Here is a 72,089-nt window from a genome sequence, read left to right as displayed (position 1 = left end):
ATTGGAATATCGATCACGCCACTCCTCCTCCTCATTACCCTAGATCTAACTCCCTAGATGAATGAATGATTTGTGTGGTGAAATCCCTAATTCTCAAATTTAGACAGACCAAGCAAGATCTACACATTGCAATGTTACATCAGAGAGTGACACTTAAAGTGAAACTATTGCATCATCGGCAGAGCTCATGTTTGGCAGACCAGTACACACCAATTTACCTACTCTTACCCGTTCTATTCTCTCAGGAACTAGAGAGCATTTTTGAAACTACAAGAGAAGATGACTTATGCACACAATAAAAATGCAGCTACAGAATTGTCGAGTTTACAATTGGGACAACAAGTTCGCATCCAGGATCCCACAGAATGTATGTGGCAACCAGTTGAGGTGACAGGGATTTATTCAGAACCAAGGTCCTATGAAGTCATTACACACAAATGCACAACAGTGAGGCATAACCAAGGACAAATCAGATCCATTTCAGCTCCTCACCTCCTATCGCATCGAGGACTAAATCCCAAATAAGAACATAAGAGCATAAGAAATAGGATCAGGAGTTGACCACTCGGCCCCTCGAGCCTGCTCCTCCATTCAATAAGATCATGGCTGATCTTGCATTTCGATTTCCACATTCCCATCTAACCCCGATAACCTTTGATTCCCTTGCCTAACAAGAATCTATCTCCCTCTGCCTTAAAAATATTCTATGACCCCGTCTCCTCCACCTTCTGAGGCAGAGAGTTCCAAAGTCACACAACCCCCTGAGAGAAAAAAAATTCTCCACATCTCTCTCCTAAAAGGATGACCCCTAATTTTAAAACAATGCCCTCTAGTTCTGGACTCACCCACAAGAGGAAACATCCTCTCGACATCGACCTTGTCAAGGCCAATCAGGATCTTGTATACTTCAATCAAATCACCCCTCACTCTTCTAAACCCCAGTGGAAACAAGCCCAGTCTGTCCAACCTTTCTTCATAAGACAACCCACTCATTCCAGGTATCAATCTAATAAACCTCCTTTTAACCGCCTCCAATGCATTTACATCCTACCTTAAATAAGGAGACCAAAACTGCACACAGTATTCAGAGTGCGGTCTCAACAATGTCCTGTATAACTGAAGCATAACATCCTTACTTTAATGTTCAATCCCTCTCGTAATAAAGGATAGCATTCCATTAGCCTTCTTAATTACTTGCTGTACCTGTATACTAACTTCATGTACTAGAACACCTAGATCCCTCTGCACCTCAGAATTATGCAGCCGTTCTCCATTTAAGTAATCCTCTGCTTTTTTGTTCTTCCTGCCAAAGTGAACAACTTCACATTTTCCCACATTAAACTCCATTTGCCAGACCTTGCCCACTCACTCAACCTATCTATATCCATCTGCAACTTCCTCATGTCCTCTTAACAACATACTTTCCTACCTATCTTTGTGTCATCTGCAAAGTTAGCTACCATGCCTTCACTCCCCTCATCTAAGCCATTGATGTAAATCGTAAAAAGCTGAGGCCCCAGTACACACCCCTGTGGGACACCGCTCATCACATCCTGCCAATCAAAAAAAGACTCATTTATGCATAATCTCTGTTTTCTGCTAGCCAGCTAATCTTCTATCCAGGCTAATATGTTACCCACTATACCATTTTTATTTTCCATAATAATCTTTGATGAGGCACCTTATCAAATGCCTTCTGGAAATCCAGTACAGCACGTCTACAGGCTCCCCTTTTATCCACTGAGCATGTTACTCCTTCAAACAACTCCAATAAATTGGTTAAACATGATTTCCCTTTCAGAAACCATGCTGACTCTTCCTTGTTGCCTTGAGCTCTTTTAAGTTCCTTGCTATAACTTCGTTAATAATCGATTCTAATAACTTCCCTATGACAGACGTCAAGCTAACTGGCCTATAGTTTCCTGTTTTCTGCCTCCCTTCCTGAATAGAGGGGTTATATTTGCTACTTTCCAATCTGATGGAACTTTTCCAGAACCTAGCGAATTTTGGAAAATTAACACAAGCCCATCAACTACCTCATTAGCCGCCTCTTTTAAGACCCTAAGATGTAGTCCATTGGGACCCGGAGACTTGCCAACTTGCAGCTCCATCAATTTGCTCAGTACAGTTTCCTTAATGATTTCAATTTCACCAAGTTCCTTTCTCCCGTTCACCTCCTGATTTGCAGCTTTACTGGAATGTTTTTTGTATCCTCTACAGTGAACACAGAAGCAAAGTATTTGTTCATTTCTTCCGCCATTTCCTTATTATCTACTATTAACTCCCCACTGTCACTCTCTAGAGGACCAACTTACTTACTTTAGTACTCTTTTACTTTTAAATATCTGTAGAAACTCTTGCTATCCATTTTTACATTTCTAACTAGCTTCCTCTCATACTCTAATTTCTTTCTCCTGATTAACCTTTTATTCTCTGCCATGCTTTATATTCTGACTAATTATCTGTCCTGCCATCTTTGCAGAGTCGTATGTTTTTTCCTTAAGTTTCATGCTTTCCTTAACATCCCTGCTTAACCATGGATGGTGGGTCCTCCCCTTAGAATTTTTCTTTATAGTAGGAATGTATTTATTCTGAATACTCTGAAATATCCCCTTAAATGTCTGTCACTGCTTCTCTATTGATCTATCCCCAGCCTAGTTTCCCAGTTCACTTAAGCTTGCTCAGCTTTCATCCCCATGTAGTTGCCCTTATTTAAGTTTAAGATACTAGTCTTAGACCCACTCATCTCCCTTTCAAACTGGATGTAAAATTCAATCATATTGTGGTCGCTGCGACCTAGGGGTGCCTTTACTCTGAGGTCATTGATTAATCCTGTCATGTTACACAATACCTAGTCTAATATAAACTGCTCTCTGGTTGGTTCCAGAACGTGCTGCTCTAAGAAACTATCTCGAAAGCATTTTATGAACTCCTCATCCAGGCTACTACTGACAATCTGATTTTTCCAGTTTATGTGCCGATTAAAATGCAACCAACATCCAAGGAACAACATCCAAGAAGGACAATCCCACAGGTCACTGTGAGCAATTAAAGAAACCTCCAGATAAGGTAACTATTACATATCTGGCTATACTGGTAGATTACCTCTACACTTTAGATACTCAGATTCATCTGTTGTAAACACTTATGTAATGGCAACTAAGCATGAACATGTATTGTGAATAGCTATCATTCTTCGGAAGGGGGGAAGTATATTTACAAAGAAAGGGGGCTGTTGCAATATGCCTTTAAATGATGTCAGCATGACATCACTAGAAAGGAAATGTGCCATGTGATCCAGTCTTAGCTTCACTTTTGCTTTGAGCAAAGTGTGAGCAGATGCATTCAGGCTTTATACTTTGTATTTCTGTTCTCATGTCCTAGTCTTAATAGCTGAACACACATCTTTACCCAATCCCTTATGAGTGATTGGTGCCTTGTGTCTTGTACAGTAAATAAGCCCAAGGTATTATATCATTATAATAACAAGATAAAAGAGAAATCCTGTTTGACTAATTTATTAGAATTTTTTGAGTAAATAACAAGCCAGGTGGGTGAAGAGGAACCTGTAGACGTGGTGTACTTGAATTTCAAAAAGGCATTTGAAAAGGTGCCAGATCAAAGGTTTCTACATAAGATAAGGGCTCATGGTGTAGGGGGTAACATATTAGCATGAATAAATTCAGGGTGCAGCAAAGGCAAATGAGTACAGCTTTGGAACTGAGTGCATACCTGGGAGTTTGATGAATGGGAGAGTTTAAAGTGTTAATCTTGTTCTTGAAAAATCTAGTATGAAAAATCTAGTGTGCAGGTAGAGCAAGTAATTAGGAAAGCTAATAGAATGTTATCATTTCTTGTGAGGGAAATTAATTACAAAAATAGGGAGGTTATGCTTCAGTCTTACAGGGCATTGATGCGGCCACATCTGGAGTACTATGTACAGAACTGGTCACCTTATATAAGGAAGGATATAAATGCATTGGGAGCAGTTCAGAGAAGGTTTACCAGACTAATACCTGGAATGGGTGGATTGTCTTATGAGGAAAGGTTGGACAGACTAGACTTGAATCCACTGGAGTTTAGAGGAGTAAGAGGCAACCTAATGGAAACATATAAGATCCTGAGGGGTCTTGACAGGGTGGATGTGGAGAGGATGTATCCTCCTATGGGAGAACCTAGAACTAGGGGTCATTGTTTAAAAATAAGGGGTCGTCGATTTAAGACAGAGACGAGGAGAATTTTTCTCTCTCAGAGGGTCGTGAGTCTTTGGAACTCTCTTCCTCAAAAGGTAGAAGCAGAGACTTTGAATATTTTTAAGGCAGAGCTAGATAGATTCTTGATACGTAAGGCGGTGAAAGGTTATCGGGGGTAGGTGGGAATGTGGAATTGAGGTTACAATCAGATCAGCCATGATCTTATTAAATGGCGGAGCAGGCTCGAGGGGCCAAGTGTCCTACTCCTGCTCCTAATTTGTATGTTCGTAAGGATTGGTTGGCTAACAGGAAGCGGAGAGTAGGGATAAATATGCCATTTTCGAGTTGGCAAGCTATGGAGTGGCACAAGGATCAGTGCTGAGCCCTCAACTATTTATCATCTATTTCAATAACTTGGATGAAGAGACCAAATGCCCATAGTTGCGAAATCCCCCAATTGAGGGGGGATCTCATAGAAACCTATAAAATTCTAACAGGACTAGACAGGGTAGATGCAGGAAGGATGTCCCCGATGGTGGGGGAGTCCAGAACCAGGGGTCACAGTCTGAGGATACAGGGTAGACCATTTAGGACTGAGATGAGGAGAAATTTCTTCACCCAGAGAGTGGTGAGCCTGTGGAATTCGCTACCACAGAAAGTAGTTGAGGCCAAAACATTGTATGCTTTCAAGAAGGAGTTAAATATAGCTCTTGGGGCGAAAGGGATCAAAGGATATGGGGAAAAAGCGGGAGCAGGCTATTGAATTGGATGATCAGCCATGATCATAATGAATGGTGGAGCAGGCTCGAAGGGCCGAATGGCCTACTCCTGCTCCTAGTTTCTATGTTTCTATGTATGGGAGCTAAATTTGCCAATGACACCAAGATAGGTAGGAAAGTAAGTTGTCAAAAGGAGGTGGAGAGTCTGGAAAGGGATATAGACAGGTTAAGTGAGTGGGAAAAAATTGGCAGATGGGGTATAATGTGGGAAGATGTGAACTTGTTCACTTTGGCAGGAAGAATAGAAAAGCAGCATACTTTTTAAATGGAGAGAGATTGCAGAACTCTGAGGTACAGAGGAATCTGGGTGTCCTGGTACATGAATCAGGAAAAGGTTAGTGTGCAGGTACACCAAGTGGTTAGGAAGGTAAATGCAATGTTGGTGTTTATTGCAAGGGGAATGGAATATAAAAGTGGGGAAATTTTTCAACGGATGAACAGAGCCTTGGTGAGACCATGGGCAGAATTTTTCACCCTGCTGGTGGTCGTGTGCCAGACCCGAACGGGTGTAAAATAGCGCGCGATGATGTCAGGTGAACATCCCGATGTCCATTGCGCACTCGCATGATATTTCGCTCGGTGGGTGTGCGCGGGTACCGGACCGGCGCCTGTCATTAATTAACAGGTAACTGAAGGCCCTTAGCAGTCCAATCGACTGTGATTTTTCGTTGCCTTTGCGATTTTCTGCTCATTGTACAGGCAAAACGGGCAGGAGACCAGCCGATATTTTCAAAAACCTCACCCAAGGGCGGGATAAAAAGGGTCACAGCCTTGCCAGTGGGAGTAGTGAGGAGTTTAGGAGATAGTTTGCTGCTGGTTGCTTATTGGTACTTGGCAGCTTCATCTCTGTTTGGGGCTTCATTCTTAGCATTTCCAGGCCTCATTTCAGGACTCATTGGTCTCTCCAACGTCCCTGGAGGATTCAGACCATGTGGCCCCTCCCAGGTATCAGACAGTCTTCTGTTACCCTGGGAATGGGGATTGTGGTCTCCGCGGGAGGCTCCTCCTCTGAGGGGGAAGAGAGGGGCAGAAGGGAGAGGAGGCCAGGTGTCCCAATGCAGCTTCCAGGGGAGGGACCTGTGGGAGGAGAGGCGCAGGCACAAGGGGCACAGGGACAGCAGGTAGCCCAAGGCAAAAAGGGCTGGAGAAGACACCACTATCCTGCTGCCAGGGTTTACAGGCGGCGATGCAGCTACCTCAATATGTCCGAGGTGCAATGCTGAACGAGGCTCTGCCTCTCAAGGGAGACCGTGACCTGCATCTGCCAGATGATTGGCCCTGAGGTCACCTCCGACTGTGTGGGTGGACACCCCATGCCAGTGACTCTGAAGGTCACAGTGGACCTCATATCCTATGCCTCCGGCTCTTTCCAGGGCTCAGTGGAGGATCTTTGTGGAGTCTCCCAATCAGCTGTCCACAGTTGCGTCAAGCTGGTGACAGAAGCTCTGTTCAGGTGGGTAATGACATTTATTCATTTCCTTGTAGACGAGGTCAGTCAGGCTGAGCGAGCCAGAGGCTTTGCAGCGATTGCTGGGTTCCCCCGCGTCCAGGGTGTCATCGACTGCCCACATGTGGCCATCAAGGCGCCAGTGGGTCAGCCAGGTGACTTTGCCAACAGGAAGGGATTCCACTCCATGAACGTGCAGATAGTGTGTGACCACAGGATGCAGATTCTACAAGTCTGTGTAAGGTACCCAGGCAGCTCCCATGACGCTTACATCCTGAGACACTCCCAGGTGCCGGGGCTCTTCAGTGCTCCAGCCTGACTGGATGATGGCTGCTGGGTCACAAGGACTACCCATTGAAGAGGTGGCTCATGACGCCTCTCCGCCATCCAAGAACAGAGGCAGAGCATCATTATAATAGGAGTCATGTCTCCACAAGTGGTGACAGAGAGGACCATGGGTCTTCTCAGGATTCGTTCCAATGCCTGGACCGTTCAGGGGGAGCACTACAATAGCCCCCCAGAGGGGGTGTCACTGATAGTGGTTGTATGCTGCACTCTCCACAATCTGACACTGGCGAGGAGGGGACCCACTGGAGGAAGAGGATCTTGACACAGCTGCACAGGCCACAGAGGATGAATCCAGTGGTGAGTGAGAAGAGGAGCACGGTGAGGAGAACGCTGAGGGAGAGGAGGCTGCTATCAGTAACCTCCAGGGAGGCAGGGACACCAGGGACACCTTGATCCAACGTTCCTTCAGCTAGATTACCAAAGATCAGCTCCAACCACATGTCAGGGCTGCCTCCATCCCGGGTGTCGGAAAGGACCCTTTCATTTGAACAGAAAGAACACTCAGTGCCTGTGCAATATGTTCAGAGACACCTATGCCCAGCATTACACATTGGCGTTCCCCGCACCAATAAAATAAAATGGTGAAACTCACTCAGACAATGATATCAAAAACAACATTGATCTCATTCTGTCAGTTCCAAAATCTTAACAGGAATGTTTCTGGTATTCAACATCAGACCTATGTACATAAAGTAAACAAAAATGAACACAAAATCACCTGTGACCTGTCCTTCTTGTGCTCACGGTGCCTTTAATTTAGGTTTGTGAATGCTACGTCTTGGTTCTCCCCCACTCACTGGCACTGGCATTGCACACAGCTGCTGACTCTGCAGTCCTGTTGGCTTTGATGACTTTGGCAGTCGTCCTCTGGCCAGTGGAGCCTGTGCTGGCCCCGCTTGGGAGGGAGCAATCAGTGCCACGCCTGGCATCTGCCCAGTCTTCGCAGCCTCATCAGATGCCATGGTCACTGGCAGAGGGTGGAGGAGCTGCTGCCATCATCCTGATCGCCCTGAGAGGAGCCCGCAGAGACAACAAGCACATCATACGTCAACGTGAGGTTGCTGTGGACCTCTCTGCTTACCATTGATGGACGGGCACCTAGCTGGGATACTGGGTGCCCAATCCATCTCCCACACAGACACTGACCACCTGAGCTCAGTGCCTGTGTGAGGGCTGCAGGTCTGAGCGCAACCTCAGGAACCCCTGATTCTGTCCCTGGAGCTGCCTCTCCATAAGAGACGCCACTCTCTCAATGGAGGAGGCAGTGTGCTCGGCCATGAGGGTCAATGCAGTGTTCATGCTCTGCATGGACTCATCCACAACAGAGCCCATATCACGCAGACCCTCATGGATCTCCGCCAGATCCTCCCGCACATCTCACTGGGCATCCAGCATCTGCCGCCTAATAGACAACTCCAGAGGCTCATCATCAGCCTTCGACTGAGCATCGGCCTGGTCCCCAGCAACCCTCCGACTGCCGGTGCCCTGGGCACTCTCTGCCTCCGCCTGCACCTCAATGACTGTGAAGTGCCCTCACCAATGTGCATCAAGATATGAGCCGCCACTCTAATGCCCACCGAGGTGCTGGTACCCGTGCTGGTGCCTGAGTCAGAGAGTGGGTGTGATGCAGGTGAAAATGACTCCTGGTGGTCCTTCGGTGTCAGGGGTGGACCTTCGGGGCCCGGAGAGCAAACGCCTGCTGGCGAATCTAAAAGGGAGAAGAAGGACATGCTTTTACTTTTTAAGTCACCACACTGTCACTGTGCATGCCAGGCACCCTGGTGAGACAATGGAAATCTGCATCATGGTGCCCTCATCTTCCAGTGATCAATGGGGAATCCAGGTTCGAGGCTCCCATCAATGAGGAGACTACATTAGAATGGTTGCACAATCCGAATTCTCACCTCTGGGCACTGCGCTCTTACCTCTGTCTGGCACCCCTGCCTCTCCACGCCCGGTTACACGGGGAGCATGCCAGCTCTCCAGCTCCAGGGCATCTTGCTTGAACCGGGAGAGCAGCAACAGGTTGGGCGGGGTCTCTGCCTGTACCTGCCCTCACAGCTCAGTTATGGCTCATCTTCTCTTGAAAGGACAGAGGAGCATGGATTAGTCCACTCTCTACCTGCAGCGCCATTGCAGCCTGGCCAACCCCAGCTGAGGAACATCTCACAGGACACATCTGAGTCATGGCCCTCAAGCCACAAGGTGCTCAGTCCAAGCAGCCAGGGCTCACCCCCTTGGCCAGCTCCGGCGTCATTGACAGTTGGTACTCAGACTCTAGCACCCTTGAGGTCCACAGGGGGACAGCCAGACCTTAACACTTCTGCACACTGACCCATGCCAATACGGGACTCACCAGCAGGTGAGCGCAGCAGGTCATTGAAGCACTTCCGGCACTGCACCATGTGCGCTGCACCACGTCATGGCTGCTCACCCGGGCTGCCACCTCCTCCCGTCTCTGGGGACAAGGGTGTCCCCCCTGGCAGCCACCTCCTCCAGGAGGACTGGGAGGCCCTCATCAGGAAAGCAGGGGGGCGAGTCCCCACCCGACCTGCTCCCCGACCTGCCGTTTGCTGCCGCACTTGAGCCCATCTTTACAATGACAGACAGACGTCCTTCACTGACAGCCTTTCTGGGACTGCCTGGGCCATTTATAAACCGGCTACCAGGTCGCCATTGGACCCGGCGGCCGACAGGCTCCCCCCCACCCCCGCTCGGCCCCTCCCGGCACCTTAACTGGCCCGTCAGCATGAAATCGCTGTCGGGGTCCGATTGCGGACAGCAGTCAGTTTCACCACCACTCCCGGGGCTGCTAACGAGCCCCCCAATGAGGGGTAAATTCTGCCCCACATCTGGAGCACTGTACACAGTTTTGGTCTCCTTATTTGAAAAAATATATAATTGTGTTAGAAGCAGTTCAGAGACGGTTCATTTGACTCATTCCAGGGATGAAGGACTTATGTTATGAAGAAGGGTTGGATAGGTTGGGTCTTGGGCTACAGGAAGATATAGACAGGATAATCAAATGGGCAGATAACTGGCAGATGGAATTTAACCCTGAAAAGTGTGAGGTGATACACTTTGGAAGGAGTAATTTGACAAGGAAGTATTCAATGAACGGTATGGCACTAGGAAGTTCTGAGGAACAAAGGGACCTTGGCGCATGTGTCCATAGATCTCTGAAGGCAGAGGGGCATGTTAATGCGGTGGTGAAAAAGGCATATGGGACACTTGCCTTTATCAATCGAGGCATATATTACAAAAGTAGGGAGGTCATGTTGGAGTTGTATAGAGCCTTAGTGAGGCCACAGCTGGAGTACTGTGTGCAGCTCTGGTCACCACATTCTCGGAAGGATGTGATTGCACTGGAGGGCTTGCAGAGGAGATTCACCAGGATGTTGCCTGAGATGAAACATTTAAGTTATGAAGAGAGGTTGGATAGACTTGGGTGTTTTCGTTGGAGCAGAGAAGACTGAGGGGCGACCTGATCGAGGTGTACAAGATTATGAGGGGCATGGACAGAGTGGACAGGGAGCAACTGTTCCCCTTAGTTGAAGGGTCAGTCACAAGGGGACACAAGTTCAAGGTGAGGGGCAGGAGGTTTAGGGTGGATGTGAGGAAAAACTTTTTTTCTCAGAGGGTGGTGACGGTTTGGAATGCGCTGCCTGTGAGGGTGGTGGAGGCGGGTTGCCTCACATCCTTTAAAAAGTACCTGGATGAGTACTTGGCACGTCATAACATTCAAGGCTATGGGCCAAATGCTGGTAAATGAGATGAATAGGTAGGTCAGGTGTTTCTCACGTGTCGGTGCAGACTCGATGGGCCAAAAGGCCTCTTCTGCACAGTGTGATCCTGTGATTGTATATCCATTGGAGTTTAGAAGAATGAGAGGTGATCTTATTGAAACATATAAGATCCTGAGGGGCTTGATAGGATGGATACCCGGATGATGTTTCCTCTTGTGGGCGAGACTAGTGCCAGGGGGCACAGTTTAAGAATAAGAGGTCTACCATTTAAGTCAGAAATGAGGAGAAATTTTTCCTCTCAAAGAGTCATTAGTCTGTGGAATTCTCTTGCCCAGAATGCAGTGGAGGCTGGGGCATTGAATATATTCAAGGCTGAGTTAGACAGATTTTTGATAGACAAGGGAGTCAAGGGTTATGGGCAACAGATGGCAAAGTGGAGCTGAGACCACAATCAGATCAGCCATGATCTTATTAAATGGCAGAGCAGACTCAAAGGGCCGAATGGCCTACTCCTGTTCCTTAGTCTTATGTTCCTATGAGGTGTTCAGGATGGGGGTTGGGGTGCACAGGTTATGTATATAATAACAGCTCCCAGGAGTGAGTTACAGACTGGAATCTATGCAAGGGGTCTGGGTGGTTTACAACTGATACTGGAAGTGGAAGGCAGCAACATTCATGAATTAAAGGAAATAAATCTTGATCATTGAAGCCCAAGGTAAGGTTACCATATCAATGCATCCATTATGTTTGAATATTTTTGGTGTGGGGGTGATTGTAAAATGATGCGTTGTTGTGTGGACAGGCTCATCTGGATCCAGGATGAAGGAGTTTTCCTGTGTCCAATCACTGGGTTAGAGGGGGGCAGGCAGCCCACAGGACTGACCTTTCCCCCCTGTCATTGTAATCCTAGTATAAAGTGTTCAGTGGGCAGGGAAATCAGCTGTTTTTGAGCAGGTTAAGCTCTTCAAAACAACTTACTGATTTCAGATCTTTGACAGTCGGAGCCAGTTATTGCAAACTGACAGCCATTTCTCACCCAAACACAACTCAGTGACTTTCTATCATTCTTCAAAGTGTAAACTGAGCTCTCCAGCCACAATGTCCTGTGGGCTCAGGGCCAAAGCAGCTTCCTAGGCTGTGTATTCTGAGACACTCTCAGAGATCAGACTGTGGCATAGACAGATAGGGAGTGAATGGAGAAGCTGTACACGGGCATATCATTATCTGAATAGCAGCAAAGCCAGACACTGCATATGGACAACAGAATGAGAAAACAACAGAAACATCGGGGAGCAGCTGGAGAGAGAAGAGAAAACTTTATGTTTCAGGGCTCAACCTTCAAAAATGAAAAATAAGAGGGGCACAATCATACTCATAAGTCAACTAAAAGCAAATAAAACATATATGATGACCTTCAATCTACTATCCACTTATCTGCTTATCATTTATATGTGCATCCATCTCTTTCTCTATCTCTCACTATCCATCTGGTCTTCTATCCAGTAATTAGCCATTGTCCATGGAGGGCTTTAAGCTGTTAGTTACATAACTTGAGGGGCACCTCGTCTTAATCATGTTCTCCCTCCCTGCCCCTGCTCTATCCCTCTCCCTTCCCCGATCCTCCTCTCTCCACATACTCAGGTCTCTGGCTGACAGCACTGGGTTCCTGACCTCCATGAGTGATCCAGCTAATGTTGAACCAGATTTCTGCTGTGCCATCCCACTGACTCAGACTGGTGGGTTGGAAGTTATCTTGTCCCCGAGCAATATCAGGAGACCGGCCCTGTCTCCGATTGTGTTCCAGGAGCCTGTATGAAGGACAGCACGTTGCCCATTGCATCATGCAGTGACACCTCAGAGGGTTTGAGTCAATTCTCAGAGGACTCGTTGGACAGGAGAAGACCAGAGTCAAGCCAGCTTGCTTTCTACCTTCCTGGTACTCACACGATGCAACAGTACAGACTTGTTGTCCAATCAAAGTAATCAATCTCCATCAATTAGTCGACAATTAATGCCAATCATGACTCAGTTGGTGGTGGTGTACCCACTTCTTAGCAATAAACCGATCTTAAACCACGCTCCAGAAATGTGAGCCCATGCTCCAGGCTGACATAGCAGTGCCGCACTGTCAGAGGGTCAGTACTGAGGGAGTGCTGCACTGTCAGAGGGTCAGTACTGAGGGAGTTCTGCACTGTCGGAGGGTCAGTACTGAGGAAGTGCTGCACTGTCAGAGGGTCAGTACTGAGGGAGTGCTGCGTTGTCAGAGGGTCAGTACTGAGGGAGTTCTGCACTGTCGGAGGGTCAGTACTGAGGAAGTGCTGCACTGTCAGAGGGTCAGTACTGAGGGAGTGCTGCACTGTCAGAGGGTCAGTACTGAGGGAGTGCTGCACAGACAGCGGGTCAGTACTGACGGAGTGCTGCACTGTCAGAGGGTCAGTACTGACGGAGTGTTGCACTGTCAGAGGGTCAGTACTGAGGGAGTGCTGCACTGTCAGAGGGTCAGTACTGAGGGAGTGCTGCACAGACAGCGGGTCAGTACTGAGGGAGTGCTGCACTGTCAGAGGGTCAGTACTGAGGGAGTGCTACACTGTTGGAGGGTCAGTACGGAGGGAGTTTTTAAAAATTCATTCACGGGATGTGGGCTTTGCTGGCTGGGCCAGAATATATTGCCAACCCTCAATCGCCCTTGAGAAGGTGGTGGTGAGCTGTCTTCTTGAACCGCTGCAGTCCATGTGGTGTAGGTACACCCACAGTGCTGTTAGGGAGGGAGTTCCAGGATTTTGACCCAGTGACAGTGAAGGAACAGCGATGTATTTGTAAGGTGGTGAGTGACTTAGAGGGGAACTACCAGGTGCTGGTGTTCCCATCTATCTGCTGCCCTTGTCCTTCTAGATGGTAGTGGTCGTGACTTTGGAAGGTGTTCTCGAAGGAGCCTTGGTGAATTCCTGCAGTGCATCTTATAGATGGTACACACTGGTGCCATTGTGCATCGGTAGTGGAGGGAGTGAATGTTTTTGGATGTGATGCCAATCAAGCGGGTTGCTTTGTCCTGGATTGTGTCAAGCTTCTTGAGTGTTGTGGGAGCTGCTCTCATCCAGGCAAGTGGGGAGTATTCCATCACTCTGTCGACTTGTGCCTTGTAGATGGTGGACAGGCTTTGGGGAGGCAGGAGGTGAGTTACTCATCGCAGGATTCCTAGCCTCTGACCTGCTCTTGTAGCCACAGTATTTATATGGCTAGTCCATTTCAGTTTCTGGTCAATGGTAACCCCCAGGATGTTGATAGTGGGGGATTCAGTGATGGTAATGCCATTGAACATCAAGGGGTGATGGTTGGATTCTCTCTTGTTGGAGATGGTCATTGCCTGACACTTTGTGTGGTGCGAATGTTACTTGCCACTTGTCGGCCCAAGCTTGGATATTATCCAGGTCTTGCTGCATTTGGACATGGACTGCTTCAGTATCTGAGGAATCACGAATGGTGCTGAACATTGTGCAATCATCAGCGAACGTCCCCACTTCTGACCTTATAATGGAAGGAAGGTCATTGATGAAGCGCTGAAGATGTTTGGGCCGAGGACACGACCCTGAGGAACTCCTGCAGTGATGTCCTGGAGCTGAGATGACTGACCTCCAACAACCACAACCATCTTCCTTTGTGCTGGGTATGACTCCAACCAGCGGAGAGTTTCCCCCCTGATTCCCATTGACTCCAGTTTTGCGAGGGCTCCTTGATGCCACACTCGGTCAAATGCGGCCTTGATGTCAAGGGCAGTCACTCTTACCTCATTTCATGAGTTCAGCTCTTTTGTCCATGTTTGAACCAAGGCTTTATTGAGGTCAGGAGCTGAGTGGCCCTGGCGGAACCCAAACTTGGTGTCACTGAGCAGGTTATTGCTAAGCAAGTGCCACTTGATAGCACTGTTGATAACCCCTTCCATTACTTTACTGATGATGGAGAGTAGACTGATGGGGCGGTAATTGGCTGGTTTAGATTTGTCCTGCATTTTGTGTACAGGACATACCTGGGCAATTTTCCACATAGCCGGGTGGATGCCAGTTTGTAGCTATACTGGAGCAGCTTGGCTAGGGGCACGGCAAGTTCTGGAGCACAAGTCTTCAGTACTATTGTTGGAATATTGTCAGGGCCTTTGCAGTATCCAGTTCTTTCAGCTGTTTCCTGATATCACTTGGAGTGAATCTCCTCTGCACCCCATCCAGTGCAATCAGATCCTTCCTATAATGTGGCGACTAGAACTACACACAGTACTCCAACTGTGGCCTCACCAAGGTTCTATACAACTCCAAAATGACCTCCCTACTTTTGTAATCTATGCCTCGATTGATAAAGGCAAGTGTCCCAAATGCCTTTTTCACCACCCCACTAACATGCCCCTCCGCCTTCAGAGATCTATGGAAACAGACGCCAAGGTCCCTTTGTTCCTCAGAACTTCCTAGTGTCACGCCGTTCATTGAATACTTCCTTGTCAAATTACTCCTTCCAAAGTGTATCACCTCACACTTTTCAGGGTTAAATTCCATCTGCCACTTACCTGCCCATTTGACCATCCCGTCTATATCTTCCTGTAGCCCAAAACATTCAACCTCACTGTTAACCACCCGGCCAATCTCTGTGTCATCCGCAAACTTACTAATCCTACCTCCCACATAGTCATCTATGTTGTTTATATAAATGACAAATAATAGGGGACCCAGCACAGATCCCTGTGATACGCCACTGGACACTGGCTTCCAGTCACTAAAGCATCCTTCTGTCATCACCCTCTGTCTCCTACAACTAAGCCAATTTTGAATCCACCTTATCAAATTACCCTGTACCCCGTGTGCATTTGCCTTCTTTATAAGTCTCCCATGTGGGACCTTGTCAAAGGCTTTGCCAAAATCCATATAAACTACATCAACCACACTATCCTCATCTACACACCTGGTCACCTCCTCAAAAAGTTCAATCAACTTTGTTAGGCATGACCTCCCTCTGACAAAGCCATGCTGACTATCCCTGATCAAACCTTGCCTCTCCAAGTGGAGATAGATTCTCTCCTACAGAATTTTCTCCAATAGTTTCCCTACCACTGACTTGAGACTCACTGGCCTGTAGTTCCCTGGCTTATCCCTACAAACCTTTTTAAATAGCGGAACCACATTAGCTGTCCTCCAGTCCTCTGGCACCTCCCCTGTGGCCAGAGAGGAATTAAAAATTTGGGTCAGAGCCCCTGCGATCTCCTCCCTTGCCTCCCTCAGCCGTCTGGGACACAAATCATCTGGACCTGGAGATTTGTCCACTTTTAAGCCTGCCAACACCTCCAATACCTTGTCACTCCCTATATCAATTTGCTCAAGAACCTCGCAGTCCCTCTCCCCGAGTTCCATACTTTCATCCTCATTCCCTTGGGTGAAGACAGATGTGAAGTATTCGTTCAACACTCTACCAATGTCCTATAGCTCCACCCATAGATTGCCCCCTTGGTCCCTAATGGGCCTTACTCTTTCCCTGGTTATCCTCTTCCCATTGATATACTTATAAAATATCTTGGGATTTTCCCTACTTTTACCAGCCAGAGCTTTCTCTTATCCCCTCTTTGCTCTCCTAATTGCTTTCTTAAGCTCCACCCTGCACTTTCTGTACTCCACTAATGCCTCCGCTGATTTGCTTCTCTTGTACCTGCTAAAAGCCTCTCTTTTCCTTCTCATCGTATCCTGAATATCTCTGGTCATCCATGGTTCTCTGGGCTTGTTACTCCTTCCTATCACCCTAGAGGGAACATGTTTAGCCTGTACCCTCCCCATTTCCTTTTTGAATGCCCCTCACTGCTCCTCTGTAGATTTCCCCACAAGTAGCTGTTCCCAGTCTACCTTGGCCAGATCCTGCCTTATTTTACTAAAACCTACTCTCCCCCAATCCTAAACATTTTTTTGCAACTTGTCTATTTCTTTGTCCATAACAAACTTAAACTGTACCATGTTGTGGTCGCTATCACTAAAATGCTCCCCCACCACCACCTCAGCCACCTGTCTGGCTTCATTCCCCAGAATTAGGTCCAGCACTGCGCCATCCCTTGTTGGACCCTCTACATATTGACATAAAATGTTTAACATGGAGGAGCACTGATTCATCAGCTGAGGGAGGGTGGTAAGTGGTAATCAGCAGGAGGTTTCCTTGCCTATGTTTGACCTGATGCCATGAAACTGCAATTTCATGGTCCAGAGTTGATGTTGAGGATTCCCAGGGAAACACGCTCCTGACTGTATACCACTGTGTCAACAGCTCTGTTTGGTCTGTCCTGCTGCTGGGACAGGACATACCCAGGGATGGTGATGTTTGTGTCTGTCAGGTATATCTGTAAGGTATGATTCTGTGAGGATGACTATGTCAGGCTGTTGCTTGACTAGTCTGTGAGACAGCTCTCCCAATTTTGGCACTAGCCCCCAGATGTTAGTCAGGTCACAGGGCCGAGATTGCCAATTTTGTTTCTGATGCCTAGGTCGATGCCGGGTGGTCCATCCAGCTTCATTCCTTTTTTGTAACTTTGTAGCTGTTTGATACAACTGAGGGTCTGTAAGAGTCAACCACATTGCTGTGTGCCTGCAGTTATGTAACAGTCAGACCAGGTAAGGACAACAGATTTCCTTCCCTAAAGGGAATTAGTGAACTCGAAGGGTTTTTAACAACAATTGACAATGGTTTCATGGTCAGACTTTTAATTCCAGATTTTTATTGAATTCAAATTCCACCATCTGCCATGGCAGGATTCAAACCCAGGTCCCCAGTGCATTACTCTGGGTCTCTGGATTACTGGTCCAGTGACAATACCACTGCACCATCACCTCAGATGGTCAGTACTGCAGGAGTGCTGCTCTGTCAGAGGTTCACTATCGGAGGGTCAGTACTGAGGGAGGGCAGCACTGTCAGAGAGTCAGTACTGAGGGAGTGCTGCACTGTCAGAGGGTCAGTACTGAGGGAGTGCTGCACTGTCAGAGGGTCAGTACTGAGGGAGTGCTGCACTGTCAGAGGATCAGTACTGAGGGAGTGCAGCACTGTCAGAGGGTCAGTACTGAGGGAGTGCAGCACTGTCAGAGGGTCAGTACTGAGGGAGTGCAGCACTGTCAGAGGGTCAGTACTGAGGAAGTGCAGCACTGTTACGCATATTAAAACAGTGACTGTAGTTCAAAAGCATGTCATTGGCTCTGAAGTGCTTTGGGTGTCCCGGGGATGTGAAAGGTGCTATAGAAATGTAAGTCTGTTTTTTTCCTTCTCTACCCCATCAGAGCCCCAGGAGTTACCCCATCAGAGCCCCAGGAGTTACCCCATCACAGCCTCAGGAATTACCCCATCAGAGCCCCAGGAATCACCCCATAAGAGCCCCAAGAGTTACCCCATCAGAACCACTGGAATCACCCCATCAGAGCCCCAGGAGTTACCCCATTGGAGCCCCATGACTATCCCCATCAGAGCCCCAGGAGTTACCCCATCAGAGCCCCAGGAGTTACCCCATCACAGCCTCAGGAGTTTCCCCATCAGAGCCCCTGGAATCACCCCATCAGGGCCCCAGGAGTTACCCCATCAGAGCCCCTGAAATCACCCCATCAGGGCCCCAGGAGTGACCCCATCAGAGCCCCATGACTATTCCCATCAGAGCCCCAGGAGTTACCCCATCAGAGCCCCAGGAGTTACCCATCAGAGCCCCAGGAATTACCCCATCAGAGCCCCAGGAATCACCCCAACAGACCCCCAGGAGTTACCCCATCAGAGCCCCAGGACTATCCCCATCAGAGCCCCAGGACTATCCCCGTCAGAGCACCAGGAGTTACCCCATCAAAGGCCCAGGAATTACCCCATCAGAGCCCCAGAAATCCCATCGGAGCCCCAGGAATCACCCCATCAGATCCCCAGGAAGCAGCGTGTTGGGTGTGGATGGGGTACCATTTCCATTTACATGGCTTGGACAGTAACCACAGCACCACCACTGGCGGGAGGGTGCAATTATAATGTGACAAGTTTACATAGGCTGTCTCCAAATTAAATATAAATACCTTCAGTTATTGTGGAAAAGGGTTGGGGGAAAATGTGTAAAGAAGATTGTTAATATATTACAAACAGATACAAACAAGGACAAGAGACAAAAAAATAGAGAGGGGGATAAATAAGATGATGGAGGAGTAGGGAAAAACAAGGAGAGGAAAATGAGGTGGGACAAGGGAAGGACGAGAGAGAGAGTGACAGAAATGAAGAGCACAAAACTGAGAGAGATGAAGAAACCCAGAGATAGAGAAAGTTTGAGAGCTAGAGGGAGAGAGAATGTAGGAGATAGGGAGTTAGTGACAGAGACAGAGGGGTAGAGAGTGGTGGAGAGAGGCTGAGGGGTAGAGTGTGGTGGAGAGAGGCTGAGGGGTAGAGAGTGGTGGAGAGAGACAGAGGGGTAGAGAGTGGTGGAGAGAGGCTGAGGGGTAGAGAGTGGTGGAGAGAGACAGAGGGGTAGAGAGTGGTGGAGAGAGGCTGAGGGGTAGAGAGTGGTGGAGAGAGACAGAGGGGTAGAGAGTGGTGGAGAGAGACAGAGGGGTAGAGAGTGGTGGAGATAGGGAGTTAGTGACAGACAGAGGGGTAGAGAGTGGTGGAGAGAGACTGAGGGGTAGAGAGTGGTGGAGAGAGACTGAGGGGTAGAGAGTGGTGGAGAGAGGCTGAGGGGTAGGGAGTGGTGGAGAGAGGCTGAGGGGTAGAAAGTGGTGGAGAGAGGCTGAGAGGTAGAGAGTGGTGGAGAGAGACAGAGGGGTAGAGAGTGGTGGAGAGAGGCTGAGGGGTAGAGAGTGGTGGAGAGAGACAGAGGGGTAGAGAGTGGTGGAGGGAGACAGAGGGGTAGGGAGTGGTGGAGGGAGACAGGGGGTAGAGAGTGGTGGAGAGAGACTGAGGGGTAGAGAGTGATGGAGAGAGGCTGAGGGGTAGAGAGTGGTGGAGGGAGACTGAGGGGTAGAGAGTGGTGGAGAGAGGCTGAGGGGTAGAGAGTGGTGGAGAGAGACTGAGGGGTAGAGAGTGGTGGAGAGAGGCTGAGGGGTAGAGAGTGGTGGAGAGAGACAGAGGGGTAGAGAGTGGTGGAGAGAGACAGAGGGGTAGAGAGTGGTGGAGAGAGACTGAGGGGTAGAGAGTGGTGGAGAGAGACTGAGGGGTAGAGAGTAGTGGAGAGAGGCTGAGAGGTAGAGAGTGGTGGATAGAGACTGAGGGGTAGAGAGTGGTGGAGGGAGACTGAGGGGTAGAGAGTGGTGGAGAGAGGCTGAGGGGTAGAGAGTGGTGGAGAGAGACAGAGGGGTAGAGAGTGGTGGAGAGAGACTGAGGGGTAGAGAGTGGTGGAGAGAGACTGAGGGGTAGAGAGTGGTGGAGAGAGACAGAGGGGTAGAGAGTGGTGGAGAGAGGCTGAGGGGTAGAGAGTGGTGGAGAGAGGCTGAGATGTAGAGAGTGGTGGAGAGAGACTGAGGGGTAGAGAGTGGTGGAGGGAGACAGAGGGGTAGAGAGTGGTGGAGAGAGACAGAGGGGTAGAGAGTGGTGGAGAGAGGCTGAGGGGTAGAGAGTGGTGGAGAGAGGCTGAGGGGTAGAGAGTGGTGGAGAGAGGCTGAGGGGTAGAGAGTGGTGGAGAGAGGCTGAGAGGTAGAGAGTGGTGGAGAGAGGCTGAGGGGTAGAGAGTGGTGGAGAGAGGGAGTTAGTGACAGAGACGGAGGGGTAGAGAGTGGTGGAGAGAGGCTGAGGGGTAGAGAGTGGTGGAGAGAGACAGAGGGGTAGAGAGTGGTGGAGGGAGACAGAGGGGTAGAGAGTGGTGGAGAGAGACTGAGGGGTAGAGAGTGGTGGAGGGAGACAGAGAGGTAGAGAGTGGTGGAGAGAGACTGAGGGGTAGAGAGTGGTGGAGAGAGACAGAGGGGTAGAGAGTGGTGGAGAGAGGCTGAGAGGTACAGAGTGGTGGAGAGAGACTGAGGAGTAGAGAGTGGTGGAGAGAGGCTGAGGGGTAGAGAGTGGTGGAGAGAGGCTGAGGGGTAGAGAGTGGTGGAGAGAGGGAGTTAGTGACAGAGACAGAGGGGTAGAGAGTGGTGGAGAGAGACAGAGGGGTAGAGAGTGGTGGAGAGAGACAGAGGGGTAGAGAGTGGTGGAGGGAGACAGAGGGGTAGAGAGTGGTGGAGGGAGACAGAGGGGTAGAGAGTGGTGGAGAGAGACAGAGGGGTAGAGAGTGGTGGAGAGAGACAGAGGGGTAGAGAGTGGTGGAGGGAGACAGAGGGGTAGAGAGTGGTGGAGGGAGACAGAGGGGTAGAGAGTGGTGGAGAGAGGGAGTTAGTGACAGAGACAGAGGGGTAGAGAGTGGTGGAGAGAGACTGGGGGGTAGTTGGGAGAGTGATCCCAGGAATGTGGATTTCTCCGCTTCCTGTGAGGTAAAGGTTGGAGACCATGTGCTTTCTTACTTATGTCCTGGTTAAAGAGCGAGTGTTGGGAGTCCGGAGCGGGAGTCGCATTTCATTCAGCGTTGCGGAGTCTGCAGCTGAGACACAGGAATGTGAAAAAGATTTACCCTGATCTTTGTGACAGGACTGGGCTGAGAATCTACCCTCCAGTAGTTGCTGCGATGGGTTATTAAGCGGATAAATCGCAGCAAATCTGTTCACACAAGTCAAGGTAAGAAAAAGTGAGTGCAGAGGGGGTGGGAGAGTGCGGTTAAACTCCTCTGGATGGGGAGCTTGTGTCTGAGGGTCTGTCTGAGCTACTTGGGTTGCGCTGCTCTTGGCGGCTGTGTGACCGAGTCAGATCACCTCAATAATCCACTGACTGCTCCATTCTGATCGCCTAACTCAGACAATGTACAACAGGAACACACACTCACACACACAGGCACACAGACAGTCTCACACACACACACACACACATACAGACTCACACACACACACACACACACACAGACTCATAGGGACACAGACTCAGACACACAGACAGACTCACAAGGACACACACAGACTCACAGGGACACAGGGTCAGAGACGTACACACACAGACTCATAGGGACACACACATACACAGACACACTCAGACACACACACAGACTCAGACACACACACAGTTAGACTCACAGGGACCAGGGACAGAGACAGCCTCACAGACACACACACACTCACAGGGACAAACACACACACAGACTCACAGGGACACACACACAGACTCACAGACACACACACATACTCACAGGGACACACACACACACACATACTCACAGGGACACACACACACACAGACTCACAGGGGCACACACACACACTCAGACTCACAGACACACACACACTCAGACTCACAGACACACACACAGACACAGACAGATTCACAGGGACATACACACACAGACTCACAGACACACACACACACAGACTCACAGGGGCACACACACACACTCAGACTCACAGACACACACACACTCAGACTCACAGACACACACACAGACACAGACAGATTCACAGGGACATACACACTCAGACTCACAGACACACACACACACAGACTCACAGACACACACACACAGACTCAGACACAGACAGATTCACAGGGACACACACACACAGACACACACACACAGACTCACAGACACACACACAGACTCAGACACACAGACTCACAGACACACAGACTCAGACACAGACAGATTCACAGGGACACACACACACACACAGTTTACAATGTTCTCATTCACATACTCTCAAACAGCCCTGTTCTCATGTTCCCAAGTCTCTCTTGAAATCTTCTCATGTAAAACGCTGACATTTGCTGCAAATGCCTCCCTTCTGTGTTTCTCAATCTCACTCTGTGTCTCACTCTCTCCATCCTCTTCTTTCTGGCTCACTCCATCTCTCTTTTCCTCTATTCTCAATCATTGTCTCTTCTTTCTCTATATGACTGTCTCTTGCTCAGTCTCTCTCAATCTCTCTGAATCCCTGAAAAGTTTGTTCCCTGACGTTGGTATCTGTGTTTGTGACTGTAACTATTAAACAACCGGAGCTTTAAAAAAACAGCTGAAAGGAAGCAGAGACTATCAAAGGGTTAACTTAAGTTCAGTCTTTTTATTTAGCTTCAAAAATGAACATTACTTGAAATGTCACTCTTAAGTTACAACATCAGTAACAAGGTTTATGGTATTAGTGCTGGTGACATTTTGGTGATGTTGTTTGAAGTGTTAATCAAACTCAGGAATGTTCTTTCAGAAAGTGCTGATTACCTATCCCTGGAACCTCTTCCAAACCTCTGAACCCTCTGAGTAGTTGGTGTTCCTCGAGCTCTGGTCTCCTGAGTATCCCCATTTCCTCTCAAAGGGAGAATCCAGGGAGAAGTCCTATCAGATTCAAAACAAAAATAAAAATAGCTGGAAAAACTCAGCAGGTCTGACAGCATCTGCGGAGAGGAACACAGTTAACGTTTCGAGTCCGTATGACTCTTCAACAGAACTAAGGACACACACGGACTCACAGGGACACAGGGTCAGACATACACACGGAATTTTGTCCTATCAGATTGCCTGTTCCTCAGCAGCAATGTGGTTTCTGTGACTCCTCAATTCACTCAGGCACAGGGAGTCTGGGATCTATATCACACGAGGAAAAATTGTGTTGTCGACAGGTAAACAGAGGACATCGGAGTAGAAATGGAAAATGGGCTCACAAGACTAACATGAGCATTTGGCAAGAGAAGGGGTTAACTGGCAGAGTGAGAAGGTGGGTGGGATTTAGGGATATGGGGAGAAGATAGGTGGGTGGGATTGAGGGGTATGGGGAGGAGGGTGGGTGGGATTGAGGGGTATGGGGAGGAGGGTGGGTGGGATTGAGGGGTATGGGGAGAAGTGAGTGGGCAGAATGGATTGTTAACTGGCTTCATGACAGAAAGCAGAGAATTGGAGTGAAGGGTAGTTATTCAGAGTGACAGAAGGTCGGAAGTGTTGTTCTACCAGGGTCAGTGCTGTGATCACTGCTGTTCACAATTTACATTAACAATTTGAATTTTGGAATCAAAACCACAATTTCTAAATTTGCTGATGACACCAAATTGGACCAAAGAGGGATAGATACTGAGAAGGGCTGTAACAACTTATAGGAGGGCATTAATAAACTTGAGAATGGGCAAATAATTAACAAATGAAGTTCAACACCAATAAATGTGGGGTAGTACATTTTGGGAGGAAGAATAGGGAGGTCACTTATTACTTGGGAGGTGCAAGTCTAAGTGGGATAGAGGAACAAAGGGATCTCGGAAAATAAATACATCAATCATTACAAGTTACTCCACTGGTTCGCAAGGCTGTAAACAAAGCAAATCAAGTTTTAGCTTTTATTTCTAGAGGGATAGAATTGCAAAGTTGGGAAGTTATACTAAACCGGTATTGAACCTTGGTGAGACCACACTTAGAGCACTGAGTGTCATATTATAAAAAGGATATAGAGACACTGGAGAGAGTGCAGAGCAGATTTACAATGATGATATCAGAAATGTGTGGGTATACATATCAGGAAAGACTTGACAAGCTGGGTCCCCTCTCCTGAGAAAAGGCTGAGGGGTGACCAGATTGAGGTCTTTAACATTCTGGAAGATTTTGATCGAGTGGATACAGGGAGAGTGTTTCCTCTTGTGGGGAAGAGCATAACTAGAGGCCATCAATAGAAGATAGTCACCGAGAAATCCAATCGGGAATTCAGGAGCAGCGTCTTTACCCAGAGAGTGGTGAGAATGTGGAACTTGCTATCACTGGGAGTAGTTGAAATAGCATAGATGAGTTTGGGGCAACTAGACAAGTATATGAGGGAGAAGGGAATGGAGGGTTACACTGAGATTTAGATGAGAAAAGACAGAAGTAGAGCATAAACAACAGCATGGCTGGTTGGGCTGAATGGCCTGTTTCTGAGCTGTGTATCCTATGTAATCCTATGTCGTTGGGGTTGAGGGATAGGGGGAGAAGCTGGTTAGATGGAGTTTAGCCATAAAGACTCTCACCCTCTAGCCCTGTTGTATTGTGTTCAGTAGCGTGAGGATAAAACCCAAACCTACTCTAACCAGACGCTTTCTGAATGTCTGATAATAGTCCCACACAGAAAGTGCTTTTTAACTAGCTCCTCAAACACTGTTTGATACCCTAGCTCCAAACAGTTAATGTGATGTCAGCGCTGGTGTGTTCACAGTCTGGAGACTATAGTCCCAGCTGACTGGTGTCGTTAACTGGATGCTCCTGTACTGACAACTGTATCTATATTTGTTTCTAATTCACATGATAAGCTCGCACGAGACTCACACAAAACAGGTGGTGGAATCTGGATACCATCTGTTTCTGTCTGGTTAGCTGTGTAAAATTATTTAAACCTGGCAATTAAAACCACACTATCCATCACAACAAGAGAGGGAGAGAGAGAGAGAGAGAATGACAGAGAGAGGGAGAGACAGACAGAGAGAGAGACAGAGAGAGGTGGAGGCATAGCGAGAGATTGAGAGAGAGAGAGAGAGAGAGAGAGGGAGGGAGCAACAAATAGGAGAGACAAGACAGACAGACAGACACAAAGAGAGAGGGGGAGACACAGGAGAGGGAGAGAGAGAAGGAGAGAGAGACAGAGACAGAGTGTGGCGGAGGCACAGAGAGAGAGAGGGAGAGAAACAGAGATAGACAGACACAAAAAGAGAGCGAGAGACAGAGAGGGAGAGACAGAGAGGGAGAGACAGAGAGGGAGAGACAGAGAGGGAGAGAGACAGGGAGAGAGAGACAGATAGAGAGAGAGAGATAGACAGAGAGAGAGAGAGAGAGATGGAGAGAGAGAGACAGAGAGAGGCGGAGGCACAGAGAGAGAGAGAGGGAGAGAGAGACAGAGATAGACAGACACAAAGAGAGAGGGAGAGACAGAGAGAGAGAGACAGAGAGAGAGAGACAGATAGATAGAGAGAGAGAGAGAGAAAGACAGAGAGATAGAGACAGAGACAGGCAGACACTAAGAGAGAGGGAGAGACACAGGGAAAGGGAAAGGGAAAGGGAAAGGCAGAGACACAGAGAGACACAGAGAGACACAGAGAGACACAGAGAGAGAGAGAGAGAGAGAGAGACAGAGAGAGAAAGAGATAGAGAGTGTGGTAATCTGAGGTGCAATACACCTTTAAGAGAAAGTGAGCAGATTGACCATGTGACTGTATTACCCAATGGCTGTGCAGCGTGGGCTAATTGTTAATCAGTAGTTTAGAATAGAGGCTGGTTGGAGAAGCACATGTTAGTGCTCTGTTACTCAGTGTTAATAAACAGCATGTGCTTCATCTTACATTGGTCTCTGCGTCTGCAGTATCTTGTTTACCAACTCACTCAGCAGCAGATCAGCGTGTAGCTGTGTTCACTGAGCAAAGCGACCTGACAGAAGGAACAGAACAACTGGCAATGAGGCAAAACAAGACCAGTCGACGACACTAAAGAAAGCCACGAAAATTAACCAGAAGTAAATCAGCCGGACCTTGCAAGGCGATTGTGAGTAAAGCCTTCATCATAGTCGTCAAAGTTATCTCCCTCCAGTATTCCACAGATTAGTTGTATCAACCCATTTGGTTAGACCACCGATGACTGGTCACATTATATTGAACGCCTCGCATTCTTCTTTTTGGCCAATGACATATGAGGGGAAGAGAAGAGGCGAGTGATCCTCTTATCGACATGCGGGAGTAAAACAGACGGCCTAATTCATAGTCTAACGGCACCCAATGCCCCAGACTCCAAGAGCTTTGATGAGTTGGTGAATCTAGTGAAAAGCCACTTTCAGCTGAAACCCTCGGTAACAATGCAGCGTTTTAAATTTAATTCGAGATGTCGCCCCCCACCCCCCCTGGAGAGACAGTCGCTTGCTATGTAGCAGCCTTAAAACAACTGACAGAGCATTGAAGGTTCGGGGCATCGATTAATGACATGTTAAGAGACTGATTGGTATGTGGGATCAGTGAAGACGCCATTCAAAAAAGGTTGTTGTCAGAAATGAATTTAGACTCCAGGAAGGTGCTGGAGTTGACGCTCGCAGCCGGGGATTCAGAAACAATCGAGGGAGCACAAGATGGCGGCGTCCTTCACATCCAGAGGGAAGCACTGGTTAGAAACGGTGTGAAAGCACAGGACTCCGCAGAAAGATGGGAAACAACCACCATTCACAGACCAGTGAAAAAGCAATGTTTTAACAAAGCCCACAACAATGATAACAGCAGCAATGTAACCAGACAGCCTGCAGATGAACGACAATTTATAAGAATCGAGTGTTTCTACTGCCATCATAATGGACACATTATGTGATATTGTAAAGACAGATTAAGGCAAAACTTTAAGCAGGAAGATAGAAATTGTGAAATTCACATAATAGAGGGACCAGGAGAAACAGAGTCAGATATTCACTCACTATACAACTTAAAAAATGGGTAAAACAGAGCCAATCTACGTGACAATGAAAGTCAACGAGGAACCCATCCGAATGGAGGTCGATAGAGGGGCATCCACGACAGTTACAGGGGTACATACGTTCAGGTATCTGAATGGAAGAGGCCACCCATTAAATCTGGAAAATTCAGATGCTAAATTAAAGACGTATACTGGTGAAGAAATATGAGCAAGAGGTATATGTAAGGTTCCAGTACAGTGTGGAAATCAGTCTGTTAATTTACCCCTGATAGTGGTAGCAGGGGAAGGTCCAAGTCGACTTGGTCAGAACTGGCTTAAGGAAATATAGTTGGAGTGGACCGAGATTTTTCAACTCAGAATGAAAGATCTGCAAGAATTATTACAGAAATATGCTTCCATTTTCGGGGAAGAGCTTGGGAAGATTCAGGGCCTGCAAGTGAAAATCCAGGTTAATCCTGAGGCAACCCCCAGATTCTTGAAGGCGAGGCCAGTGCCCTTTGCGTTGCGAGAGAAAGTTGATGTCGTATTAGACAGGCTGGAAAGGTTGGGAGTCTCACAACCTGTACAATTTTCTGAATGGGCAGCGCCCACAGTTCCAGTACTAAAACCTGACCAGAGTGTGAAAATATGTGGGGACTACAAGTTGACCGTTAACAAAGTGGCCAGGCTAGACTGGCATCCTGTACCGAAAATGGATGAATTGTACTCCAAGCCGGCAGGAGGAACCACATATCCGAAACTCGACATGAGCCTCGCTTATCAGCAAGTTGAACTAGAAAAGGCCTCTCGGGATTTTGTGACTATCAACATACATAGGGGGTTATACCAGTGTACCAGGCTACCCTTTGGAGTCTCATCAGCTTGTGCCATTTTCCAACAGACTATGGAAAATTTACTCCAAGCCCCACCCCATGTGGTGGTTTATCTCGATGACGTCCTGGTAACAGGAGTAGCTGATGAAGAACATCGGGTTAACCTGGAAGAAGTATTGAAGCGTTTCTCACAAGCCGGAGTACATTCAAAAAGAGAAAAATGTATCTTCCAAGCAAAAGAAGTGGTTTACCTGGGTCATAGGGTCGACTCACAGGACCTTCAGCCGGTAGAAGACAAGGTGAGAGCTATTCGTGAGGCGCCAGCACTGAGAAACGCCACAGAACTCAAGTCCTTCTTGGGAATGGTTAACTACTACAGTCGTTTTCTCCCAAATTTGTCGACAGTACTGGCTCCATTATATGGGTTACTCAAGAAAGACTACAGGCGGACTTGGCAAGCCCCACAACAACAGGCTTTTACAGTAGTAAAGCAGTTACTACATTCATCGGCCCTGTTGGTACATTTCAACCTAAAGAAAGAATTGATTTTAACCTGCGAGTAGGGACAGTGCTCTCCCACCGGATGGTGGACGGCTCCGAATGGTCAGTTCGTTACTTCTCAAGAACACTCAGTGTGGCAGAACGAAGATACTCACAAACAGAGAAGGAGGCTTATCCATCATATTTGGTGTTAAGCAGTTCCATCAATACATCCATGGTTGCCACTTCATCATCGTATCTGATCACAAGCCACTACTAGACTGGTTCAGGGAAGATAAGGCAATACCCACAATTGCCTCTGCGCGCATCCAAAGGTGGGCACTGATCCTAGCTGCTTACCAATATACTTTTATTCACCAGCCGGGAAGCCAGACTGCAGATCTGATCTTCATCAGAACAGAGTCATACGGACTCGAAACGTTAACTGTGTTCCTCTCCGCAGATGCTGTCAGACCTGCTGAGTTTTTCCAGCTACTTTTGTTTTTGTTTCAGATTTCCTGCATCTGCAGTATTTTGCCTTTATGCAAATGCTGACACACTGAGCTGATTACCTCTAAATGACAGCAATGTGAACGTCCCAATTCCTCAAGAACTTGTCTTGTTATTAAACTTTCAGCGTTCATCACCAGTACATACCAAACAAATAAGAGAGTGGACAGACCACCATCCAGTTTTGTCTCATGTAAAGGAACAAGTCTTACCAGGATGGTCGAACAAGCCAAAGTCAGATGAAATGAATCCCTATTTTAAGAGGAGATACGAGCTTATTTGCCAGGATGGCATCTTGCTGTGGGGAGCGAGAGTTATTGTGTCTCCAAGAGGAAGAAAGCCATTATTGACCGAATTGCATAGTGCTCAACCTGCGCCAGCATTTATTGCCCATCCCTAATTGTCCTTGAGAAGGTGGTAGTGAGCTGCCTTCTTGAACCACTGCAGTCCATGTGGTGTAGGTACACCCATAGTGCTGTTAGGAAGGGAGTTCCAGGATCTTGACCCAGTGACAGTGAAGGAACAACAATAAATTTCCAAGTCAGGATGAGTGACTTGGAGGGTAATTTCATCTCTAGAATTAAGATATTGGTGCACAGCTACTTATGGTGGCCAGGGATGGATATAGAAATCAAAGATCTGCAGGCAGTGCCAACAGGTACAGAAATTTCCTCCTTCTGCTCCGCTGCATCCCTGGGAATGGGCAGGAAGGCCATGGGTCCGCCTCCACATCCACTACACGGGGACTTTTTTGGGCACAATGTCCCTCTTGATTATTAGCCGCTCACTCAAGGTCGATGGATGTATTCGGGGTGAGATCACCCTCGTCTTCCGCCAACCGAGACAGATTACGTCAGAGTTTTGCGATACATGGATTACCAGAGGTAAGTGCCTGATAATGGAATGGATTCACCAGCGGGGAATTCCAAAGGTTTGCAAGTCTTAATAGCATAACACATGTTAAGACCTCGCCATACCACCCTGCGCCCAATGGGTTGGCCGAGAGGGCAGTCCTGACCTTCAAGGCCAGAATGAAAAAACTGGATGGAGACTCTATTGCAACTAGATTGTCATGTTTCCTACTCAGCTATAGAACCACACTACACGCGACCACCAGTGTTGCCCCCACAGAGTTATTGATGAAGAGATATCTCAGGACACGTTTGAGTCTCATAAAGCTGAATTTAGGGGGGAGGGTAGAGAGAGGCCACGAGGCCCAGAAAAAGGACATGATTACCACAGTCGTGAAAGAAACTTCATTGTCAGAGACACAATTTTTGCAAAGAACTTTGGAGATGGGCCCAAATGGCTATCAGGTGAAGTCAGTGCTGTGACAGGACCCCTGTCCTATCACATATCGGTCAAAGATCGGATAATTAGGAGACACGTGGATCACCTCAGGAAAAGGGAAACAGATCTACAAGAAAGGATACACCAAGCATTCCCGTTGGAATCTTCGCCACATGTGGAAGGAACTCCCCTTGGCTTGGAAGTACCTGTAGGATCCGTGGAGCCTGAGAGAGTCGAAGTGACAAACTAGCGGACAGAGGACTCCTGAGAGGGAGGCCTCTGATAAACCATCCAGAATCGTAGAACTGTAATGTTCAGCACATTTGAAGAAGCCTCGAGAGAGACTGAATTTGTAAATAGTTTATTTACATAAATAGTTGATATATTGTAACGATTGTAAATTGTACTTTCGAGTAAAGGGGGAGGGATGTGGTAACCTGAGGTGCAATACACCTTTAAGAGAATGTGAGCAGATTGACCACATGACTGTATTACCCAATGGCTGTGTAGCATGCGCTACATTGTTAACCAGTGGTTTAGAATAGGGTCTGGTTTGAGAAACACACATTGTGTGGGTGCTCCATGACTTGTGTTAATAAACAGCATCTGCTTCTTCTCACATTGGCCTCTGCGTCTGCAGTATCTTGTTTACCAACTCAGCCACCAGTAAATAGGCGTCCAACCATGTTCGCTGAGCAAAGTGACCCAACAGAAGGAACATAACACAGCGAGAGATGGAGAGACAGAGAAGGAGAGAGAGAGAGAGAGAGAGAGACAGAGAGAGAGAGAGAGAGAGAGAGAGGGAAAGACAGAGCGAGAGGGAAGAGACACAGAGGGAGAGAGACACAGAGAGAGATGGAGAGACAGAGAAGGAGAGGGGGAAGAAAGAGAGTGATAGCTGGAGACAGAGAGAGGCAGAGGCACAGAGAGAGAGAGAGAGAGAGAAAGAAAGAAAGAAAGAGGGAGAGAGAGGGAGAGACAATTTGAAATACAAATTTCATCCCTTGAATATTGGCAGGAAATTCAACCGTGGAAGTATCAAATCCCTTGCCCCTTGATCCTATTTTCACTAAACTGCTGACTATCCAACTTTCCATCCTGGTCCCCATGTTAGCTGATATTATGAATGGTTCCCTCCAATCAGGTTCTGTCCCCTACTTCTTCAAATCTGCCATCAGCACCCAGTCCTCAAAAGAAAATCCTTAATCCCTCTGTCCTTGCAAATTACTGCCCCATCTCCAGCCTCCCTTTCCTCTCCACACTCCTTCATTGTGTAGCTCTGTGCCCCTGTGACTGTGCCGAAATGGCTGTACTTAAAGTCACAAAAGCCATCCTACGTTCTCTTTACCTCCCAGTCCCTCTTTCTCTATCTCTGCTGCGGTGTCTCTCTCGTATTCTCTGGGAGGAGCTACGGAGTGACCAAGATTGAGACATCAGTTCATTTGGTTTTTGCCTCTTTTGCCGACATATGACTGACATCGTCTGTTTGATGATGTTTCTTGAGGGTTTGTTAGTTTGATGAGTGTTTTTGGAGTCAGGAATGTTGCAGACTGGCTGTGGCCTCCCACAGACTGAGATTCTCAAACAGCTTCCAGACACCGATGGCCCAGATCCCAACAGCATTTCCCACAGGACGGGGCAGTTTCAGGAGACTGTGAATCAAAAAGTGCTTCTTTCTGCTTCAGTGAGTCTATTCCTGTTCAAACGCTGATGCCTCAATCAATTGGCCATTCCCCGTGAGTGACTCTAGGTGTCACGGGTCAGTGGGCTGCTCCTCCATGGTAGGCATCAAAGGCCAGACTAATCCTGCCTTCAACTGATATTCACACACAAGCATAGAACATAGGCCAGAGATAGGGAGCAGGAATCCTGCTGATTTCTAACCTTGGGCCCGGGGATGCAGTGAAACAAGTCCAATATCGACGATCATATTATCAGACAATAGAGCACAGACTGGGATTGTCAGGTTCCTTGCTGCAGCTCGAGGTCCAACTGTACCCACCCTGTGAGTGTTTGATGGGGGTGGTGTAGAGGGAGTTTTACTCTGTATCTAACCCCGTGCTGTACCTGTCCTGGGAGTGTTTAAAGGGGACAGTGTAGAGGGAGCTTTACTCTGTATCTAACCCCGTGCTGTACCTGTCCTGGGAGTGTTTGATGGGGACAGTGTAGAGGGAGCTTTACTCTGTATCTAACCCCGTGCTGTACCTGTCCTGGGAGTGTTTGATGGGGATGGTGTAGAGGGAGCTTTACTCTGTATCTAACCCCGTGCTGTACCTGCCCTGGGAGAGTTTGATGGGACAGTGTAGAGGGAGCTTTACTCTGTATCTAACCTCGTGCTGTACCTGCCCTGGGAGTGTTCGATGGGGACAGTGTAAAGGGAGTTTCCTGCAGGAGATTTTTATCCAGTGACACCTCCCCCCAACTTGCTGCTGAGGCTGTGATGCTCAGGGGCAGCATTGCTTGTGAATGCTCCAATCAGACTCCCTACCTCAGCCATATACTTGGGGAGGGGCTGGTACCCCATTCCCCCTGACGGTACTGCGGCTGAGCGATATTTGGGGCAGGATTTTACGCCCTGTGGGCGGGCACGCAGTCGAACTGATGGGGCATAAAACAGCGTGCGATGCCGCTGGGCGAGCGTTGGCGTCTCGTTGCCCTCAGGGGTAGATTCCAGTGCGCACCTCCCCATGCACGCGCGGACTTTAGCGCCCGCACTCCTCCTGCGCCCCACCCCTGGCGGCACTGAGCTTCTCAATGCGCCTCTCATGCTGGTTAATTGGCCAGCCAGCGTGGGGTTGGGGGTCGGAGGTCAATCGCGGGTGGATGGCCGTTTCCTGGCCGCTCCTGGGTCCGGCTACCTCTGCCCCGAAAATCCTGCCCTTGGAGGAGGCGTGTGGGTCGGATTGGGGGGGTATGGGGAGGAGGTATGGGTGTGATTGAGGGGTAAGTGGGGGGTGGCTGAGTTTGTCATGAATAAGGGCTGACTTTGTAAGTTTTCCAGTTTTCCGACTACAAGTTTTTTTTTTCTCGCTTTGTTTTCCAGGTGCTGAGCAGCAAGACCATGACCCTGGAGTGAGGGAGCCTAAACTCCCAGGAATACCCAGGAAGATACCGGGGAGTGAGGTTGTTTGAAGGCTGGGTAGGGAGGTAGTGATGATGAGATCAGGCCGCCTGCGCCCGCTGTGCTGCCCGATTCTGCTGCTCGCTGCCAGCTTGACTGTGCTGGCATCAGCGTGGGCAGCTGCAGATCCCATGGGCTATGTGCACGGCGGCTGGCACAGGTTGCTGGAGGAAGGGGACGGTTGCCGTCAGTGTGAGTCAGACCAGTGCCTCACCCCCCAGGGGTGCCTGGCTGGGCTGGTGAGGGACATCTGCGGCTGCTGCTGGGAATGCGGCAACATCGAGGGGCAGATATGTGACCTGGACAACAGCAACCACTTCTACGGTCAGTGCGGAGAGAACCTAGAGTGTCGGCTAGACCTGGGCGACCTGCGGCAAGGGGAGGTCCCTGAACCCCAGTGCATTTGTCAGTCCAGCCAGGCAGTGTGTGGCTCCAACGGGCAGACCTACCCACAGATATGCAAGTTCCTAGAGGCTGCCAGTGGCAATGAAACATCGAACATCACCCTGGCCCATGAGGGACCATGTGAAGGAGGTAAGAAAGGGGGAGGGAGGGGGAAGAAGGGTCTTACACCACGGGAGGAGCGGGGGGAGAATCAGTGTGCACTGGAGTGAAGAGGACAGTTTTTGGGCATAGCAATCCACAGTTTACAAGCGGCTTGGTCACTGTTTCCTGTCCCCTTGCACTCTCAGTGTAATTATTTGTTTTCGCCTGTCAGCAGTTTTTAAAACTGCTAGGAAGTTTCCCTACTTAAAAAGAAAGACTCGTATTTCTCTGGCCCCTTTCACCATCTCAGGCCACCCTTACAGTTTAACAACCAATAAATTATTTTCTGAAGTGGACTCACTATTGCAGTGTGACAGCAATCAGCACACAGCAAGATCCCGCACACAGTAATGTGAGGATGATGTAATAAACTCTTAGTCATAGCACCTCAGAGAAAAATATTGATCGGGACATGAGGGACAATTTCTGTGCTCCCTGAAATAGAAACGTTTAAGCCCACCTGGGAGGGCAGAGGGTGACTTAGTTTAATTCTCATCCAATAAAGGGCAATTTCAAGAGTGCAGCACTCCCTCAGTACTGACCCTCCGACAGTGCAGCACTCCCTCAGAACTGTCCCTCTGACAGTGCAGCGCTCCCTCAGAACTGTCCCTCTGACAGTGCAGCACTCCCTCAGTACTGACCCTTTGACAGTGCAGCACTCCCTCAGTACTGACCCTCCGACAGTGCAGCACTCCCTCAGAACTGACCCTCCGACAGTGCAGCAATCCCTTAGAACTGTCCCTCTGACAGTGCAGCGCTCCCTCAGTACTGACCCTCTGACAGTGCAGCACTCCCTCAGTACTGACCCTCCGACAGTGCAGCGCTCCCTCAGTACTGACCCTCTGACAGTGCAGCACTCCCTCAGTACTGACCCTCCGACAGTGCAGCGCTCCCTCGGTAATGACCCTCTGACAGTGCAGCACTCATTCAATAATGACCCTCTGATAATGCAGCACTCCCTCAGTACTGACCCTCCGACAGTGCAGCGCTCCCTCAGTACTGACCCTCTGACAGTGCAGCACTCCCTCAGTACTGACCCTCCGACAGTGCAGCGCTCCCTCAGTAATGACCCTCTGACAGTGCAGCACTCATTCAATAATGACCCTCTGACAGTGCAGCACTCCCTCAGTACTGACCCTCCATCTGTGCAGCGCTCCCTCAGTACTGACCCTCTGATAGTGCAACACTGCCTTAGCACTGACCGTCTGACAGTGCAGAACTCCCTCAGTCCTGACCGTCTGACAGTGCAGCACTCCCTCAGTACTGACCTTCTGACAGTGCAGCACTCCCTCAGTACTGACCCTCTGACAGTGCAGCACTCCCTCAGTACTGACCCTCTGACAGTGCAGTGCACCCTCAGTGCTGACCCTCTGACAGTGCCGCACTCCCTCAGTGCTGACCCTCTGACAGTGCAGTGCACCCTCAGTACTGACCCTCTGACAGTGCCGCACTCCCTCAGTGCTGACCCTCTGACAGTGCAGTGCACCCTCAGTACTGACCCTCTGACAGTGCCGCTCTCCCTCAGTGCTGACCCTCTGACAGTGCCGCACTCCCTCAGTGCTGACCCTCTGACAGTGCTGTGCACCCTCAGTACTGACCCTCTGACAGTGCAGCACTCCCTCAGTACCGACCCTCTGACAGTGCAGCACTCCCTCAGTACTGACCCTCTGATAGTGCAACACTCCCTTAGCACTGACCCTCTGACAGTGCAGAACTCCCTCAGTCCTGACCCTCTGACAGTGCAGCACTCCCTCAGTACTGACCCTCTGACAGTGCAGTAAACCCTCAATGCTGACCTTCTGACAGTGCAGCACTCCCTCAATACTGACCCTCTGACAGTGCAGCACTCCCTCAGTCCTGACCCTCCGACAGTGCAGCACTCCCTCAGTACTGACCCTCTGACAGTGCAGCACTCCCTCAGTACTGACCTTCTGACAGTGCAGCACTCCCTCAGTACTGACCCTCTGACAGTGCAGCACTCCCTCAGTACTGACCCTCTGACAGTGCAGTGCACCCTCAGTGCTGACCCTCTGACAGTGCCGCACTCCCTCAGTGCTGACCCTCTGACAGTGCCGCAGTCCCTCAGTGCTGACCCTCTGACAGTGCAGTGCACCCTCAGTGCTGACCCTCTGACAGTGCAGCACTCCCTCAGTACTGACCCTCTGACAGTGCAGCACTCCCTCAGTACTGACCCTCTGATAGTGCAACACTCCCTTAGCACTGACCCTCTGACAGTGCAGAACTCCCTCAGTCCTGACCGTCTGACAGTGCAGCACTCCCTCAGTGCTGACCTTCTGACAGTGCAGGGCACCCTCAGTACTGACCCGCTGACAGTGCAGCGGTCCCTCAGTACTGACTCTTTGACAGTGCAGCACTCCCTCAGTACTGACCCTCTGGAAGTGCAGCACTCCCTCAGTACTGACCCTCTGACAGTGCAGCACTCCCTCAGTACTGACGTTCTGACAGTGCAGCACTCCCTCAATACTGACCCTCCGACAGTGCAGCACTCCCTCAGTACTGACCCTCCGACAGTGCAGCACTCCCTCAGTACTGACCCTCTGACAGTGCAGCACTCCCTCAGTACTGACCCTCTGACAGTGCAGTGCACCCTCAGTACTGACCCTCTGACAGTGCAGCACTCCCTCAGTACTGACCCTCTGACAGTGCAGCACTCCCTCAGTACTGACCCTCTGACAGTGCAGCACTCCCTCAGTACTGACCCTCTGACAGTGCAGCACTCCCTCAGTACTGACCCTCTGACAGTGCAGTGCACCCTCAGTACTGACCCTCTGACAGTGCAGCACTCCCTCAGTACTGACCCTCTGACAGTGCAGCACTCCCTCAGTACTGACCCTCTGACAGTGCAGCACTCCCTCAGTACTGACCCTCTGACAGTGCAGTGCACCCTCAGTACTGCGCTGGGTCTATTAACCTGCATGATGCACTTCAAATCCTGGAGTGGGGCTCGAATGCACAACCACCTCACTGCGGGTGAGCATTCTACACACTGAGCCAGCATGACATGTCGTCCAAGTTCGTCATCGTGTGATGGGTTAATACCTCCCCATGTCCTCCTGTCACCCCAGAAGATACGAGTCTGACATGAGCTTTACAATCAGGGCTGTGTTGTTGCTGGGGGGTTGGAAGGTTACCGGAAGGTAAGGGAGTGCGAGAGCAAGAATCCAACCTGCCCATTGCCAGCATGAAGTCCGCCAGGCATTGACCCCCGACTCACCTGCATAAACATCATGGCCAAACTCAGGACGAAATCAAAGATTGAGTGAGAGGGCTAAACCGTGGCAATCTAAGAAAGATAGATAGTTTCGAAGTGGTATGAAGCTAGGAACTGGAGATGAACAGAGATTTAGGGGTTCAGGTGTAGAAATCACGAAAAGTTCCTGGACAGGTACGAACATGAATTAAAAAAAACAAATGGCCTTGAACCCAAGAGTGCAGAAATACAACAGAGAGCAAGTGATATGATATCTTTACAGAGCCCTGGTCAGACCACACTCGGCAGTAACTGTGTCCATTTCTGGAGCCCACACCTCTGGAAGGAGATATTGACCTTAGAGCGGATGCAGGGTAGATTCACCAGAATGATCCTGGGGCCAAAAGGATTCAATTAAGAGGAGAGGTTATATAGACTAGGCTTGTATTCCCTTGAGTTTAGAAGATTAAGGGGTGATCTAATTGAGGTGTTTATGATGATTAAAGGATTCAATCGGGTTGATAGAGAGAAACTATTTACTTTGGTTGGGGGAGTCCTGAACAAGGGAGCAGAACCTTAAAATTAAAGCCAGGCCGCTCAGGGGTGATGTCAGGATGCAATTCCTCAACAAAGCAGAGGTAGAGATCAGCCATGAACTATATGGAGTAGTGGTACAGGCTCGAGGGGCTGAATGGCCCTCCTCTTGTTTACACCCACAAATTCCCACCTCCCAAATATCCCAGCTCCATTTCCAAAGTGATTTCCCAGTTGTTGCTTTTCTGGCTGGAATGTGTTTTAATGATTTTTTTCAAGAGTTCATTAGTTTGGTGAATGTTTTGAATGTCAGGAATATCACAGACTGGCTGTGCCCCCCCTCACAACCCCCAAACCCCAAGCCCCCCAGCCTGAAATCCTCTTAACAGACTCCAGGCCAAAGAGCCCCCAACTCCGACTGTGTCTCCCTGGGGCTTAGGCACTGTTCCAGGGATTCAAGACTGAAAGAAAAGAAGCAAATGTTACAACGTGCTCTCAAGATGGAGAGCGTCAGAGAGCAAAGGCTGAGAATCAGGCGCTTGTGATCCATGTGGCCGCTCTGACCCCAGCATCCTGCGCTGCTCATGCTCTGGAATGGGTACAGTGACAGGCGTCTTTCATCCTGACTACACTCACACAGCCATTCCCCACAACCTCATCCGAATTTACAGTGGAGAAACAACTGACCTCTTACTGTGACAGCAAGTTCCACATTCTCACCACCCTCTGCTTAAGGAAGCCTCTGTTATCATAGGGATCAGGGGTTAGGCCATTCAGCCCCTCGAGGCTCTTCCTCAAGGCCATTCATTTAAATGACGGCTCATTTGGGCAGCAGATCCATTTGCCTGTCTTTGTTCCATATCCCTCAGTATAGGTGCTAATTCCTTCCGTTCAGCATCAATGATGTAGCAGGATTAATTCACCTCGTTATTGTCAGTTCTGATGTAGACTGGATGCTTCAGTCACTGTGTTATCTCTTGTGACCAATTACTTGCAGCATTGATCATCCAGCTCTTCCTTGATCTTCCTCAGCTTGCAGCTCCATACTCGAGGGTGACTGGTGTTGTCGCTGTATGGTTCAATTCTCTGAATGTGCCTAACCGCTGACAGTTTGGATTTTCTGCCAAAGTTTTGCTCATTGTTGAACCTTGTGCTCCTATCATATTGTTCTTCACCCTTTCTCTCTCAGTTCCTCGGATTATATCTCCTCCCTTCAACATCTGGAATATCACCGGAGAGGATGTCATTTTTGGATGTGAGATCTTTGCCTATCCATTGGCGGCTATCGAATGGCGGAAAGATGGGGAGGAAACTTTCCTGCCGGGCGATGACCCCCACATCTCCGTGCAGGTACCTCCTACCTCACTGATACACAACCAGCATTACTAGACACTTCAAACTTTCATAGTAAATTAGAGACATTCCCTAACAATCAATACCTGACAACATGACAATCAGGTAGTGATTGGATCGGAGATGGAGATAAGAAATTGCTGGTAATGTCCCCCACTCCTCTGTACACCTCTCTGGGCAATGTCCCCCACTCCTCTGTACACCACTCTGGGCAATGTCCCCCACCCCTCCGTACCCACTCTGGGCAATGTCCCCCACTCCTCCGTACCCACTCTGGGCAATGTCCCCCACTCCTCCGTACCCACTCTGGGCAATGTCCCCCACTCCTCCGTACCCACTCTGGGCAATGTCCCCCACTCCTCCGTACCCACTCTGGGCAATGTCCCCCACTCCTCCGTACCCACTCTGGGCAATGTCCCCCACTCCTGTGTACCCACTCTGGGCAATGTCCCCCACTCCTCTGTACCCACTCTGGGCAATGACCCCCACTCCTGTGTACCCACCCTGGGCAATGACCCCCACTCCTGTGTACCCACCCTGGGCAATGACCCCCACTCCTCTGTACCCCACCCTGGGCAATGTCCCCCACTCCTGTGTACCCACCCTGGGCAATGTCCCCCACTCCTCTGTACACCTCTCTGAGCAATGTCCCCCACTCCTGTGTACCCACCCTGGGCAATGTCCCCCATTCCCCCGTACCCACTCTGGGCAATGACCCCCACTCCTCCGTACCCACTCTGGGCAATACCCTTCCTAATATGCTCACTCTAGGTTATGCACACGTGGTGCACTATAGTTTGAAAAATTTCACACCCCCCCACACACCAACCCTATGTACTAATGCATCGGGATGGACCCCTGTCCATCCCATTCTGCATTAATATGGGACAGGGAAATGAGGAAGATTGAGGCAGGAAATGAGGAAAGAGAGGGGAAATGAGGAATGGGACAGGGAGTGAGGAATGAGGGGAAATGGGGAATGGGATGGGGGAATGATGAATTGACAGGGGAAACGAGGAATGGGACAGGGGAGGGAGGAATGGGACTGGGAAGGGAGGAATGGGACGGGAGAGGGAGGAATAGGACTGGGAAGGGAGGAATGGGACAGTGGAGGAGGAATGGGACTGGAGAGGGACGAATGGGACGGAGGAGGGAGGAATGGGATTGGGAAGGGAAGAATGGGACAGGAGAGGGAGGGATGGGACAGGGGAGGGCGGAATGAGATAAGGGAGGGAAGAATGGGACAGGGGAGGGAGGAATGGGACGGGAGAGGGAGGAATGGGACTGGAAAGGGACGAATGGGATTGGGGTGGGAAGATTGGGATGGGAGAGGGAGGAATAGGATGGGGGAGGGAGGAATGGGATTGGGGAGGGAAGATTGGGACAGGAGAGGGAGGAATGGGATGGGGGAAGGAGGAATGGGGTGCAAATTTGGGAAAAGCTGGTAAACATTTTGCCCCATATTGGTACTGGCTGTTTTTAGGTACCCCTGCTGTGTGCCTGAAATCAGTGCGAGTCCAATCGAGTCCCAGCCTCATAGTAGGGGGGTGGGGGAGTGATGGGGGGGGATGTGCGGGGAGGGAATACTGTTGGATTGTCTGCTGTGTGTTTAATCTGCTGTAAACAATCGGGTTATCATTGACTTTCAGTGGAAATGGCAAATAGAGATTGCTTTCATCCCAATGGAGAGAGCTGTTTGTGACATGGGTCAGTGTTAGTGTGGCGGGCTGGCAAAAAATACAAAGTGAAACCAATACAAATAGTTATAGAGTCATAGTCATTACAGTGCTCATGTACACACTATTGTCATCATGTACACATCATTGACTTCATGTTCACACCATTCTCCTCATATGCACACCATTGCCCTCGTTTACACAATATTGTCCTCATTTACAAGCCATTCTTTACATTTACACACCATTGACCTCATGTGCACACCATTGTCATCATTTATATGCCATTGTGTTAATTTACACAATATTGTGCTCTTTTACATGTCATTGTCCTCATTTGCACACCATTGTCCTCATGTACACAGCATTGTCCTCATGTACACACTATTGTCCTCATTTACACACCAGAGTCCTCATGTAAACAGCGTTGTCCTCATGTACACGGCATTATACCCATGTACATGCCATTGTCCTCATTTACACACCATTGACCTCATGTACACACTATTCTCTTCATATACACACCTTTTGCCTCATTTACACACCATTGTCCTCATTTTCACACCATTGTCCTCATTTCAACATCATTGTCCTCATGTACACACCATTGTCGTCATTTACACACCATTGTCATCATTTACACACCATTATCCTAGTTACACTCCATTGTCCTCATTTTCGCACCATTGTCCTCATTCCCACAACATTGTCCTCATGTAGACACTATTGTCCCCATTTACACACCATTGCTCTCATTTCCATACCATTGTCCTCATGTACGCACTATTGTCCTCATTTACACACCATTGTCCTCATGTACACAACATTGCCCTCATGTACATGCCACTGTCCTATTCCACATATCATTGTCCTCAATTACACACCATTGCCCTCATTTACACACCATTTTCCTCATGTACACACCCTAGTCCTTATTTCCACATGTACATGCTATTGTCCTCATTTACACACCCATTGTCCTCATGTACGCAACGTTGTCCTCACGTACATGCCATTGTCCTCAGTAAACACCATTGTCCTCATTTACATGCTGTTGTCTGCATTTACACAGCATTTTTGTGATATGTATACCATTGTCCTCATGCACACAACTATCTCCTCATGTACACACCATTGTCATCATTTACACAAAATTGTCCTCATTTACACACCATTGTGCTCATGTGTAAATGAGAACAATGGTGTGTACATGAGTACAATGTTGTGTATATGAGTAGATAGTTGTGTACATGAGGACAATGGTGTATAAAAACACACCATTGTCCTCATGTACAAACCATTATACATAGAAACATACAGACATAGAAAATAGAAGCAGGAGGACACCATTCGACCTTTAGAGACTGTTCCACCATTCATTATGATCATGGCTGATCATCCAGCTCAATAGCCTGCTCTCGCTTTCTCCCCATATCCTTTGACCCCTTTCACCCCAAGAGCTATATCTAACTCCTTCTTGAAAACATACAATGTTTTGGCCTCAACTACTTTCTGTGGTAGTGAATTCCACAGGCTCACCACTCTCTGGGTGAAGAAATTTCTCCTCATCTCAGTCCTAAATGGTCTACCACGTATTCTCAGACTATGACCCCTGGTTCTGGACTCCCCCACCATTGGGAACATCCTTCCTGCATCTACCCGGTCTCATCCTGTTAGAATTTTATAAGTTTCTATGAGATCCCCCCTCATTCTTTTGAACTCCAGCGAATATAATCCTAAACGACTCAATCTCTCCTCATATGTCAGTCCCGCCATCCCAGGAATCAGTCGGGTAAACCTTCGCTGCACTCCCTCTATAGCAAGAACATCCTTCCTCAGATAAGGAGACCAAAACTACACACAATATTCCAGGTGTGGTCTCACCAAGGCCCTGTATAATTGCAGCAAGACATCCCTGCTCCTGTACTCGAATCCTCTCACTATGAAGGCCAACATACCATTTGCCTTCTTTACTGCCTGCTGCACCTGCATGCTTACCTTCAGCGACTGGTGTACAAGGACACCCAGGTCTCGTTGCACATTCCCCTCTCTCAATTTATATCCATTCAGATAATAATCTGCCTTCCTGTTTTTGCTACCAAAGTGGATAACCTCACATTTATCCACATTATACTGTATCTCCCATGCATTTGCCCACTCACTCAGCTTGTCCAAATCACACTGAAGCATCTCTGCATCCTCCTCACAGCTCACCCTCCCGCCCAGCTGTGTGTCATCTGCAAACTTGGAGATATTACATTTAGTTCCCTCATCCAAATCATTAATATATATTGTGAATAGCTGGGGTCCCAGCACCGATCCCTGTGGTACCCCACTAGTCACTGCCTGCCATTCAGAAAAAGACCCGTTTATTCCTACTTTTTGTTTCCTGTCTGCCAACCAGTTTTCTATCCATCTCAATACATTACCCCCAATCCCATGCACTTTAATTTTACACGCCAATCTCTTATGTGGGACTTTGTCGAAAGCCTTCTGAAAGTCCAAATAAACCACATCCACTGGCTTCCCCTCATCAACTCTACTAGTTACATCCTCGAAAAATTCCAGTAAATTTGTCAAGCATGATTTCCCTTTCGTAAATCCATGCTGACTCTGTCCGATTCTGCCACTGTTTTACAAGTGCTCAGCTATTAAATCTTTTATAATGGACTCTAGAATTTTTTCCACTACCGACATCAGGCTGACTGGTCTATAATTCCCTGTTTTCTCTCTACCTCCCTTTTTAAATAGTGGGGTTACATTAGCCACCCTCCAATCTGTAGGAACTGTTCCAGAGTCTATAGAATCTCGGAAGATGACCACCAATGCATCCATTATTTCTAGGGCCACTTCCTTAAGTACTCTGGGATGTAGATTATCAGCCCCTGGGGATTTATCAGCCTTCAATCCCATCAATTTCCCCAACACAATTTCTTTACTAATACTGATTTCTTTCAGTTCCTCCCTCTCATTAAACCCTGCGTTCCCCAACATTTCTGGTATGTTATTTGTGTCCTCCTTGTGAAGACAGAACCAAAGTATGTATTTAGTTGATCAGCCATTTCTTTGTTCCCCATTATAAATTCCCCTGTTTCTGAATGTAAGGGACCTACATTTGTCTTTACCAATCTTTTTCTCTTCACATACCTATAGAAACTTTTACAGTCAGTTTTTATGTTCCCTGCAAGCTTATTCTCGTACTCTATTTTCCCCTTCTTAATCAATCCCTTGGTCCTCCTTTGCTGAATTTTAAAGTGCTCCCAATCCTCAGGTCTGTTGTTTTTTCTGGCCAATTTGTATGCCTCTTCCTTGGATCTAATACTATCTCTAATTTCCCTTATAAGCCATGGTTAGGCCACCTTTCCTGTTTGACTTTTGTGCCAGACAGGAATAAACAATTGTTGCAGTTCACCCATGCGCTCTTTGAACGTTTGCCATTGCTTATCCACCATCATCCCTTTGAGTAATGTTTCCCAATCCATCATCGCCAACTCGCGTCTCATACAATCGTAGTTTCCTTTATTAAGATTCAGGACCCTAGTCTCAGAATCAACTATGTCGCTCCCTATCTTGATGAAAAATTCCATCATATTATGGTCAAGGGGCCTCGCACAACTAGATTGCCAGTTATTCCTTTCTCATTACACAATACCCAGTCTAGGATGGCCTGTTCTCTAGTTGGTTCCTCAGTGTATTGGTCCAGAAAAACATCCTGTATACAATCCAGGAATTCCTCCTCTACGGTATTGTTACTAATTTGATTTGCCCAATCTATATGCAGATTAAAGTCACCCATAATTACAGATGTTCCTTTATTGCATGTGTCTCTAATTTCCTGTTTAATGCTATTCCCAACATCACCACTACAGTTTGGGGTCTATATACAACCCCCGCTAATGTTTTCTGCCCCTTAGTGTTTCTCAGCTCTACCCATACAGATTCCACATTGTCAGAGCTAATATCTTTCCTCACTTTTGCATTAATTTTCTCTTTAACCAGCAATCCAACTCCACCGCCTTTTCCTCTTTGTCTGTCCTTCCTAAATACTGAATACCCCTGGATATTCAGTTCCCATCCCTGGACACCTTGCAGCCATGTCTCCGTAATCCCGAATATATCATATCTGTTTACATCTATTTCTGCGGTTAATTCATCCACTTAATTGCAAATGCTCCTCGCATTCAGGCACAAAGCCTTAAGGCTTGTCTTTTTAACATTACTTTTCCCATTCCCACTATTTTTCACTGAAGCCCTGTTTGATTCTTGCCCTTGATTTCTCTGCCTATCACTTTTCTTATTCCCCTTTCTGACTTTTGTTCTTGTCCTTAATTCCCCCTCCTCTGACTCCTTGCATAGGTTCCCATCCCCCTGCCATTTTAGTTTAAACCCTCCCCAACCACTCTCGCAAATGTTCCCCCTAGGACATCAGTCCCGGTCCTGCCCAGGTGTAACCTGTCCAGTTTGTACTGGCCTCACTTCCCCCAGAACCGGTCCCAATGTCCCAGGAATCTGAAACCCTGCCCCTCACACCATCTCTTCAGCCACGTATTCATCCGATATATCCTGCTATTTCTACTCTGACCAGCACATGGCACTGGTAGTAATCCTGAGATCACTACCTTTGAGGCCCTACTTTTCAACTTACTTCCTAACTCCCTATATTCTGCTTTTGGGACCTCATCCCTTTTTTGTAACCTATGTCCTTTGTACCAATGTGTACCACGACCACTGGCTGTTCACCCTCCCCCTTCAGAATGTCCACTAGCCGCTCTGAAACATCCTTGACCCTAGCACCAGGGAGGCAACATACCATCCTGGAGTCTCATTTGCGGCCACAGAAATGCCTACCTATTCCCCTTACAATTGAAACCCCTATAACTATTGCATTCCCACACTTTTTACTCCTCCCCTGTGCAGCAGAGCCAATCATGGTGCAACAAATTTGGCTGTTGCTGCTTTCCCCTGAGAGGCCATTCCCCTCAACAGTATCCAAAACGGTATATCTGTTTTGCAGGGGAATAGCCACAGGAGATTCCTGCACTGCCTGCCTAGTTCTCTTGCTCTGCCTGGTGGTCACCCATTCCCCTCCTGCCTGTGGACTTTTAGCCTGCGGTGTGACCACCTCTCTAACCATGCTATCCACGATACTCTCTGCCTCGCAGATATTCCACAGTGTCCCCAGCCATCGCTCCAGCTCTGAAACTCGGGTTCCAGGAGCTGCAGCTGGAGACACATCCCGTACACATGCTGGCCCCGGGCACTGGAAATGTTCCCGGCTTCCCACGTGGAGCAGGAAGAGCACACCACAGTTTTGAGCTCTCCTGCCATGACTTACCCCTTTAAATTAAAGTAAACCTTTTGGTACCATTGTACTCGTATATACACTCTTGACCTCATTTACACACCATTGTCCTCACGTAAACATCATTGTCCTAATTTACACTTCATTGCCCTCACTAACACTCCATTGTCCTCATTTATACTCCATTGTCCTCAGCTGAACATCATTGTCCTCATTTACACACCTGTGTCCTAATTTACACATTATTCTCTTCATTTACACACCATTGTCCACATTTACACTCCATTTCACTCATGTAAACACCATTGTCCACATTTACACACCATTGTTCTTGTTTACACATCATTGTCCACATGTTCATACCATTTTTACACACCAATGCCCTCACATAAACACCATTGTCCTAATTTACATGCCATTGTCCTCTCGTACACTCTATTTTCCTCATGTACACACCATTGTCTTCATGAAGACACCGTTGTTCTCACATAAACATCATTGTCCTCAGTACACACCACTGTCCTCATGTACACACCACTGTCCTCATGCACACTCCATTGTCCTCATGTACACACCACTGCCCTCATGTACACTCCCTTGTCTTCAAGCACACACCATTGTCCTCATGTACACTCCATCACCCTCATGAGCACACCATTGTGCCCATGTATGCACCATTGTCCTCATGTACACTCCATCATTCTCATGAACACACCATTGTCCTTAAGTACGCACCATTGTTCTCACGTACGCTCCATCGTCGTCATGAGCACACCATTGTCCTCATGTGCGCACCATTGTTCTCATGTACACTCCATCGTCCTCATGAACACTCCATTGTCCTCATGACCACACCATTGTCCTCGTTTACACATCATTGTCCTCATGTTCACACCATTGTCCTCATTTGCACACCATTGTCCTCAGGTAAATGCCATTGTACAAATTTACATGCTATTGTCCTAATGTACACTCCATCGTCCTCATGAACACACCATTGTCCTCATGTACGCACCATTGTTCTCATGTACACTCCACCGTCCTCATGAGCACACCATTGTCCTCGTGAGCGCACCATTGTTCTCATGTACACTCCATCGTCCTCATGAACACTCCATTGTCCTCATGACCACACCATTGTCCTTGTTTACACATCATTGTCCTCATATTCACACCATTGTCCTCATTTGCACACCATTGTCCTCAGGTAAATGCCATTGTACAAATTTACACGCTATTGTCCTAATGTACACTCCATCGTCCTCATGAACACTCCATTGTCCTCATGTACGCACCATTGTCCTAATTTGCACACCATTGTCCTCAGCTAAACATCATTGTCCTCACCTACACACCTGTCTCCTCAATTACACACTATTGACCACATTTACGCACCATTGTCCTCACATAATCACCATTGTCCTAATTTACCCACCATTGTCCTCGTCTACACACCAGTGTCCTCAATTACACACTATTGCCCTCATTTACACACCATTGTCCTCATGTGAACACCATTGTCCTAATTTACATTCCATTGTCTTCATTTACGCTCCATTGTCCTCATGTACACAGCATTGTCCTCATGTATACACTATTGTCCTTGTTTACACACCATTTTCCTCATGTACGCACCATTGTCCTCAGCTAAACATCATTGTCCTCGCCTACACACCTGTGTCCTCAATAACACACTATTGTCCTCATGTACGCACTATTGTCCTCACATAATCACCATTGTCCTAATTTACACACCATTGTCCTCATGTACAAATCATTGTCACCATGTGCACACTATTGTCCTCAGCTGAACATCATTGTCCTCATTTACACATCTGTGTCCTCAATTACACACTATTGCCCTCATTTACACACCATTGTCCTCATGTGAATACCATTGTCCTAATTTACATTCCATTGGCCACATATACGCTCCACTGTCCTCATGTACACACCATCATCCCCATGTGTACACCATTGTCCTCGTTTACACACCATTGTTCTGATGTACACACCATTGTCCTTGTTTACACATCATTTTCCTCATGTGCACACCACTGTCTTAATTTACACACTATTGTACTCATGTATGCACCATTGTCCTCATGTACACTCCATCATCCTCATTAGCACACCATGTCCTCATGTATGCACCATTGTCCTCATGTATGCACCATTGTCCTCATGTACGCACCATTGTCCTCATGTACACTCCATCATCCTCATGAACACACCGTTGTCCTAATGTACGCACCGTTGTTCTCATGTACACTCCATCGTCCTCATGAGCATACCATTGTCCTCATGTGCGCACCATTGTTCTCATGTACACTCCATCGTCCTCATGAACACTCCATTGTCCTCATGACCACACCATTGTCCTCATTTACACATCATTGTCCTCATGTTCACACCATTGTCCTCATTTGCACACCATTGTCCTCAGGTAAACGCCATTGTCCAAATTTACATGCTATTGTCCTAATGTACACTCCATCATCCTCATGAACACTCCATTGTCCTCATGTACGCACCATTGTCCTCATTTACACATCATTATCCTTGTTTATACATCATTTTCCTCATGTATGAATCATTGTCCTCATGTACGAATCATTGTCCTCATGTACACACCATTGTCCTCACATAGTCACCATTGTCCTTGTATACACACTATTGTACTCATGTATAAATCATTGTCCTCACGTACACACCATTGTCCTCATGTACACACTATTGTCCTCATGTACACACCATTGTCCTCGAATACACATCATTTTCCTCATGTTCACACCATTGCCTCCATTTACACACCAATGTTCTCATCCACAAACCATTGGCCTCATTAGCACACCATTGTCCTCATGTACCCTCTATTGTCCTCATGAACACACCATTGTCCCCATGTGCACACCATAGCCCTCAGCTGAATATCATTGTCCTCATTTACACACCTGTGTCCTCAATTACACACTAGTGTCCTCATTTACACACCATTTTCCTCATGTATACACCATTGTCCTTATTTACACACCATTATCCTCATGTACACTCCATTGTCCTCATGTACACACCATTGTCCTCATGTACACACCATTGTCCTCATGTACAGACCGTTGTCCTCATGAATATACCATTGTCCTAATTTACACGCCATTGTCCTCATGTACTCACCATTGTCCTCGTTTGCACATCATCATCCTCATGTTCACACCATTCACCTCTTTTAAACACCATTGTCCTCATGTTGACTCCATTGTCCTCATGAACACATCATTGTCCTCATGAACAAACCATTATCCTCATGTACACACCATTGTCCTCATGTACACACCATTGTCCTCATGTACACACCATTGTCCTCATTTACATATCATTTTCCTCATGTTCATACCATTGCCTTCATTTACACACCATTGTCCTCATATACACACCATTTTCCTCAACTAAACATCATTGTCCTCACCTACACACCTGTGTCCTCAATTACACACTATTGTCCTCATTTATGCCCCATTGTCCTCACATAATCACCACTGTCCTAATTTACACACTATTGTTCTCATGTACACTCCATCGACCTCATGAATACACCATTATGCTCATGTATACACCATTGTCCTCGTTTACACACCATTGTCCTCGTTTACACACCACTGTCCTCATGTACACACCATTGCCCTCATGTATACACCATTGTCCTCATGTACACACCATTGTGCTCATTTACACATCATTGCCCTCTTGAACACACCATTGTCATCATGTAAAGACCATTGTCCAAATTTATATGCCAGTGTCCTCATGTACACTCCATTATCGTTACGTACACACCATTGTCCTCATATACACATCATTCTTCTCATGTTCACACCATTGTCTTCATTTACACACCATTGCCCTCATTTACACCACATTACCCTCATGCAAATGCCATTGTCCTAATTTACATGCTATTGTCCTCATTTACACACTTGTGTCTTCAATTACACACTATTGTCCTCATTTACACACCATTGTCCCCATATAATCACCACTGTCCTAATTTACACACCATTGTCCTCATGTACACTCCATCACCCTCATGAACACACCATTATCCTTATTTACACACCATTGTCCTCATGTACACACCATTGTCCTGATTTGCACATCATTGTCCTCATGTAAATACCATTGTCCAAATTTTCACGCTATGGTCCTCATATACGCACCATTGTCCTCAGCTAAACATCATTGTCTTTGCCAACACCCCTGTGTCGCTCAATTACACACTATTGTCCTCATTTACGAATCATTGTCATCATGTACACACCATTGTCCTCATTTACACATCTTGTTCTCATGTACACATCATTGTCCTCATTTGCACACCATTGTCCTCATGAACACACCATTGTCCTCATGAACACACCTGTGTCCTCATGTACACACCAATGTCCTCATGTATGCAGCATTGACCTTGTTTACACACCATTGTTCTCATGTTCACACCATTGTCTTCATTTACACAACATTGTCCTCATGTATACACCATTGTCCTCGTATACACATCATTTTCCTCATGTTCACACCATTGTCTTCATTTGCACACCATTGTCTTCATGAACACACGATTGTTCTCACATAAACAACATTGTCAAGACTATTGTCCTCATGTACGCACCATTGTCCTCACATAATCACCATTGTCCTAATTTACACACCATCTTCCTCATATATAAATCACTGTCCTCATGTACACACCATTGTCCTCACATAGTCACCATTGTCCTTGTTTACACACTATTGTCCTCATGTACGAATCATTGTCCTCATGTACACACCATTGTCCTCATGTACCCATCAATGTCTTCATGTATACACCATTGTCCTCGTTTACATACCATTGTTCTCATGTTCACACCATTGTCTTCATTTACACACCATTGTCCTCATTTATACACCATTGTCCTTATTTGCACACCATTGTACTCATGCACACACCATTGTCCTCGTATACACATCATTTTCCTCATGTTCACACCATTACCTTCATTTACACACCATTGTCCTGAATTACACACCATTGTCCTCATCTACATGCCATTGTCCTCAGTAGCACACCATTGTCCTCATGTACACTCCATCGTCCTCATGAACACACCATTGTCCTTATGTGCACACCATAGCCCTCAGCTGAACATTATTGTCCTCATTTACACACCATTATCCTCGTTTACACACTGTTTTCCTCAACTAAACATCATTGTCCTCCACTACACACCTGTGTCCTCAATTATACGCTATTGTCCTAATTTTCACACCATTGTCCTCATGAACATACCATTATGCTCATGTTCACACCATTGTCCTCATGTACACACCATTGTCCTCATTTACACACCATTTTCTTAATGAACGCACCATTGCCCTAATTTACATGCCATTTTCCTCATGTAAACTCCATTGTCCTCATGTACACACCATTGTTCTCACGTAAACACCATTGTCCTGATTTAGACAACATTGCCCTCACCTGCACACCATTGTCCTCATGTACATTCCATCATCCTCATGAACACATCTTTGTCCTCATATACACACCATTGTCCTCAGATGAACATCAATGTCCTCAATTACACACCTGTATCCTCAATTACACACTATTGTCCTCATTTACACACCATTGTCCTCATGGATACACCATTGTGCTCGTTTACACACCATTGTCTTCTTGTATTCACCATTGTACTCGTTTACACACCATTGTCCTCATGTACACACCATTTTCCCCATGTATACACCATTGTCCTCATGTACACACCATTGTCCTCATGTATACACCATTGTCCTCTTTCACAGATAATTTTCCTCATGTTCACACCATTGTATTCGTTTACACACCATTGTCCGCCTGTACACACCACTGTCCTCATTTAACACCATTGTCCTCACGTAAACACCATTGTCCTAATTTACACGCCATTGTCCTCATGTAAACAGCATTTTCCTCATGTACACACCATTGTCTTTATGAACACACCATTATCCTCATGTACACAACTTTTTCTTCATGAAAACACCATTGTCCTCACATGAACACCTTTGTCCTCATGTAAACACCATTGTCCTCAGATAAACATCATTGTCCTCATTTACACACCTGTGTCCTCAATTACACACTAGTGTCCTCATTTACATACCATTGTCCTCATTTACACTCCAGTGTCCTCACGTAAACACCATTGTCCTAATTCACACACCATTGTACTCATTTACACACCATTTTCCTCACTTATGCTCCATTGGTCTCAGGTACACACCATTGTCCTCATTTACACAACATTGTCCTCATGTACGCACCATTATCCTCATGTACGCACCATTATCCTCATGTACGCACCATTATCCTCATGTACGCACCATTACCCTCATGTACGCACCATTATCCTCATGTACGCACCATTATCCTCATGTACGCACCATTACCCTCATGTACGCACCATTATCCTCATGTACGCACCATTATCCTCATGTACGCACCATTACCCTCATGTATGCACCATTACCCTCATGTACGCACCATTATCCTCAGCTAAACACCGTTGTACTCATTTGCACGCTTGTGTCCTCAATTACACATTTTTATCCTCATTTACAAACCATTGTCTTAATTTACACACCATTGTCCTCATATACGAATCATTGTCCTGAATTACACACCATTGTCCTCATTTACACTCTGTTGTCCTCACATAAACACCATTGCCCTAGTTTAAACACCATTGTCCTCATGTACGCACCATTGCCCTCGTGTACACACCATTATCCTCATGTAGGCAACATTGTCCTTAGCTAAACACCACTGTACTCACGTACGAATCATTGTCCTGAGTTACACGTCATTGCCTTCACTAATACAGCACTGTCCTCATGGATACACCATTATCCTCATGTACGCAACATTGTCCTCGTAACAACCCATTTTCCTAATTTAAACACCATTGTCCTCATGTATACACCATTGCCCTCCGCTAAACACTATTGTTCACATTTACATGCCATTTTCCTCATGTACAAATCATTGTCCACATGGACACACCATTGCCCTCACTAACACACCGTTGACCTCAATTACACACCATGTCTCCACTTAAACACCATTATCCACATTTACACTCCATTTTTCTCATTTACACACCATTGTCCCGATGTACAAACCATTGCCCTCACGTAAATATCATTGTTCTCATTTCCACACCTGTGTCCTCTTTTACACCCCATTGTCCTCATTTACACCATTGTCCTCATGAACACACCATTGTCCTGAGCTAAACACCATTTTCCTAATTTACACACGTGTCATCAATTACACGCTATTGTCCTCATTTACACACATTTGTCCTCACGTAAAAACTTTGTCCTAATTCACCCTCCATCATCCTCATCTAGGAGTCATTGTCCTCATGTATACACCATTGCCCTCATTTACACACCTGTGTCCCTAGTTACACACTATTGTCCTCATTTACACACCATTTTGCAATGTACAAGCCATGCTCTCATGTAAACACCAGTTTCCTCATGAGCACACCATTGACCTAATTTACACACCATTGACCTAATTTACACACCATTGACCTCACCTGAACCCCATTGTCCAAATTTAAACCCCATTGTCCTAATTTAAACCACATTGTCCTAATTTAAACCACATTGTCCTAATTTAAACCACATTGTCCTAATTTACACACCATTGTCCTCACGTACACATCGCTGACTTGCCCAGTCTAACCCTCCGGAATCATTTTTGCCGGCAGTTTCGAGGAGGCCCATTTAAATATGAAGTGACCGGCTGGCTCCAGATCCAGGAAATTCGCAGCACGGACTCTGGAGTGTATTACTGTTCCGCACGGAACAAACTGGGAAAAGTGTCCGCAGCTGCTAGTCTGACTGTCATCTCACCAGGTAAGAGAGGTTCGAATTGACCAACAGTGAGCAGGCTGTGGGGAATGGGGCGTTGTACCCCACCCCCTCCTACACTGTGGGGAGTGTGGCATTGCACCCCACCCCCTCCTACACTGTGGGGAGTGTGGCATTGCACCCCACCCCCTCCTACACTGTGGGGAGTGTGGCATTGCACCCCACCCCCTCCTACACTGTGGGGAATGGGGCATTGTACCCCACCCCCTCCTACACTGTGGGGAATGGGGCATTGTACCCTACCCCCTCCTACACTGTGGGGAATAGGGCATTTATCCCACCCCCTCTCACACTGCACCACCTCTTAGAAGCAGAGAATGATAGTCTAGCAGGAGGCCATTCGGTCCATCATAGCTTTGCCAGATTTCTCACATCTGTGAGGCCAGTGGAAGCAGATTCAATAATAACTTTCAGAGGGGAATTATCTAAATCCTGGAGAGGTCATTGGGAAGGAGCAGGGGAATGGGATTGATTGGATAGCTCTTCCAAAGGGACAGCACAGACATCAAGGACTAAATGGCCTTTTTCTGTGCTGCCTGATGAATGATTGCCCTTCCTATTATTTTGTGGTCATTAGGGAGCAGTGAGTTGCTGCCATTTTCCCCCTGTCTGTATCTCAGGGACACTGAATGAATTACAGAATCTATTCTGCCATCTGGATCAAACATTGATCGTTCCGGGGGAACCTTTACCCTGTGCAGCTCAGTCTGCCAGCTAACGGTACTCACTCCACCCTCTCCTTATTCACATTGCAACAGGTGGAGGCCATTCAGCCCCTCGAGCCTATTCTACCATTCCATTAAGATCCCAGCTGACCTGTATTTCACTCCCACCTCTCCACCTTTGCCGCATATCCCTCGATCCCCTTTCCCAACAAAATGTCTTTGTCCCCCAGCCTTGAACACTCAGTCGACCACCTATATCCACAGGCTCTTAGTGCGTGAGGGGCTCCCAGACTTCCACTGAACCTTTTCTGAGAAAGATGCTCCACACCCAAAGCGGTAACGCTCTGATGAAAAGGTCATCGCTCTGTAATGTTGGGCTGAATTTTACTGGCCCCCAGGAAGTGGACGGGTTGGGGGCGGGGGGGGTGGGGGGGGGGTGCTCGGTAAAATCATGGGAGCCGTGTCAGATTGGCTCCCTGACCATGTCCCATCACAGGGGAACATTACCAATGGTGGGATTGGAACTGGCTGCCCAAAGTAGGCAGGCAGCCGATTTCCACATGTTAAGGTCTCTATTAACAACCACGTTATAGAGCGATTGGCATTTTGGTGGATCAACACCCGCAACATGCCCCCTCCCCTCCCCCCCCCACCCCCACCCCCACTCACCACATGTGGAGGCCGCAGTTAAATGGAGGGGGCCTCCCATCAGCAGCCCCGGGGTGGCGGGAAGATTTTTAAAACAAGGAGGAAGGAGCACCCCTGGCCCCAGTGTAACACTGGCAGAGCTGCTTCCCCCTCCTGCCTCGGAAGTGGTCACCGCTCCTGCTGGTGCTGTAAACGCTGCTGAGCTGCCTGCCCTCTGATTGGGCCGGCAGCTCCCGGCCATCCTGTAGAGGACAGTAACCCTGGAGGCTCCTACTCCATTGGCTGCTGCCCCGAAAACTCAGGGTGTGGTCCCTCAGGGTGGGCGATGGTGGCGTAGTGGTAACGTCACTAGGCCCTAGTAATCCAGGAGGCCCAGGCTAATGCTCTGGGGACGTGGGTTCAAATCCCATTTTAGCAGCTAGCGGAATTTAAATTCAATTAATAAATCTAGAATTGAAAGCTAATCTCAGTATTGGCAACCATTGTCAATTGTCACCATAAAAACCCCTCTGGTTCATTAATGTCCCTTAGGGAAGGGAATCTGCCGTCCTTACCTGGTCTGGCCTACATGTGACTCCAGACCCACAGCAATGTGGTTGACTTTTAACTGCCCCTTGAAATGGCCAAGCGAGACACCCAGTACAAGGGTAATTAGGGTTGGGCAACAAATGCTGGGCTTGACAGTGACGCCCACATCCCACGAAAGAATAAAGAAAAATGTTGGCCTATCAACCCGATCAATAAAATTCTGCCTATTAACTCGGTTTCTCTCTCCACGTGCGCTGCCTGACCTGCTGAGCATTTCCAACATTTTCTGTTCTTATTCCCAGCATCCAAATTATTTCCTTTGACAATGTCCTCTCGATGTTTTTCTCCTTCAGATCAGGTGGCTGAGATCGAGACTCCTTGGCGCCAGTCTCAGCATTTAATCGAGGATTACCCTGACGACTATTACTGAGGAAGTGGCTTTGCAAACATTGGACCAAACGCGAGGTGTGGAGGCACTAATGCATCAAGAGACAACACGGAGAAAGCAGGAAGTGTCAATGAAATATAATAAAGTGTGATAATATCCACCAGATAATTATTGTATCTCACTTTCACCCTTTCTCTCTATCAGCCCAGTGACACTGGTTTCTAATGGTCTGTGCTGGTAACTCGTTCTGTGAGCTGATTGAGATGTTGCCGATTGGTGGCCCATTCAATGAGCTGGTTCCTAGTGGTGCCTAGTGTTGTGAGAGTAAGTTAGGAGCTAACTCCATTACATACTGAGACAGGTCTAACTGAGACATCCCCCCCCTGACCTCACCACCAGCTCCCAATCCACAGAATCTAACTCTCTCCATTACTTTTATGGAACCTTGTTGTCCTGATTGGATAATAACTGATACTTTAACAGGAGGATTGGACTTTAGTTTCCATGAGTCCTACTTTCTACTTAGCTGCATGGAGATCTGCTTTAACATTCATCCATTATCTGAAGTTTCAAAATGCACAGGATGTGGGCTTCACTGGCTAGGCCAGCATTTATTGCCCATCCCTAATTGCCCTTGAGAAGGTGGTGGTGAGCTGCTTTCTTGAACTGCAGCAGTCCATGTGGTGTAGGTGGTTCCACGATTTTGACTCAGCAACGTGAAGGAACGGAGATATATTTCCAAGTCAGGATGGTGAGTGACTTGGAGGGGAACTTCCAGATGGTGATGTTCCCATCTGTCTGCTGCCCTTGTCTTTCTAGATGGTTGAGGTCACAGAGGTTGGAAGGCGACAGAGGTCACGGGTTTGGGAAGGTGATAGAGGTCACAGGTTTGGAAGGTGATAGAGGTCACGGGTTTGGGAAGGTGATAGTGGTCACGGGTTTGGGAAGATGGTAGAGGTCACGGGTTTGGGAAGGTGATAGAGGTCACGGGTTTGGGAAGATGGTAGAGGTCACGGGTTTGGGAAGGTGATGGAGGTCACGGGTTTGGGAAGGTGGTAGAGGTCACGGGTTTGGGAAGATGGTAGAGGTCACGGGTTTGGGAAGGTGGTAGAGGTCACGGGTTTGGGAAGGTGGTAGAGGTCATGGGTTTGGGAAGGTGATAGAGGTCACGGGTTTGGGAAGGTGATAGAGGTCACGGGTTTGGGAAGGTGATAGAGGTCACGGGTTTGGAAGGTGATGGAGGTCACGGGTTTGGAAGGTGATGGAGGTCACGGGTTTGGGAAGGTGGTAGAGGTCACGGGTTTGGGAAGGTGATAGAGGTCACAGGTTTGGGAAGGTGGTAGAGGTCACGGGTTTGGGAAGGTGGTAGAGGTCACGGGTTTGGGAAGGTGATAGAGGTCACGGGTTTGGGAAGATGGTAGAGGTCACGGGGTTGGAAGGTGATAGACGTCACGGGTTTGGAAGGTGATAGAGGTCACGGGTTTGGGAAGGTGATGGAGGTCACGGGTTTGGGAAGGTGGTAGGCGTCACGGGTTTGGGAAGGTGGTAGAGGTCACGGGTTTGGGAAGGTGATAGAGATCACGGGTTTGGGAAGGTGATAGAGGCCACGGGTTTGGGAAGGTGATAGAGGTCACGGGTTTGGAAGGTGATAGAGCTCACGGGTTTGGAAGGTGATAGAGGTCACGGGTTTCGGAAGGTGATAGAGGTCACGGGTTTGGGAAGGTGGTAGAGGTCACGGGTTTGGAAGGTGATAGAGGTCACGGGTTTGGGAAGGTGATAGAGGTCACGGGTTTGAGAAGGTGATAGAGGTCACGGGTTTGGGAAGCTTCATTCTTTGTACTTTGATCTCAGGATCTTGGAGGATGTGACATTCTTCCTGTTCCTGTTCTCCTTATAACAAAGCCCAGCCTGATCCCAACATGTGAAACCTGTGTTTCCAAATCTGCACTGTTTAAAAGAAGCATGCTCTTTGTCTACCCTGGTTGCATCTCCATGCACCCTAGACTCTCTCAGGGCTTCTCTCTTACACTGACTGTGCTGGACATTGCTCATTCTTAGATATGAAGGTCAGTGGTGATATATATCCAGTGAGAGGCTGATGCCCACACATTGAGAATGTTTTTGATCTATAACGGAGTTAAGACTTTTGGGTAACAGGCAGAATATGGAGTTAAGGCTAGGAACAGTTCAGCCATGGTCATATTGAAAGGGGGATCGGGCTCCAGGGACCAAATCCTATTTCTTCTGTTCTTCCTGCTCCCAGCAGCAAGGACTATGCGGAAATTAGGAGCAAGAAGCAAACAGGTTAAAGCAAGCAGTTTACTTTAGTCAGGGTCCTGAATAACGGCCTTCCTCGGTTGTATTATTCCACGGTGTCGTGTTCCTTGTACTTTGATTCCCATTGTCAGGAATTTCTGCCCAAGTCATAACACTTCAATGAGGAATCCTACTCCTAACCCAGTGCTCTTACTCCTCCTCATATTTCCAACAATCAGCACATTCCACACCCCTCCAAACATTTCCAAACACTGAAGCACTGGGGATAAGGTTAAACCTTTGCACATTAACACTTGGTAGAAGATGGAACTCTTCTCATATTTTGGTAATGTCTGATCGGTACAGTCTGAAACACAAAGTCAATAAGTGGCAATGAAAGTGAGAGAGAGAGAATGAGAGGGAGGTGAGGAGAAAGGGAGAAAGAGAGCGAGAGAGGGAGAGAGACAGAGAGGAGTTAAAAAAAAGGGAGACAGAGAGAAAGAAAGACAGAAAATGACCAAAAATCAGAGCTTCAGACAAATAGAATAAGGGAGACAGAGACAGAGAGAGCGAGAGAGGTCAGAAAGAAAGAGGATTGAAAAAGAGGAAGAGAGGGGGAAAGAGAGAGAGAGAATAGGCAGTTGAGATATGAAACCCAAATGGTTTGCCACTCTGTCCCTACCTGATCTGTAACTGGTATTAACCTCTTGGTTGACTGTTTCAATCCTGGACATTGCAGTCCTGCTGATCGGATCTGCTGATACAGGGATCGGGCCAGAAGAAAGGATGATCCAGGATTGTCAATGTAGTTTCTTCCCAACTGGAGGGAGCTGTTTTGTGCAGAATCCCAGTCACGACATCCCAAAATGCTCTAATACTGACCGGATTACCGTTTCCATTGCTGCCTGATAATACGGTCAGGGGCTGTGCTGGAAGATTCAATAATTCTATGATGTATATTGACCAGGACACAGAGGAGAACACCCCGGCTCATCAAAATACTGCATACAAACTATTAGCTGTGAGCGCAGAGAGGAACTCAGTTTAATCTCATATTCAAAAGATTGCACTTTCAACAGTGCAGCACTCCGTCAGTACAGACCCTCTGACAGTGCAGCACTCACTCAGTACTGACCCTCTGACAGTGCAGCACTCCCTCAGTACTGACCCTCCGACAGTGCAGCACTCCCTCAGTACTGACCCTCTGACAGTGCAGCACTCCCTCTACTGACCCTCTGACAGTGCAGCACTCCCTCAGTACTGACCCTCCGACAGTGCAGCACTCCCTCAGTACTGACCCTCTGACAGTGCAGCACGCCCTCAGTACTGACCCTCCGACAGTGCAGCACTCCCTCAGTACTGACCCTCTGACAGTGCAGCACTCCCTCAGTACTGACCCGGGTTCGAATCCCACCACAGCAGATGGTGGAATTTGAACTCAATAAAAATCTGATTAAAAGTCTGACCATGAAACCATTGTCGATTGTTGTAAAAACCCCTCGAGTTCACTAATGTCCTTTAGGGATGGAAATCTGCCATGCTTACCTGGTCTGGCCTACATGTGACTCCAGACCCAGAGCAATGTGGTTGACTCTTACATACCCTCTGAAATGGCCGAGCAAGACACTCAGTTGTAACAAACTGCTAGAAAGTCACAAAAATAATCAGACTGGCATCAAACTCAGCACCAGAAAGGACAATGACAATCCCAGCCCTGTCGACCCTGAAAAATCCTCCTTACTAACATCTGGGGCTAGTGCCAAAATTGGGAGAGCTGTCTCACTGACTAGTCAAGCAACAGCCTGACATAGTCATCCTCACGGAATTATACCTTACAGATAATGTCCCAGATACCACCATCACCATCCCCGGGTATGTCCTGTCCCACTGGCAGGACAGGCACAGCAGAGGTGGCGATGCAGTGTTATACAGTCGGTTGGGAGTTGCCTGGGAGCCCTCAACATGAACTCTGGAGCCCAGGAAGTCTACTGGCATCAGGTTAAACATGAACAAGGAAACCTCCTGCTGATTACCACGTACCGCCCTCCCTCAGCTGATGAATCAGTGCTCTTCCGTGTTGAACATCACTTGGAGGAAGCACTGAGGGTGGCAAAGGTGCAGAATGTACTCTGTGTGGGGGACTTCAATGTCCATCACCAAGAGTGGCTCGGTAGCACTACTACTGACCAAGCTGGCCGGGTCCTAAATGACATAGCTGCTAGACTGGGTCTGCGGCAGGTGGTGAGGGAACCAATAAGAGGGAAAAACATACTTGACCTCATCCTCACCAACCTGCCTGCCGCAGATGCATCTGTCCATGACAGTATCGGTAGGAGTGACCATCACATAGTCATTGTGGAGATGAAGTCCCGCCTTCACATTGAGGATACCCTCCATTGTATTGTGTGGCACTACCACCGTGCTAAATGGGATAGATTTCAAACAGAACTAGCAACTCAAGAATGGGCATCCATGAGGCGCTGTGGGCCATCAGCAACAGCAGAATTGTACTCGTACACAATCTGTAACCTCTTGGCCCGGCATATTCCCCCACTCTACAATTACTATCAAGCCAGGGGATTAACCCTGGTTCAATGAAGAGTGCAGGAGGGCATGCCAGGAGCAACACCAGGCATACCTAAAAATGAGGTGTCAACCTGGTGAAGCTTATAACACAGGGCTACTTGTAAGCCAAACAGTGTAAGCAGCAAGTGATAGACAGAGCTAAGCGATTCCACAACCAATGGATCAGATCTAAGCTCTGCAGTCCTGACAATTAAACAACTCACTGGAGGAGGAGGCTCCATAAATATCCCCATCCTCAATGATGGGGGAGCCCAGCACATCAGTGCAAAAGATAAGGCTGAAGCATTTGCTACAATCTTCAGCCAGAAGTGCCGAGTGGATGATCCATCTCGGCCTCCTCCGGAGGTCCCCAGCATCACAGATGCCAGTCTTCAGCTAATTTGATTCACTCCACGTGATATCAAGAAGCAGCTGAAAGCACTGGATACTGCAAAGGCTATGGGCCCTGACAATATTCCAACAATAATACTGAAGACTTGTGCTCCAGAACTTGCCCGCGCCCCTAGCCAAGCTGTCCCAGTACAGCTACAACACTGGCATCTACCCGGCTATGTGGAAAATTGTCCAGGTATGTCCAGTACACAAAAAGCAGTGTAAATCCCACCCGGTCAATTACCGCCCCATCAGTCTACTCGCCATCATCAGTAAAGTAATAGAAGGGGTCATCAACAGTGCTAAGAAGGAGCACTTGCTTTGCGATAACCTGCTCACTGACGCCCAGTTTGGGTTCTGCCAGGGCCACCCAGCTCCTGACCTCTTTACAGTTTTCGTTCAAACATGGACAAAAGAGCTGAACTCCCGAGGTGAGGTGAGAGTGACTCCCTTTGACATCAAGGCCGCATTTGACTGAATGTGGTATCAAGGAGTCCTAGCAAAACTGGAGTCAATAGGAATCAGGGGGATAGCTCTCCGTTGGTTGGAATCATACCTAGCACAAAAGAAGATGGTTGTGGTTGTTGGAGGTCAGTCATCTCAGCTTCAGGAGTTCCTCAGGGTAGTGTCCTTGTTCCAACCATCATCAGCTGCTTCATCAATGACTTTCCTTCCATCATAAGGTCAGAAGTAGGGATGTTCACTGATGATTACACAATGTTCAGCACCATTCACGACTCCTCAGATACTGAAGCAGTCCATGTCCAAATGCAGCAAGACCTGGACAATATCCAGGCTTGGGCTGTCAAGTATCAAGTAACATTCACGCCACACAAGTGTCAGGCAATGACCATCTCCAACAAGAGAGAATCTAACCATCGCCCCTTGACATTCAATGGCATTGCCTTCACTGAATACCCCACTATCAACATCCTGGGGGTTACCACTGACCAGAAACTGAACTGGACTAGCCATATAAATACTGTGGCTACAAGAGCAGGTCAGGAGCTAGGAATCCTGTGACAAGTAACTCACCTCCTGACTCCCCAAAGCCTGTCCACCATCTACAAAGCACAAATCAACAGTGTGATGGAACACTCCTCACCTGACTAGATGAGTGCAGCTCCCAGAACACTTAAGCTTGACACCATCCAGGACAAAGCAGCCCATTTGATTGGCACCACATCCACAAGCATTCACTCCCTGCACCACCGACGCACAGTAGCAGCAATGAGTACCATCTACAAGATGCATTTCAGGAATTCACCAAGGCTCCTTCGACAGCGCCTTCCAAACCCACGACCACTAATATCTAGAAGGACAAGGGCAGCAGATAGATGGGAACACCACCACCTGGAAGTTCCCCTCCAAGTCACGCACCATTCTGACTTGGAAATATATCGCCGTTCCTTCACTGTCGCTGGGTAAATATTCTGGAACTCCCTCCCTAACAGCACTGTGGGTGTACCTACACCACATGGACTGCAGCGGTTCAAGAAGGCAACTCACCACCACCTTCTCAAGGGCAATTAGAGATAGGCAATAAATGCTGTCCCAGCCAGCGAAACCCACAACCCATGAATGAATAGAAAAAAACTCCCTCGGTACTGACCCTCCGACAGTGCAGCACTCCCTCAGTACTGACCCTCCGACAGTGCAGCACTCCCTCAGTACTGACCATCCGACAGTGCTGCACTTCCTCAGTACTGATCCTCTGACAGTGCTGCACTCCCTCAGTGCTGACCCTCGGACAGTGCTTCACTCCCTCAGTACTGACACTCGGACAGTGCTGCACTCCCTCAGTACTGACCCTCCGACAGTGCTGCACTCCCTCAGTGCTGACCCTCCGACAGTGCTCCATTCCCTCAGTGCTGACCCTCGGACAGTGCTGCACTTCCTCAGTACTGATCCTCTGACAGTGCTGCACTCCCTCAGTGCTGACCCTCGGACAGTGCTGCACTCCCTCAGTACTGACACTCGGACAGTGCTGCACTCCCTCAGTGCTGACCCTCCGACAGTGCTGCACTCCCTCAGTACTGACCCTCTGACAGTGTTCCATTCCCTCAGTGCTGACCCTCGGACAGTGCTGCATTCCCTCAGTGCTGATCCTCGGACAGTGCTGCATTCCCTCAGTACTGACCCTCGGACAGTGCTGCATTCCCTCAGTGCTGATCCTCGGACAGTGCTGCATTCCCTCAGTGCTGACCCTCGGACAGTGCTGGACTCCCTCAGTGCTGACCCTCGGACAGTGCTGCATTCCCTCAGTGCTGATCCTCGGACAGTGCAGCACTCCCTCAGTGCTGACCCTCGGACTGTGCTCCATTCCCTCAGTGCTGACCCTCGGACAGTGCTGCATTCCCTCAGTGCTGATCCTCGGACAGTGCTGCATTCCCTCAGTGCTGATCCTCGGACAGTGCAGCACTCCCTCAGTGCTGACCCTCGGACAGTGCTGCACTCCCTCAGTGCTGACCCTCGGACAGTGCTCCATTCCCTCAGTGCTGACCCTCGGACAGTGCTGCATTCCCTCAGTGCTGACCCTCGGACAGTGCTGGACTCCCTCAGTGCTGACCCTCAGACAGTGCTGCATTCCCTCAGTACTGACCCTCGGACAGTACTGCACTCCCTCAGTGCTGACCCTCGGACAGTGCTGCACTCCCTCAGTGCTGACCCTTGGACAGTGCTGCACTCCCTCAGTGCTGATCCTCGGACAGTGCTGCATTCTCTCAGTACTGACCCTCGGAAAGTGCTCCATTCCCTCAGTGCTGACCCTCGGACAGTGCTCCATTCCCTCAGTGCTGATCCTCGGACAGTGCTCCATTCCCTCAGTGCTGACCCTTGGACAGTGCTGCACTCCCTCAGTGCTGATCCTCGGACAGTGCTGCATTCCCTCAGTGCTGATCCTCGGACAGTACTGCACTCCCTCAGTGCTGACCCTCGGACAGTGCAGCACTCCCTCAGTGCTGACCCTCGGACAGTGTAGCACTCCCTCAGTGCTGATCCTCGGACAGTGCTGCATTCCCTCAGTGCTGATCCTCGGACAGTGCTGCACTCCCTCAGTGCTGATCCTCGGACAGTGCTGCATTCTCTCAGTACTGACCCTCGGACAGTGCTCCATTCTCTCAGTGCTGACCCTCGGACAGTGCTCCATTCCCTCAGTGCTGATCCTCGGACAGTGCTCCATTCCCTCAGTGCTGACCCTCGGACAGTGCTCCATTCCCTCAGTGCTGATCCTCGGACAGTGCTGCATTCTCTCAGTGCTGACCCTCGGACAGTGCTGCACTCCCTCAGTGCTGATCCTCGGACAGTGCTGCATTCTCTCAGTGCTGACCCTCGGACAGTGCTGCACTCCCTCAGTGCTGATCCTCGGACAGTGCTGCATTCTCTCAGTACTGACCCTCCGACAGTGCTCCATTCCCTCAGTGCTGACCCTCGGACAGTGCTCCATTCCCTCAGTGCTGATCCTCGGACAGTGCTCCATTCCCTCAGTGCTGACCCTCGGACAGTGCTGCATTCCCTCAGTGCTGATCCTCGGACAGTGCTGCATTCCCTCAGTACTGACCCTCGGACATGCTGCATTCCCTCAGTGCTGATCCTCGGACAGTGCTGCATTCCCTCAGTGCTGATCCTCGGACAGTGCTGCACTCCCTCAGTGCTGATCCTCGGACAGTGCTGCATTCTCTCAGTACTGACCCTCGGACAGTGCTCCATTCTCTCAGTGCTGACCCTCGGACAGTGCTCCATTCCCTCAGTGCTGATCCTCGGACAGTGCTCCATTCCCTCAGTGCTGACCCTCGGACAGTGCTCCATTCCCTCAGTGCTGATCCTCGGACAGTGCTGCATTCTCTCAGTGCTGACCCTCGGACAGTGCTGCACTCCCTCAGTGCTGATCCTCGGACAGTGCTGCATTCTCTCAGTGCTGACCCTCGGACAGTGCTGCACTCCCTCAGTGCTGATCCTCGGACAGTGCTGCATTCTCTCAGTACTGACCCTCCGACAGTGCTCCATTCCCTCAGTGCTGACCCTCGGACAGTGCTCCATTCCCTCAGTGCTGATCCTCGGACAGTGCTCCATTCCCTCAGTGCTGACCCTCGGACAGTGCTGCATTCCCTCAGTGCTGATCCTCGGACAGTGCTGCATTCCCTCAGTACTGACCCTCGGACATGCTGCATTCCCTCAGTGCTGATCCTCGGACAGTGCTGCATTCCCTCAGTGCTGATCCTCGGACAGTACTGCACTCCCTCAGTGCTGACCCTCGGACAGTGCTCCATTCCCTCAGTGCTGATTCTCGGACAGTGCTGCATTCCCTCAGTGCTGATCCTCGGACAGTACTGCACTCCCTCAGTGCTGACCCTCGGACAGTGCTGCATTCCCTCAGTGCTGATCCTCGGACAGTGCTGCATTCCCTCAGTGCTGATCCTCGAACAGTACTGCACTCCCTCAGTGCTGACCCTCGGACAGTGCTCCATTCCCTCAGTGCTGACCCTCGGACAGTGCTGCATTCCCTCAGTGCTGATCCTCGGACAGTACTGCACTCCCTCAGTGCTGACCCTCGGACAGTGCTCCATTCCCTCAGTGCTGACCCTCGGACAGTGCTCCATTCCCTCAGTGCTGATCCTCGGACAGTGCTGCATTCCCTCAGTGCTGATCCTCGGACAGTACTGCACTCCCTCAGTGCTGATCCTCGGACAGTGCTGCATTCTCTCAGTACTGCAGTGGAAGCGCCAGTCTGCATTTCAAGCGTAAAATTGTGAATAAAGCTTGAACCCAGGACCTTTTGACCCACAGCGAATTCTACCTCCCCCCACCGTGTGTCAGCTGACAGCTTTATAAAGAGCAGTAAGAGGTTACGTAGGATGATTTGAGAAAAGCAAGAAGCAGCCGATTTTACAGCAGCTTTCAGACAATCTTGCCTCTTTTTTCCCTGAGCATTGTGGGACATTTCCCATTGTAACCTATATCCCCTTTGGCTGATATCCTGGAGTGACTGAAGGAGCTGGTGCTGGTGACTGAGGCTTTGGTGGACAAGGTACTGGAGTCAAGGCTGCCACCATCCCACTCAGGGCACGGTACCGGGCATGGCCACAAGGCATGCAGCACAACCCACAGCCTGTGGGGGGCAGACCTACCATTAATACAAACACTGGCACCATATCAAGAACTGTCCCTCTGCCCCCCAGACAGCAAGGGGAGTGAAAATGGATGCTCTCCAGTACAAGTCAGGCCATTTCCCCTCTCTGTCACTGCTTCTCTCTCTCTCCCACTCTATGTAATGTCAATGGCATCAAAGCAGCTTTAATTTATAGTAATAAGAGTCAGTTGTTAAAATATACCCAAGGACAGACTCAGAATAACTACTTTCTGAAACCATAGGCCTTTCATCGTTTGATCGAGTATATAAATATTTGATTAAGGGCAGAACGATGTTTACACTTTGTCCAGCTGGCTTAGGGCTCTCCAACTTCCTCTGATGATTCTCGGTCCTCAACAATCTTTGATATTACAGAGTGTAATAAACACTCTGATATTACAGAGTTTAATAGACAGGTTGATATTACGGAGTGTAATAGACACATATTACAGAGTGTAATAGACACTCTGATATTACAGAGTGCAATAGGCTGATATTAAGGAGTGTAATAGACACCCTGATATTATGGAATGTAATAGGCACCCTGATATTACAGAGTGTAATAGACAGGCTGATATTACATAGTGTAATAGACACATATTACAAAGCATAATAGACACTGATATTACAGAGTGTAATAGACAGGCTGATATTACGGAGTGTAATAAAAACTCTGGCATTACGGAGTGTAATAGGCACTTTCATGATTTTGAACACCTCTATAAATCTCCCCCTTAACCTTCTCTGCTCTAAGGAGAACAATCCCTGCTTCTCCAGTCTCTCCACATAACTGAAGTCCCTCATCCCTTGTACCATCCCCTCTGCTACACTGCTCTCTCTCTGCTTCTGTACACCCCAGTCAGTACTGAGTGATAGAATCAGCAGCTGTTTGAGGGTTTTTCTGCTGATCTGTGTCCAGGTACTGCCCCTCGAGTCTGCTTAACATCTCTGCTTGTCAATTCCCAAAAACCTTGTGTTGGAACCCAGGAACAGCAGGGGCACAGGAACTGGAGGAGGCCATTCAGCCCCTCACAAGATCGAAGTTGCTCTCAGTCTAAGTGAAGGATCCAGTTGATTAAGGAGAGATGAGTCATTGTAAGTACAAGAGCTGCAGAGTGAGGAGGGGTGAAGGGAGCAGGAGGAAGTTTGCTCAATAATGTTCATTGGGGACTCCTTCGCTCAGATTCCTAGTCTGATTTCCTCAGCTTTATTTCAGCATTACTAAAGGAGGCAGTCAGTGCGGGTTATGTTCCTGTCAAACATGGTTCACCAACTTAAGAACTTTTGGCTACATCGGCTTTTTTACAGCTAATACTTTCAAACCGAAACATTTGTTTTATAACTTTCCATCTGAACTAAAACTCCTGTGGTCATCACAAATCACCAGCCACTGAACAGCACCACCTGCAGGGCATCTCTCTGAATGACAGGTAGCGGAGGACACCCAACAGGAAAAGAATGATTGACTCCCGCCTAGTACTGTAATTATCATGTGTGTCTCAGTGTTAGCTTTTTAACAAGGCGAAGGAGACATTTACTTTTTTTCTGTCCATTTCCCACTCTCTCTCTCTCTCTCTCTCTCTCTGTCCTTGCACTAATTGTGGCTCTCAAGGTGAGCTGTTGTCAGGACTGTCTGTCTGTATCACCCGCTGGTTGTTTAAAAGCAGAGTGGCCATTTCTCATCCATTTTGCCTCTCACTCTATGCATTTATATAGCACCTTTAATATATTAAGATGTTCCAAGGTGCTTCGCAGGATTAATTGTCAAACATCGAGGCGCAAAAGGTGATATTAGGGCAGATGACCAAAAGTTTGTTCGAAGGAGTAAGATTTAATGAGCGTTATAAAGGAGGGGAGACAGAAAAGTGTGGGCAGGGGTTTCTAAAGCTTAGGGCCCAGGTAACTGAAGACGTGGCCACAAGAATTGGGAATGCACCAGAGGCCAGAATGAGAGGAGCGCTGATACCCTGGAGGGGTGTGGGGTTGGAGGAGATTGCAGAGATAGGGAGGGACGAGGACATGGAAGGATTTGAAAACAAGGATGAATATTTTAAAGTCCAGGGGTTGCCAGTCCAGAAGCCAAGGGTGCCACAACCACAAACAGATAGGTTTACATCAGATTTTGGTGTAAGTTGGCAATGGGGGTAAGGAGACACAGCTTGAGACCAGGCTCAGCTGGGACAAGCAGCAGTGAAAAGTCATAAGATCATTGGAGCACAAGAAATAGGAGCAGGAATAGGCCATTCAGCCCCTTGAGTCTGCTCCATCATTCAATAAGGTATTGGCTGATCTAATTGTGGCCTTAACTCCACTTAACTGCCTGTTCCCCATAACCCACGACTCCCTTGTCAATCAAAAGCCTGTCTAACTCAGAGATAAAAACAAAAAACTGCGGATGCTGGAAATCCAAAACAAAAAATAAAAAATACCTGGAAAAACTCAGCAGGTCTGGCAGCATCGGCGGAGAAGAGCACAGTTGACGTTTCGAGTCCTCATGACCCTTCAACAGAACTAAGTTTAAACTTAGTTCTGTTGAAGGGTCATGAGGACTCGAAATGTCAACTGTGCTCTTCTCCACCGATGCTGCCAGACCTGCTGAGTTTTTCCAGGTATTTTTTATTTATTGCCTGTCTAACTCCGCCTTGAGTATATTCAATGACCCAGCCTCCACTGGTCTTTGGGGAAGAGAATTCCATAGACTAACCAGCCTCAAGAATGACGGTGCTCCTCATCTCTACCTTAGACGGGAGACCATTTATTTTTAAACTGTGTCTCCTAGTTCTAGTCTCTCCCACATCCTCTCAGCATCCATCCTGTCAGAGACCCCTCAGGAATCTTATATGTTTCAATAAGATCACCTCCCATTCTTCTAAACATCAATGAATGCAGGCCCAGCCTGTCTAACCTTTCTTCATAAGACAAACCCCTCATCCCAAGAATCAGCCCAGTGAATCTTCTCTCATCTGCTTTCAGTGCAAGTATTTCCCTCCTTACGTGAAGGTACACAGTATTCCAGGTGCAGTCTCACCAATGCTCTGTACAGGTGCAGCAAGACTCTGCTACTTTTATATTCCATCCCCCTTGCAATAAAGGTCAATATTCCATTTGCCTTCCTTGCTGTACTTTTTGTGATTCATGTACCAGGACACCCAGATCCCTCTGTACCGCAGCATTCTGCACTCTCCCCGTTTAAGTAATATTCTGTCTTTCTATCCTTCCTCCCAAAGTGGGCAACTTCACATTTTCCCACATTATACTCCATCCGCCAATTTTTTTCCCACTCACTTGACATTATCTAAGTCCCTTTGCAGACTTTTTGTCTCCTCTGCGCAACTTGCTTCCCTACCTATTTTTGTATCATCAGCAAATTTGGCTAAAATACAGTCTGTCGCTTCATCCAAGTCATTAATATGGATCGTAAATAGTTAAGGCCCCAGCACTGATCCCAGGGGCACACTACTAGTTACAGTTTGCCAACCTGAAAATGATTCATTTACCCCAACAACCTGTTTCCTGTTAGTTTGTCAGTCCTCTATCTATGCTAATGTACCATCCTCAACACCAGGAGCACTTACCTTATGTAGTAATCTTCTATGAGGCACCTTATCGAATGCCTTTTGGAAATTCAAGTACGCTACACCTATAGGTTTTCCTTTATCCATCCTCAAGAACTCTGATGAATTTGTCAACCACCATTTCCCTTTCACAAAACCATATTGATTGGTTGCATTATGATTTTGTAAATGTCCTACTAATACCCCCTTAATACTAAATTCTAGCATTCTTCCAGTGACAGATGTTAGGCTAACTAGCTTCTGGTTTCCTGCTTCCTGCCTCCCTCCTCTCTTGAATGATGGTGTTACATTTGTAGTTCACCAATCCACTGGGACCTTTCCAGAATCTGGGGAATTTTGGAAGATTACAACCAATGCATCCACTATGCAAGGGGATTGAAATACAAAAATAAAGAAGCCATACTAGAACTGCACAGGGTTTGGTGAGACCACTCCTGGAATACCGTGTGCAGTTTTGATCTTCATGTTTAAGAAAGGATATACTTGCTTTGGAAGCGGTACGGCGAAGAAAGACAAAATACTGCGGATGCTGGAAATCTGAAATAAAATCAGAAAATGCGGGAAAAACTCAGCAGGTCTGGCAGCATCTGTGGAAAGGGAAACAGAGCTAACGTTCCGAGTCTATGTGACCCTTCTTCAGAGAAGCAAAGGTTCACTAACTTGCTCCCAGGGATGAGGGAGTTCTCCGATGATGAGAGGCCGAGTAAACTGGGTTTATATTCTCTGGAGTTTAGAAGAATGAGAGGTGATCTCATTGAAACCTATAAGATTCTGAAGGGGTTTGATAGGGTGGGTGCTGAGAGGTTGTTTCCATTGGTCGGAGAATCTAAAACATGGGGGCACAGCGTCAGGATAAGGGGCTGATCATTTAAGCCTACGAAGAGGAGAAATTACTTCACTCAGAGTGTTTTGAATCTTTGGAATTCTCTATCCCAGGCGCCTCTGATGCTCCATTGTTGAATACATTTAAGGCTGGGATAGACAGATTTTTGGTCTCTCAGGGAATCAAGGGACATGGGGAGTGGGCGGGAAAGGAGTTGAAGCCCATGATCGTATTGAATGGCAGAGCAGGCTCGATGGGCCAAATGGTCTACTCTTGCTGCTATTTCTTGTGTTTTTGTGTTCTTAACTCTGCAGCCACTTCTTCTAAGATCCTCGAATGCAGGGCATCAGGTGCAGGGGACTTGTCAGTCCTTAGTCCCATTGGTATTCACACTAATTTTTCTCTAGTGATGATGATTGTTTAAGATCCCCCCTCCCTTTTGTCTCTTGATTTTCCACTATTCTTGGAATGGTTTCTGTGTCTTCTACCGTGAAGCTAAATACAAAATACTTGTTCAAAATCTCTGCCATTTCCTTGTTTCATTTTGTTAATTCCCCAATCTCACCCTCTAAGGGACCAAAGTTCACTGAGCTACTCTCTTCCTTTATAAATACTGTCTGTTTTTATATAACTTGTTAGTCTCCAATTTCTCCCTCTTAATTATTTTGTACTTATCCTCTGCTGCTTTGTAAATTCTCCCAATCCTCTGGCCTATCACTAATCTTGTAACATTTTACACCTTTTTCTTCCAATTTGATATGATCCTTAACTCCCTTAGTTCACTACGGATGGTGCATCCTTCTCATAGAGTCTCTCTTTCTCAGTGGAGTATATCTTTGTTGAGAGTTATGAACATCTCCTTAAATGCCTGTCGCAGCTTCTCTACCATCTTACCCTTTAACCTACATTCTACAATTTCCACATCCCACTTCAGCCAACTCTGTCTTCATAGACTTGGAGTTGTGTTGATTTAAGTTTAAGACACTAGCTTCAGACCCACATTTCTTACTCTCAAACTGATGTGAAATTCTACCATGGTGAGTTTTTTTTTCTTTATTCTTTCATGGGATGTGGGCATCACTGGCAAAGCCAGCATTTGTTCCCCATTCCTAATTGACCTTGAGCTGAACATTTCATACGACAGAGTCAATCACATGGCTGTGGGTCTTGAGTCACATGTAGGCCAGACCAGGTAAGGACGGCAGATTTCCTTCCCTAAAGGGCCAGATGGGTTTTTACAATAATCAATGAGAGTTTCATGATCACCATTACTGAGACTAACTTTTTATATTCCAGATTTTCATTGAATTTAAATTCAATCATCTGGTGCTGTGGTGGGGTTTGAACCTATGTCCCTAGAGCATTAACCTGGGTCTCTGGTCCAATG

The 72,089-nt window shown here is 47.9% G+C and overlaps 1 protein-coding gene across 5 annotated transcripts; it reads left to right on the top strand.

Annotated features, from left to right (window-relative positions):
* The first annotated feature begins 20,963 nt into the window (after nucleotides 1–20,963).
* LOC144694698 (kazal-type serine protease inhibitor domain-containing protein 1-like) lies at nucleotides 20,964–56,124 on the top strand. 5 transcript variants are annotated; one of them, XM_078565285.1, is made up of 6 exons: nucleotides 20,964–21,178; nucleotides 25,876–26,024; nucleotides 33,069–33,680; nucleotides 38,627–38,787; nucleotides 53,571–53,718; nucleotides 55,928–56,124. In XM_078565285.1, exons 3-6 carry the CDS (start codon nucleotides 33,179–33,181, stop codon nucleotides 56,002–56,004), a joined length of 888 nt encoding a protein of 295 aa, XP_078421411.1. In that variant the 5' UTR covers nucleotides 20,964–21,178; nucleotides 25,876–26,024; nucleotides 33,069–33,178; the 3' UTR covers nucleotides 56,005–56,124. The 5 variants fall into 5 exon arrangements, with proteins under 5 accessions (XP_078421411.1, XP_078421412.1, XP_078421410.1 ...); XM_078565286.1 differs by having other exon boundaries at nucleotides 25,873–26,024; XM_078565284.1 differs by having other exon boundaries at nucleotides 25,846–26,024.
* Nucleotides 56,125–72,089: the final 15,965 nt, after the last annotated feature.

This window comes from Cetorhinus maximus, chromosome 20 (assembly GCF_964194155.1).
Source record: "Cetorhinus maximus chromosome 20, sCetMax3.hap1.1, whole genome shotgun sequence".
NCBI classification, from domain to species: domain Eukaryota; kingdom Metazoa; phylum Chordata; class Chondrichthyes; order Lamniformes; family Cetorhinidae; genus Cetorhinus; species Cetorhinus maximus.
This window is presented reverse-complemented; position numbering and strand designations above follow the sequence as displayed.

What these genes read in the sequence shown, in the direction of transcription:
- LOC144694698 (XM_078565283.1), top strand. Translation starts at nt 33,179, where the DNA reads ATGATGAGATCAGGCCGCCTGCGCCCGCTGTGCTGCCCGATTCTGCTG. An exon ending in ACCCCCACATCTCCGTGCAG is followed by an intron (nt 38,788 to 53,570) that starts GTACCTCCTACC and finishes TTTTGCCGGCAG; the next exon opens with TTTCGAGGAGGCCCATTTAA. An exon ending in TCTGACTGTCATCTCACCAG is followed by an intron (nt 53,719 to 55,927) that starts GTAAGAGAGGTT and finishes TTTCTCCTTCAG; the next exon opens with ATCAGGTGGCTGAGATCGAG.